Here is a 72,089-nt window from a genome sequence, read left to right as displayed (position 1 = left end):
TAGAAATGAGAAAATAAGCAATTTTGTAGTAATAGTATGCTGTGACACTTTTGTCTTTTTATGTCTGACCATGCAAGCAAGTAGTTTTTAAGTGATGTAAAACAAGGGAATACACAAGCCAAATCAGATACTGAAAGGGATACAGTAGTCTAGAAAGGTTGAGAGCCACTGAGTTAAACCATACATTTAAAACCATTGGATGTGAGGTGAAGAAAAGATGTTGAAATCTGAATTAAAATATTGCATCTCAGGCTTGCCTTTAGTTTCGGCTGTGCAATGATTACCATCACCCATGCTGAAATTCAAAAAAGTTAAGTAATATTCACCTCTGTTATTTTTAAGACCAGAAACAGAAATCCTAAAATAGCTGAGGAAAGAATGCTTTTCTTGCTGTATTTTTAGTCTCAGTAGAAATTGGAATGCTGGAAATCTTGGAAGAGAGCTTGCTTTTGAGTTCTTGAGTTGGCCATTCAGTTTTGCTTATTCTGCAGATTTGTGTGACTTGAATAAGCAACCATACTTCTGCAAGTTTGTCTGAACTGAATTCCTCAGATTTTGGCATTCACTCATCCATAACATTCAGCCATGTTTTTAGAACCAGGTTCTCTAGCAAGTTCTAGCTGCCTTGTGCCTTGATACTGTTGCACAAATGTTTTAAACTGAGTTTAATTGGCTAGTGAAACCAGGTTTACAGGTGCTTTGCAGTGCTAGAGCAGCACAGAGCAGCCAAACCATGATGTGAATCTCACCATTTGGTTTAATGCTATATTTTTTTTACTTGATAATAACACAGAATACTTTCAATGACAGACAGTTTAAATGCAAGGTAGCCAGGCTTGTTATCAAGTGACAAATAGCGGAAAATTATTTTGGACATCCATTGAATGTAGTTTTTCCATCTTAAGACATCATGGATCAATTAATGATAATTTAACCTTGTCTGTGTGGTAAGGTGAACTTGAGGATATGTGCAACTACATAAGATAAATTGTCAAGGAGATATATACTTCCACAGGCACAAAATCTACTCACTCATCTCTACAAAGTGGGTATTAATTAGAAGCTAATACCTTCATTTGGCCATCAGAAAAACTACTCATTTGCTTGCAGTAAACAAAATTAAATTGCAAAACTGTAATATGAAGTCTGTACTATAGGAAGGTAAGATCAAAGTGGTTCTGACCAATGAGAGGAGAGAAATACTTGTTCTGAAAAATCTAGAATATTGGCTATTATTCCAAGCAAGTAAGAATAGGCAGATTTATGGTTGAAGTGCTCTTACCCATCTACACAACTGATGGAAAAAAGGAAAGCTAACGGACTAACTTGTTACTATATTTCATCATCTGTGGTCAACTTGGGGAGTACTGTATTCTTAAGTTTTAATAAGAATTGGTTACTAGTACTTTTGTATGAAGATTCCACCTCATTTACAATTTAGTAGGCAAATTGAGCCTCAATGGCTTGGAGCCAATAGTTTGCCTGAAAACATAATTTCAAATCCTGAAAGAACCAAAAGAGGACAAATGATCAGAAAATTATCATTATTTGCCCCTTGCCTATACCTTATCTAATGGTTAAGACAGAAAAATTTAGGTATAAAAATATTGAATTGGGAAACTTGCACTCTAGCATTAACATTGTAATAGCCTGATTGTATTTTAATTTTAGCACTGTGTGGCAGTTGTTTAGAAACAACACATATAAGTTAACTAGCATAGCTATGCATGGAGAATGAGGGAGTACTCTACTATTATTATGAATATCATAGGTACCAGAGTTTACCAACTTAATGTTTTCTGTTTGACTACCCATAGTTCAATAAAAAAATCTGTTGGAGGGTCACTAATCAAGAAACAAAACAATTGCAGGGATAAGATACCTCTAGAGAGGAAGCAAGGTACATTAAGAGAACACTAGGAGACAATTAATCAGGAGAATCAGTCTCAGGCTATGTCTACACTAAGCAAAGTAAATCAGCTGCAGATACTCACTTCTCGATATGGCAACTGCATAGCTAGGATCAATGTATCTGTGCTCAGCTTACTTGGCTGCCCTTAATGAACAAGGTTGATGGGAAAGTTTCTCCTATAGACCTCCCATACTCCTCCTGTCTCACGAGGAGTACAGGGATCCACTGCAACCCCTGAAAGGTCAAATTTAGCTAATCTTCTGCTTCCCTACCAGACACAGAAGACTGAATCCCAGAAGGTCAATCCTGAGTGGCTTGATCTTCCAGGCGAATGTAGACATAGCCCCAGAGGGATAGCCATATTAGTCTGTATTTTCAAAATCAATGAGGAGTCCTGTAGAACCTTAGAGGATAATATGGATTTATTAAGGCATAAGTTTTCAGAGGTAAAGCCAACAGCATCAAATGGACTGGAGTGGAAATACAAAGGCAGATATATAGGTAAGAAAATCACTGGAAAAGAAAGAAGTTATTATCCATTGTAAATTAGGATGATCAGTCAGGGTGTTGATGACCATTCAGTGTAGCCATTTATACAACAGTAATAGTATTTGTTGGACCCACCCCCACAGAGTCTAGTACCCTTGGGACTTCTCAAGGCTGTTTGCCAGACCAGGGGAAGTCAGGCATCTGGGCTCTTCTGGGGGGGTCACCAGCCTGTGGGCTGGTCTCCCCTCATGGCTGCCAGCCCTGTGCCCTGCCACAGGGCTACCAGCTGGGATTCCCTGCTCCCAGCCCCAAGTGGGGTTCTCTGCCTGCTGGCCAGGCTCCCTGCCCACAGGCTGCTGGTCAGGAACTGCTCCCAGCACACTAGCTAGGCTTCCTGCAATGGAGCTGCCAGCAGGGCTGCACTCCCAGCCTGCCCGCCAGAGTCTCTGCTCCCTGACCCTGGCTGAGCTCCCTGGTGCTGGTCCACTGGCAGCCCTTCCCTCCCATTCACCCCCCCACCCCACCCAGAATGTACCAGACCAGTTCCATTCTAAGCAGCTGGCAACCTCTGCTGCAGGGGCTCTCCAGTCCAGGGGCTCTCTGGTCCAGCAACAAATGTGGTACTTGTAATTGCTGTATTCAAGAGTTACTAACAAAACAAGAGTATACATTAAAAATGTAAGCCTACCTACATGTCAGTATGAGAACTGAGAAGATCTAGTTATTTAATTTTCTTTTCTATAGGAATTAGATACTGTGTTCCTGATGGCTAATTTCTAAGTTATTGGCTGCAAAACACACACACCAGGCATTTCTGGTGCATAAGTAGCCCCTGGAATCAGTTAAAGCTGTCTCCCTACCAAAATCTGAAATGGCACCCCTGGTCACTGACTGGCTGATATGCAGATGGAGACATGGGCAGCAAGTGGAGGTTAGCCCCTGGATCCAGCCCTACTGCCTACGTCCTCTCCCAAGGCAGAAGCCTGTGGATTTCTCCCATCTCTTCAAAGATGTTTTCATATGCTCCATGCAGGTCTTAATGTGGCTGAGAGGTGGTATGTGCTATTCAGCTCCCTGAGTTCCTCAGTAAGTCCAGGGAGATCACTGAGGAACCCAGGAAGCTGAGTAGTACATGCTGCCTCATCAGCCACCCCAAAACCTGCATGGGGGATAATGAAGTAAAAACTTTACCATGGAATCCCATAAAAGGGAGTCCTGAAGTTGCCACCCCACCAGAAAGGCAGAATCTCTCCTGGCCTATTGTAATTGCTACCCACGGCTGAGGACTAATCTGACATGCAAATTTTGTCAAGGCCAGCAAGACCAAAAAGGACGTGAGGGAGAACATTAAGATCAAAAGGGTCTCATATTAAAAGCATGTACAAGCAATTTTTAGCCTTTAGAAAGAGGTTAAAATTACAGTAGTTGAAATCTGAATAATGAGCTTTCTGTAGAGCTCAATATTTCATCTGTACAGTTCGATTAAAATAAATGATAAAGGAGAAAGGGAATATGTTCTTTTAAAAGTCCTATATTATAAAAAATAGATGATCCGTTAAAATATATCATGTAGACTTCATTCCTCGGTTGTATGCCAAATATCAGCCAGTATCAATTTACAGTGGTAAAATGCATAACTGTCTTACAAGGTGGTTTGTAACTTGATGCAGTTTGGAAAGTGTCCTGATAAAGAACATCATATAAAGAGTATTGGTCTAGGTAGCAAAGTGAACAAGACATATCAGTTCATCTCAGGAGACTGACTCCAACCTTATGGCTACATCTACACAAGAAGCCTCTGTTGACAGAAGTCACTGTCAGAAGGGATTTCCCAGCAAAACTTCTGTTGACAGATTGTGTCAACACATAAAATCAAATCGCAAGAGCTATCTACTCTGTCAACAGAGAGCAACCAGACTGCCTAGCCCTCTCTTGACAGAACAGCAGATCGGATGTTCAGTAAACAGGGCTGCCTGGTGAATTGGAAGCCCTGTCTGTTGACAAAAGGGCCCTGGAGCCTCTCCAGGGCTGTTTTGTTGAGAGAACACTGTCCAGAGAGGCATTATACCTAAAGGGGGAGAGGTATAACACTGCAGATGGATGTGCTGGGTTTTGTCAACAAACTGTGGACAAAGCATACTTTGTGTGTAGATGCTCTGTGGTTTTTCCCAAGAAAAGCCCAGTTTTGACAGAAAAAGTGTCTCGTGTAGACATAGCCTATCTGTGTACAAATTGATATAATTCTAGTGGTCCCATCCTAAATCACTGTTTTCCTTTCTGTTGTGTCTTCTTATTAATTATTTAGAGTAGCATCAGGAGGCCCCAGCTAAGATCAGGGCCCCTTTGTGCTAGGCACTTCCATATATTTCGTGTGAGATAATCTTTCCTCAAAGTAGCTTACAAATTAAGGCTATGTCTACACTGCCACTGAAAGTCAATCAAAGATACCCAACACCAGCTATGTCAATAGTGTGGCTGGACTCAATAGCTGCGTCTACACGTGCACGCTACTTCGAAGTAGCGGCACCAACTTCGAAATAGCGCCCGTCGCGTCTACACGCGTAGGGCGCTATTTCAAAGTTAACTTCGACGTTAGGCGGTGAGACGTCGAAGTCGCTAACCTCATGAGGAGATAGGAATAGCGCCCTACTTCGACGTTCAACGTCGAAGTAGGGACCGTGTAGACGATCCGCGTCCCGCAACCTCGAAATTGCTGGGTCCTCCATGGCGGCCATCAGCTGGGGGGTTGAGAGATGCTCTCTCTCCAGCCCCTGCGGGGCTCTATGGTCACCGTGGGCAGCAGCCCTTAGCCCAGGGCTTCTGGCTGCTTCTGCAGCAGCTGGGGATCTATGCTGCAGGCACAGGGTCTGCAACCAGTTGTCGGCTCTGTGGATCTTGTGTTGTTTAGTGCAACTGTGTCTGGGAGGGGCCCTTTAAGGGAGCGGCTTGCTGTTGAGTCCGCCCTGTGACCCTGTCTGCAGCTGTGCCTGGCATCCCTATTTCGATGTGTGCTACTTTGACGTGTAGACGTTCCCTCGCTGCGCCTCTTTCGATGTTGGGCTGAGCAACGTCGAAGTTCAACATCGACGTTGCTGGCCCTGGAGGACGTGTAGACGTTATTCATCGAAATAGACTATTTCGATGTTGGCTGCACGTGTAGACGTAGCCAATAAGTGGTTGCCAAGGGTTAATAAAAACAGCAAATGAAAGGAGATTGCCTAATTCTTTCTTCCTGATGCAGTTTTCTGTTTGACTCACAAGTTCATAACCTTGTGTCCTTCCAGTTCTGGACACCTCCTGATCTGTAGTAATTATATGACTCTGATATTAGTCAGAATACAGTGTGCATTGAGGATGCCTCACACTTAGGCTTGGAAATGCAGTTCACCAAGCCCATCCAATTTGGTGTACTTATCATTAACATGATCTACAGCCTCTCTGTTTACAAAACAAACTGCCATTAATGCTTGGTAACCTGTTATTCCACTGGATGCTTCTTTGCCTGCTTAAGAGAAGAAACTTTCTTGCTCTCTATGGATAATGAAAATTCCTTGTTTGTCTTTAAGTATCTTACTCCTCAGCAGATCAGTATCCCTGTGTTGTGACATGAAGATATGATCACAGAACTGTAGGCACATCAATTTAAGAGGGTCTTGCTTCCTACCCTCCTTACAAATCCTTGGAGGGAAAATGTTATTCTTTGGGAGATATTTTAAATGACAGGTAGTGAAGCAGTTAGGCACAAAGTTCATTATGCCTAGTGACATTAAGAATTCAATAACCAGAGAAATCAGTATTAGTTTTGCAAATTGTATTGATTAATTTTAGCTTTGCATGAAGGAACTGAGAAATATGTCTCCACAGAGAAAACCAACATACACCTATAATATTATGTGATAGAATTCAAAATGAGGCAGCCACTAGGATATAGCACAGACATCTGATAACTTTAGTAAAACACAAAAGGAAAGAAACCAAACACCTCATTCCTTTTCAGAGAAGAGATGAAGAAAGGAATGCCAATGTCTAGCCAGGTATGGCAAGAACATTTCTAAAGATATTGCTTGGCAAGTAAGTCTAGATATGACAGCCTATCCCAAGAAACTCTGCAGTGAGAGTAATATGAGCTGGGGTTGCTACCTACTGGTCAGATGCCAGATTACCCAAGTCACTGAGTTTATTGTCATGTCACACAGAAGCAAAACAGGGGCAGCACAGTACTGAGATTCGATGTCTTCTTGGAGGTCAGCTTAGCTGCTACCTCTCAGCAGGGCTGGAACCACAGAGGTTCTGGGCCCCAACACCTTTCCATTACTACATGAGTCTGACACTTGGGCTCCCCCAGAAAGACACTGAGATTGGGTTTGGCAGACAATACCACCAGGCAGAACCTGAATGGCAGCCCCTCACAGCCCAATACCAGTACTTAAACCAAGAAACACCAGGGGAGCTATCTGAGCAACCAAGCAGACTGCCTAACTGCCTCTCTGCTCCAGTTTAAACCTTGTTTGCAATAGATCCTAAACTCCAGCTTCTGACCCTGGATTGTCTTCAACATTGCTATTTGGTTGCTTGCTGTAACCTAGCACCTGGCCCAAGGATCTTGGTAAACTGACCATACTTGCCTCCTGATGCCTGAGTCTCAGTTCACTCTCTGACCTCCTGGTACCTAACTCAGCCTGGCTACTACTTCGACCACCAGGTCAGGCTATCCACATCCTGGCCTTGACACTCAGGGATGTGGATTAACTGGAGCAATAGGAGAACCCTAGCCATGACTGTAAGGAATATCTACAGAAAAGCACTAAAGTTATGTAGCTATATTGCTATAGCAGTTCAAGTGTAGACTCAGAAGCCTGGTCTACCCTTTAAAATTAGGTTGGTCAGGATTGTGAAAAATCCCAGTTATGACCAGTTATCCTGGGCAACCTCCATGCTTTATGAAAATTGGCTTATTAATATGAATATGCATAACTTAAAGATGCTTTATGCAAAAAATGCAAGATATAAATTTTACAGTTACAATCTGCTGAACCTGCATATCCTATTTTTGTGTATTTATCTTTCTTGTATATGATGTTAGAAATATGAAGTGTGGGTCTGCTTATATTTCTATGGCTACGTCTACACGTGAAGCCTACATCGAAATAGCTTATTTCGATGTAGCAACATCAAAATAGGCTATTTCGATGAATAACGTCTACACGTCCTCCAGGGCTGACAACGTCGATGTTCAACTTCGACGTTGCGCGGCACCACATCGAAATAGGCGCTGCGAGGGAACGTCTACATGCCAAAGTAGCACGCATCGAAATAAGGGTGCCAGGCACAGCTGCAGACAGGGTCACAGGGCGGACTCAACAGCAAGCCACTCCCTTAAAGGGCCCCTCCCAGACACAGTTGCACTAACAACACAAGGTACACAGAGCTGACAACTGGTTGCAGACCCTGTGCCTGCAGCATGGATCCCCAGCTGCCGCAGCAGCAGCCAGAAGCCCTGGGCTAAGGGCTGCTGCCCACGGTGACCATAGAGCCCCGCAGGGGCTGGAAAGAGAGCGTCTCTCAACCCCTCAGCTGATGGTCGCCATGGCGGACCCCGCTATTTCGAAGTTGCGGGACGCGCAACGACTACACGGTCCCTACTTCGACGTTCAACGTCGAAGTAGGGCGCTATTCCTATCCCCTCATGGGGTTAGCGACTTCAACGTCTCGCTGCCTAACGTCGAAGTTAACTTCGAAATAGCGCCCGGCGCGTGTAGCCGTGACGGGCGCTATTTCGAAGTTAGTGCCGCTACTTCGAAGTAGCGTGCACGTGTAGATACGGCTTATATGTGCTAATGAGGGTCATTACTGATGCCCCAGAACCTGAATAGCTTGGTGATCAAGTCAATGACCTGTGAATTGCCTGATTTGTCCTGTAAGCCCAAATTATGGTTGGCCCTGGAAAAACAAGGGGCCAGGCTACCTGATGGTGAAACCAGTTTTGGATCTGGTAATTTTTCCACTCATGGTGAGAAAAGTTTGAACTGGGCACAAAAAAAAAAAACTGTCTTTGGCAAAAAGAATCTAAGAGGGGGAACCAAGCAATAGGGGAGTTGCTGGACACCAGGATATCCTCTTACCACCTAAGATCACTGCTGAAACCACCTAAGACTGAAAAGGGGGAATGATCAGGCCCAAGCTAGGATGCTGCCTAGCTTGTGAAAGAGATTGGCAACAACTGTCTAGAGTAGGAATTTACATGTAACCAGTTTGTTAGTGGATTTGCACTAGCTAAGCATTTTTATTCATTTTCATTTAGTAACTTACTTTGGTCTGTCTGTTTCACTTGCAACCATTTAAATCCCATTTTATACTTAAGAAAAACACTTATGTTTATTACTAAGCTCAGTGTACATAATAGTTTCCTGGGGGCAAGAAGGGAGGAGTGGCATAACCTCTGTGCACATCTCTCTTGCATGGATAAAGGGGGCAGACATCCTTATGAGCTTTCTCTATGTAAAACTTACACAGGGTAAGACAGGTTTGTCTGTGGTTTTGGTCCCATTTCAGGATTGGTTTTCTTATAGAGGAGCCCTCCTAAAGCTGAACAGGTTCTGTGTCTGTGTTACTGTGTAGAGGGGGCAGTAACTCCAACTCTGTGCCTTGTCTGGGGGAGTGCTGTATGTCACCAGAACCCCCTGGAGAAAAGAAGAGGGTAGCACAAATGACAGAAGTGTGTAAATGTGTTAGAGGAGACAGAAACCAATTATTCTCATGATTGCAAGAGGAAAAGATAAGTAATGATAAACTCAAGATGTGCCAGAAGAAAAATATCAGATTAAATATTAGCAGGAAAAACAACTACCATGAAAGAAAAGCTGGGCAATGCTGCAAACTGCCAAGTGAGATTAAGGAATAATGCAATGTTAGAGCTGACAGCCACTTTTGAGAGTCCAGAGATAAAGAAATATTTGGGCACTGCATATTAAAAGGCATAGAATTCTAGTTCTAACCCATATTTTTCCACAAAGAAACACTATCTTCTTAGGGTGTGAAAACTCTATGGAATTTGTGTTACGTGCCCCTGACAAATTATTTTGGAGATTTGCAGTGTTTACTGTATTCATTCATGTATGAAATCATCTTCCCTGTAAGGCAAACCTTGGGCCTCTCAAAAGTTAGGTGCCTACATACATTCAAGGATCTGCAGCCTAGTTCCTGTTTAACTTCCCTGCCCCTAGATACAATGTGCAGTGTTCACCAGCACAACAAGCAATCTAGTTTGTGCCAATTATAGACCTGCCATAGGTAGATTAATATATTCAGAGTCTGAAACCAAAGGGTCTTGAGATCATCTAGTCTGACCTCCTGAAAAATATAAGCCTTAGAATTTCATCCCATGTGCCCCTGTATTTAGTCTAATATCTTGTGTTTGACTGAAGTACGCCTTCCAGAAATGTATCCAGTATTGATGTGAAGATATAAAAGGTTGGAGAATCTACCACTTCCCTTGGTAGTTTGTTCCACACTCACTGTTCAAATTATGTTCCTTATTTCTAATTTGATTTTATCTCACACTAACCCAGTCATTGCTTCTTGTTCTGCCTTTCTCTGCTATAATACAGAGCATTTTAGTACTCAGGGTTCTCTGTTCTTAATCAAATTATCCCATAATCTTCTTTCTGATTGTGCTCTTAAATCTTTCACTGTGAGGCATTTTCTCCAGCCCTCAACTCATGTTTGTGGTTCCTTTGAACTATCTTTACTTCTTCTATATCTTTTAAAATGTAGGTGCCAGAACTAGATACAGTATTCCAATGTCAGTCTCATAGAAGTATGCAGAGAGAAATTCACTTTCTATTTCACTACTCTTTTGTTGGCGCATCCAAGGATAGGATAAGCCCTTTTTGCCACAGCTTCACGCAGGAAGCTCATGGTGATTTGTTCATCCACTCTGATCCCTTAAATCCTTTTCAGAGTTACTGCTTTCCAGGATACTTGGTACATTAGAATGTGGGAAGTTTGGTGGATAACCAGTTGAACATGAACTTCCAGGGCTTAAACAATTTCTAGGATTTCTTTGTTCCCGGCTGGGAATCAAAACATAGTGTATTATTCTGGACCTTTGCAGTTGCCAATAGAAGGCCAATCAATCCTGCTATACCCCACCCCCAGATACTGCAAAGTGACAGGAAAGGAGTAGTGAAGATGGAGCCTCCAGGCAACCTAGAAAGGTTTTATGGAAGCTGCCAGCCAATCAGAGTCTAACAAGAAATCGCAGATTAGCAAGTTGGTTCTTGGCTAGGACTATAGGAGTGGGGAGGAGCAGGTTGCATCTGTCTGGCCAAAGGGGCTTGAGGGATAACAAGAATTTTTTTCTGGGTGCATTTGCTTAAATTGGGTTTGCAAGGAGGGAAAGGACCTAAGAACCTTAACCTTGGTGAAGCTAGAAGACCTTGGATAGGAAGAAGCAAAAGGTAGAAGAAGCCAGAAATTAATAGAGTAGTGTCTAGCAGCCACTTACAGAGTCCCTGAAAGGTGATCCAGAGTAAGGGGTAGGTTTTGATTCCTCTACCAGCTGCAGTAGCATAAACCCCGAGAAGTGGATAACAGTTATATGGAAGCCTGAAGACTTCAGTGAGGACAACCGCGCTGTTCCTTTAATAGGCTCTTTACTATGCTGGAAAGTAAGATTCCTTTACTACTGCAGAGGTCCAAGTCATGGACGATTCACCAAATTTAGCCATCAATTTGCAGGAACTACCTGGCTGAGCAATAGAAGGTTGAAGAGGTGTGTGATCCGATTACAGACTCACATGATGCTTTCTGATCTGCTCCAAGGGCAGACCAACATCCTGTTCTTTGTTCTGGGCAGAGCCATAGACAAGTCCACACAGCTCCAGGGCTTTTGTTGTTACATGGAACCATAATAAATTATTTGAAAATATCCTTCCACCATCATTTAGTTGCCATCAACATTAGTGAGAGCTGCTAACTCATATCCCATGCCAGTTACTGGAAGACTAGAAGCAGATCATATATTCTCTTAGGCTACACCTACACAAGAAGTATCTGTCGACAGAAGCGACTGTCAGAAGGGATTTCCCAGCAACATATCTGCTTACAGATTGCATTTACACATAAAAGCAGATCAAAAGAGCAAGATGCTCTGCCAACAGAGAGCAGCCAGACTACCGATCCATCTCTCAACAGAATGGCTGACCAGGAGCTCTTCAAACAGGGCAGCCCAGTGAACTGGAATCCCTGTCTGTCGACAAAGGCCCCCAGAGCATCTACACGGCTGTTTTCCTGACAGAACACTGTAGAGAAAGGTGTTATACCTGAACAGGGAGAGGTATAGGGCTGCTGGCAGATGTGCCAGAATCTGCCATCAAACTGCAAACAAAGCGCATTTTGCTTGTATATGCTCCACGGGTTTTTGTGACAAAAGCCCAGATTTGCTGGAAAAACCCTCTTGTGTAGACATGATCTTCATGTCTAGCTTTCATCATGTAAATAGAGAAAGACCCAAACCAGAACAGCAAATCCAAATATCCCTGTCCAAATCTTGCAGCTGCAGCATGTAAATCTTGGGATTTTGCAGCGTGTATACTGTTTATTCCATTTCAGTCTGTTAATTACATCTATCTCTACCTCTAAGATTTGGATGTTTTGTTATGTAATGATGGTTTGCTTTGTTGTGTTGAGCAAAAAGCAGTGAAAAGAATTTTGGAAAAGAAATCACCCTCTTGTTTCTTCTCAACAGGAGATAATGCACTGTGATATTTCAATCTCATGCCAAGTGTATTGTCTTAATGTCACAGAATATTATGGCTTTTCATCAGGAGAAAACAATGAAAAAAGACCACAAAGCTGTTCTTGAAACAGATAAAATTTAGCAAGCAAACGCTATTAAAGTTATATAATGATTTTTAGCACAAACTAGCACAAGCTAGGAAAGTTAACTTAAAGCCTGGCACTCTGAGCTAACATAGCATGAACACATTTAAAAAAAAATCGGGAATATCTATACTGCAAATAGACACCCATAGCAGGTGACTTGGACTAGGCAGCTTGATCTACAGGGATCTTTAATAGAACCCTGGACTTTCTGACTTGTGCTGGAGCCAGAGTATGGGAACATTTCCCCTTTTTCAGGGTCTCAAAGCCCAGGCTCCAGCCTGAGCCCAAATATCTACATTGCAGTTGAACCCAGAGCTCATGTCAGCCAGCACATGCCAGCCTTGAGTTTTTACTGACCTGTAGACATACCTAAGAACAGAGTTTTAAAATAAGGGAACCAACTAGGATGGTAGAAGAGCTGCAATGTAAATCAAAATCATTGTATGATTTTAGCTTCTACATTTAAATTGTGTTCTCTGTAAAGGTAACGTGTCATGGGAAACCTACAGAATGTTGCAGATTTGAACACAAAATATTTTATTTTGCAAACATTTGTGAAAAGCAAAGTGCCCAGGTACATATACTGAAACATCTTTGTCAAGTGTCAGAGTATATTCCTTTTTTTCCTCAGTTCTGTAAAACACCACCATTTAGACTATCCATGTTACCTTGTTACATGATCGCATATCTCAGTTAAAAATGTGAAATTCGATTTTTTAAACTCCTAGTTCAATTTGATGTCATCGTGGTGTCCAACTCCCTAGTATTTGAATGTATTCACTTATATGTCCACATGTCATGAATTGTACCAACATAGGAGGACCAGTGTTGTGGGTACAAAGGGAAACTCTTTTGAGGCCCTGATGAAAATAAGTGGAGATAAATAAAATATATAGTTGTTAGATAACCACATATCTATTATAGACTTAGAGTCCTCAGGTTCAGGTGAGCTGTGTTCACTGCAGGCCCCAAGTGAGATGGGGAGAGGTGTAGATGGCTGTATGCACTGAGGCCTCTATGCCATTCATTTCTCTTCCCACCTCAGGTGGTCAGATGACCAGCAGTAGGAAATTAGGACACCCTATTCTGATGGCACAGTGGTCCGTATGAAACCACTGTCATTAGCATCAATTAGAGCAGCCCTTAAGCTGTTTTAAGTTACAGCAAGGGGCCATTTTTGTGCAGTAGTAGCCCACAGAGTGGAGTAGATACAAAATGGGCTAATAATCCATTTCCCCTCCCTTTCTGTCAACTGGGCCAAGCGTCAGGTCTGCACAGTTGACAATTCACATTGGGTACCTAGTCAATTATTCCCTGACTATTTGGGTGTAGTAAATATATGATTCTGGGTTTGTTTTCAGGGGAATGTTACTACTTTTAAAATTACCATAGCACCTAAGATCCTCAGTCATGGACCAGGACCTCACTAGTCTCGGTCCTGTACAAACACTGAACAAGAAGGCATTCCCAGCCCCAAAGAGCTCACAGGCTAAGGCAAGAGATGGATACAGACTGACCAATAAGTCAGTGCAAAAAAAGATGAAATAGTATTGGTCAGTTTGATGGCAGCTACCTCAGTAGGCTATAACAGATATAAGAAAGTCATTCACTGCATTTCTGTCACACCCAGGGCAGATTACAGAACACCATTGTTCATGTTTACCTTGAGGTGACCCACATAACATTATTATTTGACATAACTCTCAAGTTCTGGAAATCATGTATAAAACATGGATCATGCCATAAGGAAATAAATGCAGTCTCACACCACAGATTTACCCTTAGGTCAGCTTGCATCCTTCAACTCTGTTTAATGTCTACATTGGAAAGACACATTCGCTGTTCCCAAAAAAACACATTGATATCCCATGAGCAACTGCAGGACTATTAGTCATATGGCACTTGACAAACGGCACTGAAGTAGCAGAAGTTTTTCCATCGATTTCACAAAGGCACAGCATTAGAATTCTCTTGCACACTAAAGGAAAGAGCTACGTTCACACAGTAGTGTTAAATCAGGTTTACACTGTGAAAATTAATGTTCATGGATTCTAGCATCTATCAGGCTAGTCTGTAATAAATTCTCTTCAGAGAAAGAATTATTATGTTGGCCCAAGAATTCCCATCAGTGAGGTCTCTCTACCTTTCAGAGTGAAATTTTGCAGTGCATTTAAACTATTCTATTATAATGTTCACCTTGAGTTGTTGCCTGGTGATTGAGGCACTCAGCAGCATGTCTGAGTTAAAATCCAGGTTCTAACAATTGCAATTTAACCACTTGCATACATGAAGTGTACAATATATGCAGAGAGGCCTGATGGGAGTTATGTTCAAGAGAGGTGGGGAGAATAGCTCCCTGATTCCAGGGCCTGCTGGGACACAGCTTCTGTAGTGTTATACTTCCTTTTCCTTCAGCAGTGGTTCATGCAGCAAGGACTGGAAAATCCATGAGAATCCAAGAGAAACTGAAGTGCTAGCCTTGGGAAAAGCTGATCTCTGGGTGCAGAGTTTCCAGAACACCATGATGTTCTACAACTATCTGAAGCAGCAGCACCTAACAGGAAAGTAAAGAATCATAGAATCATAGAACACTAGGACTGGAAGGTACCTCAGAGGCCATCGAGTCCAGCCCCCTGCCCCAATGGCAGGACCAACTACTATCTAGACCATCTCTGACAGACATCTATCTAACCTGTTCTTAAATATCTCCAGCGATGGAGATTCCACAACGTCCCTTGGCAATTTATTCCACTGTTTGACCGCTCTGACAGTTAGGAGCTTTTTCCTAATGTCCAACCTAAACCTCCCTTACTGCAGTTTAAGGCCATTGCCTCTTGTTCTATCCTCAGAGGCCAAGAAGAACAAGTTTTCTCCTTCCTCCTTATGACTCCCTTTCAGATACCTGAAGACCGCTATCATGTCTCCCCTCATTCTTCTCTTTTCCAAACTAACCAAGCCCAATTCTTTCAACCTTTTTTCATAAGTCACATTCTCTAGACCTTTAATAATTCTTGTTGCCCTTCTCCGGACCCTCTCTAGTTTCTCCACATCTTTTTTGAACTGCGGTGCCCAGAACTAGACACAATACTCCAGCTGAGGCCTAACCAGTGCAGAGTAGGGCAGAAGAATGACTTCTTGTGTCTTGTTCACAACACACCTGTTAATGCATTCCAGAATCATGATTGCTTTTTTTGCAACAGCATCACACTGTTGACTCATATTTAGCTTGTGGTCCACTATAATCTCTAGATCCCTTTCTGCTGTAGTCATTCCTAGACAGTCTCTCCCCATTCTGTATGTGTGAAACTGATTGTTCTTTCCTAAGTGGAGCACTTTGCATTTGTCCTTATTAAACTTCATCCTGTTTACCTCAGACCATTTCTCCAATTTATCCTGATCATTTTGAATTATGACCCTATCCTCCAAAGTATTCGCAACACCTCCCAACTTGGTATCATCTGCAAACTTAATAAGCATACTTTCTATGCCAATATCTAAATCATTGATGAAGACATTGAACAGAACCGGTCCTAACACAGACCCTTGTGGAACCCCACTTTTTATACTTTTCCAGCAGGATTGAGAACCATTAAGAACTGCTCTCTGGGTACGGTTATCCAGCCAGTTATGCACCCACCTTACAGTAGCCTCATCTAAATTGTATATGCCTAGTTTTTTGATAAGAATATCATGAGAGACCGTACCAAATGCTTTACTAAAGTCTAGGTAGGCCACATCTACCGCTTCTCCGCTATCCACAAGGCTCATTATCCTATCAAAGAAAGCTATCAGATTAGTTTGACAAGATTTATTCTTTACAAACCCATGCTGGCTGTTTCCTATTACCTTACCACCTTTCAAGTGCTTGCAGATGATTTCTTTAATTACCTGCTCCATTATCTTTCCTGGCACTCAAGTTAAGCTGACTGGCCTGTAGTTTCCTGGGTTATTCTTATTTCCCTTTTTATAGATGGGCACTATATTTGCCCTTTTCCAGTCTTCTGGAATCTCTCCTGTCTCCCATGATTTTCCAAAGATGATAGCTAAAGTCTCAGATAACTCCTCTATCAGCTCCTTGAGTATTCTAGGGTGCATTTCATCAGGCCCTGGTCACTTGCAGACATCTAATTTTCCTAAGTGATTTTTAACTTGTTGTTTTTTTATTTCAACTTCTAACCCTACCCCTTTCCCACTAGCATTCACTATGTTGGGCATTCTTTCATCAGACTTTGAAGACCGAAACAAAGAAGTCATTGAGCATCTCTGCCATTTCCAAGTTCCCTGTTACTGTTTCTCCCTCCTCACTGAGCAATGGCCCTACCCTGTCCCTGGTCTTCCTCTTGTTTCTAATATATTTATAAAAAGCCTTCTTGTTTCCCTTTATAGCTGTAGCTAGTTTGAGCTCATTTTGTGCCTTAGCCTTTCTAATCTTTCTCCTGCATTCTTGTGTGGTTTGCCTATATTCATCCTTTATAATTTTTCCTTGTTTCCATTTTTTATACAATTCCTTTTTTATTTTGAGATCATGCAAGATCTCCTGGTTAAGCCAAGGTGGTCTTTTTCCATATTTTCTATCTTTCCTACACAGCGGGATAGCTTGCTTTTGGGCCCTTAATAATGTGCCTTTGAAAAACTGCCAACTCTCCTCAGCTGTTTTTCCCCTCAGCTTTGCTTCCCATGGGACCTTATGTACCAGCTCTCTGAGTTTACCAAAATCTGCCCTCCTGAAATCCACTATCTCTATTTTGCTGTTTTCTGTTCTACCCTTCCTTAGGATTGTGAACTCTATGATTTCGTGATCGCTTTCACCCAACCTGCCTTCCACCTTCAAGTTCTCTACCAATTCCTCCCTATTCGTTAAAATCAAATCTAAAACAGCTTCCCCCCGGTAGCTTTTTCAACCTTTTGGAATAAAAAATTGTCTCCAATACAATCCAAGAACTTACTGGATAGTCTGTGCCCTGCTGTATTAGTTTCCCAACATATATCTGGATAGTTGAAGTCCCCCATCACCACCAAATCTGGGGCCCTGCTTGACTTTGTTAGTTGTTTAAAAAAAGTCTCATCCACCTCTTCCACCTGGCTAAGCGGCCTGTAGTAGATGCCTATCATGACATCACCCTTGTTTTTTACCCCCTCTTAGTCTAACCCAGAGGCTCTCAACACGTCCATCTCCTACGTCCATCTCCACCTCAGTCCAAGTGTGTACATTTTCGATATATAAGGCAACACCTTCCCCCTTTCTTCCCTGTCTGTCCTTCCTAAGCAGGCTGTACCCTTCAATACCAACATTCCAATCATGTGTATTATCCCACCAAGTTTCTGTGATACCAACTATGTCATAGTTATATTTATTTATTAGCACTTCCAGTTCTTCCTGCTTATTACCCATACTTCTTGCATTTGTATACAGGCATCTAAGATATTGATTTGATCTTTCCTCCCTGTTTTGCCCTGACCCTCTTTTTACTCTGACATTGTTGCCCATGCTGCCTCCCATTTCTCACCCATCACCCAGGTTTCCATGTTCTCCTGTTTAACTCTGTTACACAGATCTGTCTCCTCATCATGGTAGAGAAGGAAAGAAAGACCCTGCCTCCCTCAAAGGGACTCAAGGTGGAAAGGAACAATCTGCCCAGCCAATTCATCCCCCACTCTATAGAAGAGAGCCCAACAGTAATGAATGTGTATTGACAGCTCCTATTCCTCTCCTGACACTCCAGTCTTGGGAATGGGAATGTATTTATAGGCGGGGCAAAGGAGTATCTGGCAGATGACAGAGGATGGAAAAAAGAGAAGGATATGGACGGGAAAGGGGCCAACAGAGGTATTTAGACAGAGAACATGAAAGTTAACTATAGAGAAAACTGAAAAACTAAGAAAAGGACTGATGGAAGAACAGAACGAAAGAGGGGACAGATTTCCTGGAAAACACCCTGGCTACGCTTACATTGACCCCACCTGCCAGCGGCAGTATGCAAATAGAGAGTTTCAGAAATGCAAATAGCCACTTATTTGCATATTTCTCACCAGCAGACACTGTTGCTGGCACAAAAAAAGCTGTGTAAATGTGGTTCTGCCAGTGAAAAACTGCTTTGTCGTCAGCCTCCTATGCCTGGAAAAAATCAGGCATAAAAGGCTGCTGACAAAGGGCGGGGTTTGCCGGCCAAACCACATTTACACTGCTTTTTTGTGCTGGCAGCAGTGTCTACGGATCAGCAGATATGCAAATGAGCAGCTATTTGCATTTTTGAGCAGACATACTGCTAATGGTGGTTCAGGTCAGTGTAACCATAGCCACTGTCTTTAAAAAAAATTGAATTGTTATATACATAGTCAGCTTCCTAGTTTGTGAAGATGCTTAATTCTAACCTTCACTGGTTGAGTGGAACATAGTTCTTTTCCCATTCTGTTTACCACATAGCTACACCATCGACAAAAAAGTTATCAGTCATTCAATAGCTTCCACTGCTAAAGTTAAAAGCAGAGCCCTCTGTAAGCGCCACAGCTTTAGAACACAGTGCAAATAGGTCTGTGTCTCAGCTGAAAGCAGTTATCCAATCCTTTATGTCCACCTGAGATCAGATGAAAGGGTACATGTTCATCAGTGGAACACATCACAAGGATGAATAAAAGCACACATCCACCGGAGCCTGATGAAAGAGGAGGCTTGCTTTTTTCAGAAGCTCAGCAAAATGGGCAACTACAAATAGAAATTACTTATGCAGACATGTTAGGATCCAATGGTTAATTGTGATTGGAGCAGAACTCCAGTGATCAATGTCACTATGAATTTGATGAAGCATAAACACCTGCAGTCTAAGTTGGGCTTAGACACTGTACACAGTTTCCTAAGTTAGTAGTATCACAGATATAGCTGTGTTAGTCTGCATCAGCAAAAGCAATGGGAAGTCCTGTGGCACTTTACCGACTAAAAGATTTATCAGAAAATAAACTTTTGTGGGCAAAGACCCACTTTGTCGAATGCATGACATGCATCTTTGGCCACGAAAGCTTATGTTCTGATAAATCTGTTAGTCTATAAGGTGCCACAGGACTTCTTTTTCCTACTTTAGTAGTACATCCCTTTTCTCCAGTTACAGGAATGGCATAAGCAAAAGTAATCAGACTTCTGTAAGAGCCCGTAAAAGAAAAGGAAATTGATGCTTTAGCTGAAAAGAAGATAACTGTCAACTCTGACAGCACAGCCTTCCCCAGTTAGCTCAGGGGGGAGCCACCCCACGGCAGCCAGCCCCAATGGGAAAGCTGGTTCCGATCAGCCAGCCCCAGCAAGGGTAGCTGCCACACAGTAGCCAGCCATGGCTGGGAGGGCCTGCCCTGCTCCACTGGCCCCAGCCAGGTAGGCTGCACAGCAGCTGCTGACTCAGGCTGGGAAGCCAGCCCCATGGCAGATGGCTTGGCCCCACTCAACAGGGCCCAGCCATGGTGGGGCAGCTCTGCAGCAACTGGTCCTGGCAAGGCAGCAAGGCCTGGGGCAGCTGCCCCAAGTGCCAGTTAATAGAATGTGCTGGTTAGCTGAGTTCCAGATAACATGGCTTTTGCTGTATTGTGGTTGAACAAGAATGTCCAAGATTTAAGGGAGGAATCCTGCATCCCTTGATAAACTGTTCTAAGTACAGTATTTCAGAGGAGCTATTCATTTTTTCAGCCTTCCAGAATATTTTTAAGAAGCTGTAGCCGAAATGTGAGATGGGACATGTCATAAACCCCAATGAAAGGCACTAAGCTATGATTCATTGAGGACATTTCAAGTGCAGGGGGGAATCGTTCCTTTTCCATGTAAGCAACTCTTTCACTACCCTTGCTGTTTTTTTGTAATTTCTTCTATGGATAGTATTTTCAACAGTAAGAGCAAGAGCATATAAGTTGAACCTCTTTTGTCTGGCCCCCTTTGGACCTGATCTGTGTAGAACCAGAGAATTTGCAGAACTACAGGAGGTCAATATTGTCTAGCACATTACCAACACTTCCGCTGCTTGCTGGGTTCTTAGAAGACATTTAGGGGTACATTAAAGCTTAAAAAGAGCACAGAACACTGACAGCCAGCACTGGTGGTTGCAAACAAACTTTATGGGACTACAAGAAACTTGGCCACAACCATGACAACTGGCCATCTCACTAACTAACATTGTGATGGACCACATATGTTGCCAGACCAGAGAAGTCTGGACTAAACAGGTTCAACCTGTGCCAGATGTGCGTGGAACACCAGCTACTGTGGGACTAAAATAAATGCAATGAAGTGTTTCAAAGATATTCCTTTTATTGCCAAGCTGTTTCTAGTTAGGAGCACACCCTGTGTAATGGTGGTGTGCCAGGGCCACTTGTCTCACATGAACTCCTCTGATTGTTGGGTATCAGAGGGGTAGCTGTGTTAGTCTGGATCTGCAAAAGCAACGAGGGGTCCTGTGGCCCCTTATAGACTAACAGAAATGAATGAGCATAAGCTTTCGTGGGCAAAAACCTATTTCGTCAGCTGCAGGTCCTGATTGTTGGGTGTGTCAGCACCTGCACTTTCAGATTTGATCTGCTTGCTGTGACCCCTGTTGATAAACTTCTCAAGCAGGTTTTCAGTGACATGGCCCCCTGGCTAGGTCACACACAGTCTGCAGGTGTGCAAATAAAACAACCCCCTTTCAGGGGATAAGTCCAATAGAGACCCTCATGGTGCTTCCTGTCAAGTCTCAGCCCATGCCTCTGCCTCCAGACTCAGTTAACAGTCAGTCCACAAGAACCCATCACAGTATCCTGATTAGCTTTGGCTCCTCCCAGCTAGCTTCTTTTCATACTGTGCCTTAGCTTCTCCTAGATGTCCATGGTACCTGCTCTTTTGTGCAGCAGGATGCCCAGGTCCATCAAGCCTTCCTGACCCCAGCTAAGTCATTGGTTTAATTCAATCCCCTTCTAGGGAAAATGCAGTTCAATTAAGCATTGGTCCTCTTTGGGGTCTTCTGCCCCCTTCTGTGAGCTTAGAACTCTGTGCCAGAGGGAGGGAGAAATCTGGGCCCACTCAGTACTCCTGGTCCCAGCCCAGGGACACTATAACTAACAGATGCTGGCTGCTTCCCCTTAGCTACTTGTTGCTGCATTTCCCAGAACCACTTCTCTTCTTAGCCCCAGCACTTTCAGCATCATCCTTATCTGGGGGGCTGATGTCTTGTTTAAGTCCCAGTCATCAGCAAGAAACACCTTCCTTGTTCCTCTGGCTCTAGGCAGAAACAGCTATGTGCAGGTACTAGGACTCCTACACCTACCCAAGGGCACCCTCCTTGCTTCCTGGGCTCCAGCCAACAACTGATATTCTCTGTCCAGTACAGCCTCTTAAATGGGCCTGCTCTGATTGGCTGTAGCCACTTTCTGACTGGCCTCTTCCCCTTATCCTGTCTAGGCAGGCTGGAGGACCCAGACCTAACATAGGTGCAGGTACTAAGAGTGCAGGGCATGAAACAGTATCCTGAGCTCCTGGCCTAGCACCCAGAGTACCAGCTACCTCCCCAAGCGCCATGGACTTTGCTGCTGGTGACACATCCAGAAACCCAGATGCCACCTCAAACCACAGGGGCTCTGCTGCCAGCTCTGTGCTCTGGGTCCCAGCTGAAGCCATGCATGCCTAGGGCTCTGTTGCTGCTCCTGTGCACTGGGGACTCTGCTGCTGACCTCAGGCCTGAGGTCCCAGCTGCTGGCTCCACATTCCCAGGTTTTGCTCCCAGCCTCAGCTGAGAGGTGGGCAAGAACAGGAGTAAGGAGGAGATGTCAGTTCCCATGCTGCTGAGATCTCCTGCTCTTTTCTGGAGCTGGGTGTGGTAGGACCTAGAGGTCTCCAGCAGAGGTTCTCACTGTGCCTGATACACTCCATCACAGGTGGATATGCACTGGAGATCTGGGACAGAGGGTATAAATAATTCAAATTGCCAGTTCCACTCCTGACTGCAGTTCAGTGATGGGTAAAAGTTACTCCTTAGGAAATCAATTTGCATTGCTCTTTGGGAGCCTTGTATGTGAATGCTGTTGGGTAAATCATGATTAGCTTTGTTGGGTCCCCCTAAACTAGTGGTTCTCGAACTTTAGCAACCTAAAGACCTCCATTTGGATGTAAGTTTTTTTGCAGATCCCCAAAGCCTACAGGTACCAGCTTTCTCTATGGGTGGTCAAACACCATTCAGCCCCACGCCCTACCCCCATTCCTAGAGTGACTGGATGACAAGAATAAAAATATCAGGGCACAAGTGAGGGGCAGGGGTGATGGGTGGACCCCTCATCTTCAGGGAGTGCTAATCCTTCAGGATGAGGCCCTGACTCCCATGGCTGGAACCCCAAGGTACTAGAACACCTACACCTACCCAAGCTCACTGTCCTTGCTTCCTGGCTCCGGCCAACAATTTATCTTCTCTGTCCAACAGATCCTTTTAAATGGGTCTGATGAACCCAAAGCCCCCCACATCACATACATGCTAACATACAGCTAAAACACTGGGCTGGCTCAAGAAGCCACAGCCAAGCTAACAGTGTTGTATTAATATGCAGGAGATAAAAAGGAATAGAACACAATCAGCATTGTATTGAATGTGTGTTTGATTAGGGCTTATTTTATTCCCAGTCAGACAAATCAAATGCCCTTAATTTGATTACAAACCAGTGTTCTGTTGAAAAGCCAATGCATTGTGCAAATCCATCAAAGCATCCCTACTTTTTTAGATCTAAAAGAAACATATTTAATTTAAAACCACGAAGCATTTGTTCTTTGATATAATTGCATATTCTCTAATCAGAAGTATTTGATTTCTTATTACAACACAAAAAATGAGTTTGCCTAACCCTTTTATCAAGGCTTCTCTATAGTTTTTTTACCTTGCCTTGCTGCTCTATGAAAAATACTAACCACCTTGTCTTCACTAGGGTTTTTCTGGGACTTAGCTATCATGTGAAAGCTAAAATGTAGTGAGAACACATTTTTTTTCTTAAGGAAGATAACTCAAAAATGCATTAGTACCACATCCTGGTTCTTGGTGAAACAGACTTGTGGTTTGATTCTAGGTCCTATGAGCATCTGCAGCACAGGGGATGCTAACAAGGAGTTTATGGGGCAAAATCTCTTAAATATTACATGTGGTTCCTCCAAATTAGGGTTCAGAAACATCGAGAAGCTCCCACTGCCAATGCTCTATGCTTGCACTGGATGGAAAATTTCTGATAAAACAGTTTCATTAGAAAAATGTCTGATTTGTAAAATTGCTCATGAGACCCACATCAGGGTGGATGAGCTCTGGCTGAATCTCAGGCAGTGTTCCAGCTGAACCCTTTTGATATCCCTGTTTGCATGCCTGCTTGTCTTGCAGCTGGTACTACTAATATCTAAATGATGTTTACAGCCTACATGTGTTGTTTGTATTTATGGTATAAAAAATGATACTTTGTCACTGGAGACTGAACTTTCATAATTACTGTTCTGGAAACATGTTTTTTGAATATCACCTAGTTGTAATTAGATAATTGAAGCTCTCTAAACTGTCAGAATAATAGGTTTTTATAATTGTCTTAGTTTAAGAAACAGGAAGCAACTATTACTGGGCTGTTGCCGGTACGTATTTAACATTTAAGTAACAATTATGCCCTGACCAACATTTTAAGGGTAAATGTCTCTTCTGCACGGAGACCCAGTCTTGCAGAAAGTAGGCATGTGGACCATCATTGTGTTGGTTATGGCTACAGCTGGCCATCAAATCAAATTCCCTTCCCTTGAAAAGCTTAGATTTTTAACAATCACTATATATTAATCAATCGTGAGTCAAGTCAACAAATCAAAATACTGAATGGAAACGCTTGCTTCTGGCTACCCAGCCCCCTGGGTTGCTGTCTCCTAGAGCTGTCTATCTCCCCGGGGATATGGAAGCTTGGTGATTAGATGGCCCCCGAGAGGCACCAGCCCAGGGGCTGGGCAAATGGAGGAGCCCAGGCTGTCAGAAAATCAGACAAAGAGGTCTTGTCCTGGCTTACATAGAATATTTTAACAGAATCAGCACATACTCATGAAAGGCTTCCGCTCTTGAACCAACATTTTTCTGATAGAAAAGCATTACATCGGAAAATTTTCAGCTAGTTAGTGGAGAATCTGATCCTAAATCATCAAAGTATAATAGAAACCTTAACTAACCAGTCTGCCATGTGTGAGTTACTTATTGATGAGACACATTTATAAGGTGGCGGTCACATTGTAATATTTAAATAAGTATAACATTGTCTTGGCTCAGAAACACTGAGCTACTGACCAGTATAGCAAGAAGCTACAGTCCTGCCTTGCTCTGTTGTGTATATTAGACCTTGAGACTTCAGGATGCATTGTTCTGTTCTGTTCTGTTCTACACTTTTCTTCTGCAATAAAATCACTGTTTGAAAGTACCCCTTTTTCTCTCATCTGTTTCTGGAATACTGCCCATTAGGTTTGGGATTGCTGGTTGGTGATCTGTTTGTTTGATAATATATTGATACCAACCTTTCAGAGTAATGTTATGAACATGAAACATATAAGGCACATTTGAGACCATTGTTGGTTCTTATACCCACATGAATTAACAAGCCTTTCTTTCTCTGTTTGCACTCAATGACAAGCTTTTGAGTTACACAGAGCTCTTTGGGTCTGGGAGCACTGAGTAGTCTCAAAGGCTTGTCTCTCTCACTAAAAGCGCTCAAATATTACCTCCCCCACTTTGTCTCTCTAATAGCTTGTAACCAGCACAGCTACAGCAGCACTGCAAATATCAATATCTTTTGGGCTTTAAATATTTCAGTATGCATTGCAGACTTCAGTTGGGATTCACTTAATTAACCAAATGGATTTACTTAGAGGAAGCAAGAATCTTGAATCTGTATCCAGTGATTAAGAGCTATCTTTTTTAACTTATCGATCAGGGAAGTGAGGGAGAGGTTAGGTAAGGCCACCTGAAAAACTGATGTCCTGTACTCTGTATCACATGGACAGTTGATTCCAATGACTGCTTGTTAACATTTGCACCACAGGATGAAAAGTTGTGCATAATACACCAATCCGGCAATGGCAGAACTTTCATCCAACTTTTCACTTGCTCCTGTTTCAGCCTTGGCTCAAACTAATATTGACAAATTCCACTCTGACATGCTTGCCTTTGCCTGTAGAAAGAAAGAAAGAAAGAAAGAAAGAAAGAAAGAAAGAAAGAAAGAAAGGCACAGGTTACAAAGATCTTATTACATCCACTCAGATGTCTTTTTGTTGTAGCTTATGTATATACAGCCTTTTCATTTCTTGAGAGACAGATTGTGGAACTCAACCAGTCATTGCTACTTACAATAATTCACATTCTGTGTATGTCCTGGCAGCATCACACAAGTTCAGCATATCCATTTTACCCAGGAAGAGAAGTTCCTTCTGCTCCACTAAACTATAGAGCTCCAATTTCCCCTTTCAAGAAGCTTGCATCTTCTCCATATTGACATTATGTGACATGTTTAGCATAACAATTAGCCAGTAGAGAGTAACAACCATGTTTCTGAAGTGAATCTACAGGGAAGGTCACTGAATGAATCCTGCACCAAATTATCATGCAAACTCTTCGGGTCAGGAACAAGGTCTTCCTGTTTGTACAGCACCTAGCACAATGGGGCCCTGACCCTGGCTGCAGCATCTATCACAAAACATATAATAAGTAAAAGAGGATCCTGCTAAGTCTGTAACTGTATCCTAACCCTCTTGGAAAAAAGAATGTATAAATGTATGCCAGTTCATTATGTATGTTGTGGAATGTAGTTCTGGAAAAGGGAGCTGGCAGAATGTAAGGACAGAGGGTTTAAATCAATGCTGACTTCAGTAGCTTTTCTGCTACACACCAGCAAAGAATCTGGTTCATTCTTTCTTTGTTTGTTAACAGGAGAATATGAAGCTGATACACTGGCAGAGAAAAAGAAAACTGTCACTAGATCTTCCAGCACAGTGGGCATTAATGAACACATCCCTGTTGACAGCTCGTGCAGTTGAGTCAACAACTGACTGAGCCTGAAATCTGGCAACCATAGCTCTGCTAACAACTTTCTAAACTGAACACTGCAATGCATGGTCACCTGTTGAACCTACTGATTACTTGTTATTTTGTTTGAAAAGGAGGTGAGCACTACTGAGCTAGAATAAATGTATACATGGTAGTTAGGCTTATAGAGTTTCATCTTCTTTTCCCAATATATATTTCATTCAAACTGAGGATATGTCTACAGTATAAAATAGAGTCAAATTTATTAAAGTTGACTTTGCTATGCCAGATTTTATAAAGTCAAAGTTGAGTGTCCACACCTGCCCACAAAGTCAGCTTAGTGTGTCCCCACTAATTGCCAAAGTTTGACTGTTGCAGCAGTGTCTTATAGGAACTTATACCACAGTTCCATGAGCCCCATTCCATTCTTGGCTTTTTTGCTGTTGCATTATGGGAAAAATTCCCCACAAGTGGTTGTGAGAGTGTGATGTCATCATCCTACACTGCACTGCCCTCAAAACAAATGGCCACTATTCAGAAGTCTCTTTCCCCAATGACATATTGTTTGAGTCGTCTGAATCACGGACCTTTAAACCAAATGTGCCATATAGCACCCACTTTCATCTTCCCAGACTGCATTGCCCTCATTCTCCTCCCTTTGCAGCCAAATGGACAATTTTCAGAAGGAAATTAGGAGAAGTGGGGAATCCCAGAGGGCATTGGTGTCCAGTGGTTAGTATTACTCAGAAGAAGAAGAGAAGGAATGACAGAGTGCCTCACTTTCTAGTGGTCAGTCTCTTCCCTCACTGAAAATCAGTGAGCCCTTGGGGAAAGAACACCTAGAGAAAAGTGTACAGCAGCCAAAAGGATTGGTAAAAGTGCTCATGCTATAATAATCTATGAGCCTCTCCCTGTTCTGACCGTGACATGCTGTGTCTAGAAGCATGGTCCGCACAGTGCAGTAGGTATGTATTTTTATTGAGTAGGGGGCTAGCCACACTGTGTGGTTGGGCAGGGGATAGACGCCCTGACTGCATGGCACCTGTGGGGGAGGAGGGGTTCCCCCATATAAATATGACCCTCAGAAAAGAAGTTTCTCAGGCCCCTCATACAAGCATGACCCTCACTGCCCAACTGCCACGTGGTGTGGCGAGGTGGGGGCTGGACCACAGCATGGCACTGTGGGCAAGTGTTAGCCGCTGGCCGGGTAATGTGCGGTGAGGTACTCCCCTGGGTCCTAAACAACCCAGTTTTTTTACTGTTAGAGCAGGGAGCTGCTAGCACTCTCACCTACGGCCAGGCTGTAGTAACCAAACGGTTAAAGTTCTTTTTGTTGTGCCGGCTGTGTTGGAGTGACAAAAGGGTTAACAGCAGTCAGGCTCAGAGCTTAACTAGTTACAAGTTTATTAAGCTACAGTTATAAGCGTGTGGTTACAAAAGGCTATTGTTTACTTCTTATATGCTAGCAAAGTACAGGTGTTAACAAGTTACGTTACAATCCAATACAAAGATATCTGTTACCATCTAACACAATGATATCTTGATACAACGACGTCTAGTTACAGAGCTCTAATTCTTTAGCTGTGCACAAAAAAAATCAGAGACCTAGCATGGGTATATCTTACCCGCTCTGCGTCTCTCGATACCAGCGTAGCCAAGCCGGATCGGTCACTCAATTCCGCGGAAAGACGAATACGAGGTTGGGCATCCCCAGTTGCAGACCTTTGGAGGCAATCACCTGACCCGACCAGCAGGTATTTGGTGGAATGCACTCAAAGTTAGAGTTCTGCTGGACCCATCTTTTATACCCCTTTTTGGGTTACGTATTCTCTTTCTTATCTATGGTGCCAGATCATACTGGTCTGTCTTTGTGACACCAGTTTGTTACAAGGGCATTTCTTACTTAATTTGCACTTGTAAGACAGGAGATAAGCAATTTGAGAGTACAGGACATTCTTTTTGCAGGGGCGGAGATTTCCCCTTCTGGTATGGTTGTGTGGTCATCAAATTCATCAATGCCAGCTGGGGTGATTTCCTGAGGGTCCCCCCCCGCTTCTCTTATTGACAGTTTGGCCTGTTAGCCTTCTATCTGTACCTTCTGCTTCTCAGGGTCACGATGAGCTAGCACATCTGGGCCTCAATGAGGGCATCAAAGACTGTGCTCTCAGCAGCCGTTTCCGTGCCCTGTGTGCTCCTCAGTGGGGGCGGGGGCAGCGAGCAAGCTGGCTTGTAAGGGGGAGACTTTGTCTGGCTACAGCAAGGGAGTACCATATGGTGAGGTATGGGCTAGACCCCCGACTGCAAGGTACCTGTGGTAGAGCAGGGCCTCCACATACAAATGTGAAACAGTGAAAAAAAAATATCAGCCTCTCCTGATATATCTTGTGCAGGGAAGAAGCCTTCATGATGCCCTGCTGTTTCATGCACCACTCTCTGGTCCTCACAGCCAAGTGTCCACATGCTGTGTTGGAGCAGGGGCTCACCCACAAGGTGAAATGAGTCCCTGGCTCTCCTGCTGGCTCCATGCTGGAGCTCTGTAAAGTAGCTATATGCAGTTGCCATTCTGATCATAAAGAAATGAATTCAAAATACTAGGCTTCCCATTTCCTACTTCCTGCTCACCTGGAGCAACGACCTGAAAGGACACCTCAAAGTGCATTGTGGGACAGTTTATGGGGCTAATAAAATTGACTTTAACCCTGGTTAATCTATACTGTTTTAGCTTGACATTGCAAATTCGATTTTGATTAACTTCATTGGGAAGTCAGCAGTACAGAAGTGAGCATTACAGCCACTTAGAATTGACTTATTGAGCACTGAGGTGTAGATGGAAAGTTTTTGAAATTGACCATAGAGGCTTAAATTTGACTTTATCTCCTAGTGTAAGCCATGCTTGAAACACTCTTATGCATGTCAGTTTCCTACCATTTCTTGCAATGGTGACCTCAGCCAGATTACATCATTTTAGATAAAGATAATGGGAAACTATGTACCACATTGGTTGCCTGATTCTCTTTGGCTTAGTGTTGCATAGTATTCATAGTCCACAAGAGAATGTATCTTATAAGTCCCCCTTTCTGTTTCAAACCGCAGCGAAGATGGGTTGTTATATCCCCCAGCTACTGAGACTTGGCTCTTCGGTACCAGCTTTAGAAGTTCATAGTTTTAGCATGGGAGGTCCCTGATTCATGTGCTGATAGCTGTCACTGTAGCACCTCTACAAAGTGTGTGCCCAGTGATACAAAATGAGAATTCTCCATTCATTGATGCCAGAAGTAGTAATTCACTAGGTCAGGGTGTAAATGAGCCTTAGGCACCTTGATTCCATGTTCAGGTACTATTTGTTGTAGCTGCAACAAACAATGGGAATACTAGAAACCAAGTGATATGAATCAACGGGTCTTAAACAGATTTATGACAGTAAATATTTGCCAAAACAGTAACTCAGACCAAAAAAATAAAGCACCTAAAGTATAGTATTCTGAACATCCATTTTCTGAAAGCGAAATTTAATTAGATGTTAATTATACAGAAATTGGCATAGCTGCTGAGGTAGTGAAATGAATACTCAATACCATCTGGTCTGCTTTATTATCCACTGAACAGACACATAGAGGATCAACCTTATAGACCTCTCTGTATGTGCAAGCAGCTACTATTAATATCTACAAGAATTATGGTTGTTAATGAAAAGAATATACCCCATTTTATTGTATGCTTACATGAGAAGAATTTTAAATACAGTAGTCATTGAAGAATCTTTGTTCTATTCAGCATTCATTGTGGCTATGTATAGCCAAGAATAAACCTGCATAATTTACTGTTAAATTTCAATGCTTCAAAGCTCATGTTAATAAGCTACATTGCGTACAGAAGGGAATCTGTCAGACACAGTAGCTTCTTTTTTGTGTGCAGTCTGTATAGTTCTCAAGAAAAAAACAGCATACAGGCCAGTTACAGCAGTGTGAACCCAAGCTCTGCTTACTTCATGACTTCAGTGTAACAGCAACGAAGGGTCCTGTGGCACCTTATAGACTAACAGAAAAGTTTTGAGCATGAGCTTTCGTGAGCACAGACTCACTTCATCAGATGCTGCATCTGATGAAGTGAGTCCGTGCTCACGAAAGCTCATGCTCAAAACTTTTCTGTTAGTCTATAAGGTGCCACAGGACCCTTCGTTGCTGTTACAGATCCAGACTAACAGGGCTACCCCTCCGATACTTGACTTCAGTGTAGTTACTCTAGTATGACACTGAAATAACTGTAAATAAATCTGTGTATGACCAAATACAGCTTTAGCTCCTCATCCTGTACTCACCAAGAACAAGGTTAGTGTTGCCATGTAATATAAAGTAGGTTGTAACTCAGATCTAGCTCCACCGAATATTAGATAATTACACAAATGTCTGCCCAGAAAGTGTTTCCCCATCTTGCCACGTGCCTTTGAGATAAAAGGACTCATCCCGAATTAGGACAAAACATCTGTTTCAAAATGTTTCACAAATCAACCAACTAAAAAAAAAAAGTAAGACAAATCAAATTGTTTCATTTGGGGTGATTCTGAAATATTTCGTTTCTGCTACAAATGTTCTGATTTTTTTCAGCTAAATATACAAAAATTTTGAAATGAAAAATCATTATGATTTGAGAAAATAGAGCATTTTCCTCCCAACATTTCTTTTTTGGTTGAGAGATTTGTCAAACTGATGTTTCATGAATAGTTTCAGCTTTGACAAATAGGCTTTCTTACGAAACACAAAAGTAGATTATAGACCAATAACATATCTGTTTTGAGTACCAACCTGGGATAGTGGAGGAGAGGCCACCATGTCTCAGTTTTCATATGCAGGGCTTCTCCTCGGAATGCAGTTGCTGAGGCAACTATCCCTCCCTTCAAACTCCAAGCTGGGATGATCTTCCCTGGGTCCTGTGAGTGAGATGAGGAGGGCCCAGTGGGGTAGCTTTCCACTCATGCTAACTGGATTTCTGCATTATAGGATTATAGGCCTACTCCAGACTTTAGGATTTGAATAGGGGGTCTTTAGCACAAACCATGGCCTGCCTCAGAGATTTGCACCCTACACCTGGGTGCAAATGAATCAGACCCAATAATGGCAGCTCCCAAATTGTGGGTCAGAACCCCAAATGGGGTCACACCATCAGAAGATGAAGTTATGGTAATCCATAGGATGCGGAGGATGTTATTTTGCTCTTCACAGCATGATCTTGTATGCAAGGTCATGAAGCATGGAGGACGCTATTTTCCATATGAGGTCATACTGTGTTTCAGACTCCATTTTATAGAGCAACACGATGTACTCTGTGTGTCCTGCAGAGGACACCCATTTTACTCTTCAGGATGGTGTCCTCAGTGATGTCTGAGGTACCACCAGGAAACACTTCATTCAAACGGGATCTTGCTGGTAAAAAGTTTAGATACCCCAGTGCTGTAGGGACAGGAATGGGCTATAGGTCTCAAGAGATATTTCTCCTACACAATTACTCAATACTGCATGCAGTTAATGATGAGGTTAAAAGTAGCTGTCATTATTTATTCTTTAGCATTGAACAGGCTGTTCTTAGGGTAATGTTTATCTTTAAGAGAGAAGAATTTCTTCTGAATCAATTTTACATTGCATTCTTTTGTTAGCTGTGTACTATTGTGATATGGAGAAAGTTGTTCTGTGTTTGTATATTTTAAAAGAGGGTGTGTAGAGTGGTGTATCTAATCAAGTGAGTTTTATATTAGTGGTCAGATGTCAAGATGATATGTTTTATTATAGTAAACCTATATTTTGCCAACATAATTTGTTCTAACAAAACCCCTCACCTCTTGCTCTGACTTTTTGGAGTTACATATGCAAGAAATAAGACTTAAAAATGTACTTTCCTTTTTTTCTTGTTTTCTCCAATTGCAACTCTAAGCACTGTCCTCTGAAGAGATGGTGTATCTTAGCGGAAGTTCTCATATCACACATGCTGTGATCCACACAACACGGCAGACATTGCTAATGGATGCTCTTAATGAAAACAGGCTTTGTAGATCTGCCCCATAAATCAGTACAGATCTGGAGTGATGCATTCTTTAATTAGAACTTGTCGAAAATCAGGTTAGAAAAAATCAGTTTTTTCATACTTTTTTAGTCCTGAAAATGTCATTGAAATTTGAATTTTTTAAACTCTGTGGTCAGTTGAAAAATGTCTGAGTAATTAACTATTGAACAATGTACTGTGTGGTGTTGGTTTCTCTATCACTGAGAACATTTTAAATAAGAGTGGGTTTATTTTTTTCTAAAAGATGAGGCCTATGTCCAGGAATTGTTCCATGGCCTGTAACAAGCAGTCCTGTGATACTTTGAAGACTAACAAATGTATTAGAATTTCTATATGAGGAAGTTACCTGTCATTAGGACCAGTTAATGAAGCAAATTAAATTGGATGTGCTTCATTCCTGTGACTATCAAAGGTGGGGAAATTGTCCTTGTAATGCATAAGCCAGTTAAGATCACTATTCAAGCCTTGAAATAGATAATCATAGTTTTCTGGCCTCAAAATCTATGACTCTGTGGCTACGTCTACAATACAGCAATCCATCTACAGATGTTACTGTCGGAAGAGGTCTTCTGGCAAAACATCTGTCAACAGACCATGTCCACACACCAAAATGGATGGAAAGAGCATTCCACTCAGTGAACAGAGAGCAGTCAGACTGCCCCACCAGTCTCTCAACAGAACAGCTGACCAGAAACGCAGCAAACAGGTCTGCCCAGGGAACTGGAAGCCCTGTCTGTCAAGAAAAGGGACTTCCGAGCACCTACGCAGCATTTTTGTTGACAGAAAACTGTCGACAGGGGCATTATGCCTGAACACAAGAGAGGCACAATGCAGCTAGCAGATGTGCCAAGTTTTGTCAACAGTCTGTTGACTAAGCACATTTTGTGTGTAGACAGTCCACAGATTTTTCTGACAAGAGGCTGGTTTTGCTGGAGAACCTTCTTGTGTAGACATAGCCTACGAGGAAATGTTAAGTTGTAACAGGAGTTGACCTGATCTCTGGACTGCCCCAAAATATTAGATGGCACAAAGATGGCATAAAGACACTGTTGTTTCTTCACTCCATTCCTTCACAGAGTGAAGTAATGCAGAATCTGGCACCCTGTTTCTTTACTGAAAATGGAGGAAAATGCCTACGGGTAATTTATGGTGAATGTATCTATCTTCTTCCGTTGAGCTAATGAAAACAAACAGAGAAATCATCCAGGACAGCTCGGTGCACAATAAAGAATGTAATAATAACCTTTTCCAGTGCTGGCATTTTCTGCTGTTAATACATTAGCTGTTATCAGCAGCACAGTAGCCTGTGGCTGTGGAATCATGTCAGAGAAGCTGCTTTAGAATCACAGTTGTGTGTTCAACAGTAGACTCATTGCATTCTGCTGAAGAGGTTGTGGAAATGTAGAAACCAGATTATAACTATCCTCTCAGATCAGCAAAGCATGGTGAGCTGACAGCATTAGATTTGGAAATTACTTGGCAGGTCACTTTGGCTGCATCTACACTATATTCCGCTCTCAGAAACGGAATGCAAATGCAGCCGATCATGAATGCAAATTAGGTGCTGGTTTGCATATCACACATCTCATTTGCATATTGGTGGCCACTCTCTGTTCCAGAAGTGCAGTTTTCAGGGGGAAAAAAAAGCAGTGTAGACGGGGTTCATTTGAAAACAAACCATTTTTGAAAGAACCCTTCTTCCTGAAAAATATGAGGAAGAAGGGTGCTTTCAAAAGCAGGGTTTCCTTTGAAAAGAACCCGTCTACACTCTACCTCATTTGCATTTCCAGTCTGCTGCATTTGCATTCCCCTTCCAGTGTAGACGCAGCCTTTGGATATGTCTTATTTTGAAATAACACAACCAGACACAAAATGCATTTCAAAATAGCACCCAATCATTTTGAAATAGCATTTCCGGGTCTATAGGATTATTTCAAAATAGTGTCATTGGAGCCCATTGTGGCCTATTTCAAAATAGATACTGTTCCTCAGGGAATGAGATTTGCTGGAATCAAAATAACACACCCATTCATTATTTTGAATTTATTTAAAAAAGGCTTGTGCGTCATTTAGATGCTGCCAAAGTTATTTCAGAATAACTGCTGTCATTTTGAGGTAAGTTGGCCATGTAGACACAGCCTCTGGGGGGTGTTTTGTTCTGCACTGATTAGCTCTTATGCAGGTCTTAATTTATTATAGTGTTTTTAAAGAACCTATCCTTTGTGCTGAATGCCTGTATGATAACATAATATTGCCACCTAAAGCAACATAATTACACAGGCCTGGCTTGTTATCCTACAATCCAGCTAGAGTGAGGGGCAGTAATCAGACTGTGACTTTCTGAGTCTCCCTCTGATACTTTCCCACCTGCATCCTTTCCAGACCGTGGGCAAATATGGGGAGGGGTGTGTGGGGAGAGGGTGAAGAAATGTGGCTCTGCCCAGCTCCAGCCCTTGCTTGCCTACCTTGTGGGATGAGGGTGGAGGAGTAGCAACCCAGTAATGACTTTCCTCCACGTGCAGGCTCAAGCAATAGAGACACTGCTCAGGGAAGTAGATGGGTTTCTAGTATCCTGCTACTCCTTCACATGGTTGTGGAGAAAAGTTTGAAAATATGATCTGAGTATACCCTAAAAGCTCTCGAGGCAAATAAAAGTGACCCACAATTATTGTTTCTAATGTCTCATGATTTGGGGGCCTGACTTGTAACTTCTGAATGCTTGAGGTTGGCAATGTTGCATCTCAGCCCCCTTCTCCCCTTCCCTCTAGGGAATGCAAATACTGTGTGACGCCTCATGAACATAAAATTAAGCACATGGTTAAAAGCTGTGTTGACTAGGGATGAGATTATTCACATGGCTTACAATTCAGCAAGAGCATAAGTGTTTTGGAAAATCAGGGTTTATGATGCAGCCAAGCTTCTTGGTCTTAAAAGAACCTCTTTTGTTTTATGCTTTATGATGAGCTCACCAATTCTTGTGATACTGCTGGAAGTTCTGTGCAAACAACCTTGCAGTCATGGAACTACTGGAACAGCACACCAGAAATAGTAACAGAGAGATAGCCGTGTTCGTCTGTATTCTATCAAAACAAAAAAGCAGTCATGCAGTACTTTAAAGACTAACAAAATAATTTATTAGGTGATGAACTTCCATGGGACAGACCCATTTTTGCAGATCTATAGCCTGACCAGAACATTGATAACTATTTTTCTGATTTGTCAACTTTGATAACAATTTTTGGACCTCTGTGCTTTATATATTGAGTCTGTTCTGGTTAGGCTATAGATCTGAAGAAGCAGGTCTGTCCCATGAAAGCTCATCAGCTAATAAATTATTGTGTTAGTCTTAAAGTGCTGCATGACTGCTTTTTCATTTTGATAGCACAGCAGAAAGAGTTAACAGCACAGCAGAGTTAATTCTAGATCTGATCCATTAGCAGCTGAAGAGTGATCTGGCAGAGTTGCTAGTGGACTCAGAAAGCCCAATCAGGTGTTCAAAGTTAAAGTTGGGATCCTTATAAAGGTACTTTATAGAGAGCAAAAGTGGTGAGTTTTGGGCATGGAAAATGGGGAACCTAATCTGGTTCTCAGAGATTTTTATAAAAGAAGAGCTAGGGCCTTAGGTTTTGTGTTCTGAACTGACCTTCCATTTTCTCTGGTCATTTCACATAAAAACTCTTTATTGTGATTATAATCTGTAGGCCTTCAAACTCAGGAATAACACATCTTTGGGGAGGGACACTCTTGTGTGGAAGGACTCAAGGTTGTTACTGGATATTTGGGCACGCAATGGCAGTGGGAGGTCCCTGAAAGACAATAAAACCAAAAGATAAAAGCACTTGGATCCTCAAGGACATTGTCAGTTCAATTTTTACTTGGGTTTGGGCAAGGGCTTAAATTGGGTCTTACCTTATCTTTCTTGCCTATCTCTAATGGTAATTAAAATTGATTGCGACAAAAGTTGTTAAACAGCATAATCAAGTAGCAAAACTACACAAGACATCTTGATATCCATGAGTTATTACTAACTTGACCACATTTCTAATGCTGCAGAATTCAATGAGCAACACAGTTAATTTATTGTCATCTTGCTGCTTTAAAACAAATGGTGGTACGCATTCTGTGCACAATAATATGCTCTAGTGAAGTGATGACAGCAGAACCCCAAAATAAACTGCATATCAATTCAGATGCAAAATCAGAGAGTGGCATTAGTATTAAGACTTAACCGTCTGCATGATTGACAAATGGCTTTGACTATTTAACAAGTGAACCAGCAAACGGAGTATCCTTTTAGATGAAAATCTCCATTTTTAAAGTCACCATAAAGCTGTTAAGTTAATTACATACTGCTATGGATGATACTCTGGGTTATACCAGAGCCTGCACAAAAACCATGTTACAGCACTTGCTAACTAAATTGTGCCACCTTTTAGTACTAAATCCAGAGCTGTCCAATCTAATAAATTTACTATTTGTAACAATGATGCCTAGGTGTATCCAGTGGAAGAGACAATCCTAAATTTAATAACCCCTTGCAAATTCTTTATTCTGTTTCTTCTGATTGCTTCAGTTTTATATAGTGGCAAGCAGCAGCGTATCATATTCATTCCCTTTGAGGGAAGAGAAAGTAAGAGAAGAGATTGACTATTCACTATACTTGGTTGGATCAAACTCCTTTAACACCACTGGCACTGCCACGTAAGGGCACTCACAGCCCTATGCACAATGCATTGGGTCAGTGATAGTCAGACCTCAGAGGTTCAGGACACAAATTAGCAATCAGCATTATCCAAAAGAGCCACACTAGTGTGAATTTGTAGTTCAGGACTGTGTGTTGTGTATAAGTAGGAGTTTTCCTCCTGTTTCATACGCACCTGGGTCAAGGTAATATTTGCTAAAAGGTTCTAGACATTGCAAAACATATTGCCAAGTGCTGTGAGTTTGTTCCAGTAACATAAATTCAATTAAGAGAAGAGTCATTTACGCAGCTGTACCCCTGAGCTATCCTCTTCTGCCTGGCTCTGTCTTGCACCGTTGAAGAGCCATATTCTGTCTTTCTTGGGCCTGGTCCACACTAGCAGTTTAAGTCAAATTTATGGCTACGTTTGACTTTATAAGCTATGCCTTTACACCCCAGCACTCAACAGGGTGATTTTTAGGGGCCCTAATGTTGACTTTTGTACTGCTGACTTCCCCTCACAGTAACTTGAGAGGTCAAGTTTGCAAAGTGAAACTATACAGGTGGAGACTATAATGTTATTAAAATTGATTTTACTAGCCTTTAAACTATCCCACAATGCCCCTCGAGGTGTACTTTCTGGTCATCACTCCACCACCGATGCTCTCCAGGTGTACAGGAAGTAGGAAACAGGACCCTAGGCAATTTGAAATCATTTTTTATGATCAGTGTGTCGATAGTATATTGCCACTTTAGGCAGCCCAAACATGGAATCATCAGGAGAGCCAGGGTCTCAGTTTTGCTGGCAGGCCAGCCCCCGCCCCACTACACCACATGACTACTGGGCTGTGGGAGTTGTGCTTGTAGGAGAGGCCAAGAATCTTCTTTCCTATGGTTCAGATTTCTACTGGGCAGTCCTCCTCTCTCACAGGTGCCATGCAGTCGGGAGTCTAGCCCCCACCCCAACACGCCACGTGCCAGTGATACTGTGTGGATGTGCTTTCCAGTCAGCAGCATGTCCTGGCCTATGGCAGAGGGGAAGTTTCCCCACCACAGCAAAAATTTTCAGGGGCTGGCTGGCCCATGAAAGGCAACACACGATGGTGGAAAGCTCCCCCGGTGGGGCTGTGTCTAAGTTCAGTTAACTGCGGCATGTTAACAGTTGCCTCAGCTGGCCCCAGCAGCATCTATATGGACTGGTCCCTCTGTCTCCAGAGGACAGAGAGCTATGTGTTAACTAGTACATCAGCTGAGCTTTGGGAGGTTGGCCCCAGCAGCATCTATCTGAGCTTTGGGGGTCTGGCACCAGCAGCATATATGTGGGCTCCCCTGCCCCTACCTAGGCGCACTGCTACAGCACTCTCCCTTCCCAAACTGTGTGGCTCAGGGGAGCTGAACAGTCTCCAGTTTGCTGCCATTTCCCATGGAGAAACAGCTCCATGACATGTTGTCCAGCCCCATGAAAGGTGTTCTTTCACCAGGGAAAAACTGAGGCATCAGTTAACATGGTACAGTCATCTGGAGCACAGATGCCCTAATATGTGGATGGAACTAACAACACTCTCAAGGGTTCAACTTTCCTGAACTTTTCTACCACCTACTACTTCCTTAACTTTGCCACATGTCTACTTCTGCTAGGCTCACTGAAAGCAAATACATTTACAGGGTTCCTGAAATGCATGTAGATTATTGTAGCCTGAGCACATTTACCGATGCTTTTAACTACTGTACAGGTTTTTCTGGAGTTCTTTCACCAGGGGAAAACTGAGGTACCTGTTAGCATGGCAGAGTCAGCTGAAGTGCAAAGGGCATAATATGTGGGACTGACAGCTCCCTGATGTGCAGGGTTCCTGAAATGCTCATACATTATTGTAGCCTGAGCACCTTTACTAATCCTTTTGGCTACAATACAGCTTCTTCATGAGTTCTTTCACCTGAGCCAAAGAACACTCGCAAGAGTTTCACTTTCTGCAACTTTACTATCCTCTTCTACTTCCTCAATTTTGCCAGTCTACTGTGTCCTGGGCAGCCTGGCATATAAAAAGCCAGCTCTGATGGTGTCAATCAGCAAAGCATCCTGATTCGGGGGAGACGTCGGAAAAATGGACATTTGTTTTCAACAAGAGGGGCGAAGGAAGAAAATGCACTCTGGGATGAGGACATCACATACCCACAACCACATGCAGCACACTTTTTCCCCATAACACACTGCCAAAAACACCCAAAATGCAACAGGGATTCAGGAAGTGGGGGATAGGTGCCTACAATGCAGTGTTGCAATAGTCAAACTTAGTCAATGTGGTGGGGACACACTGCATCAACTTTGAGTAGCTGTGGACACTCAACTTTATCTTTATAAAATCTAGAGGTATAAATTCAACTTTAATAAATACAACTTTATTTCGCAATGTGGATACATCCTCAGACAGAAGCACAGAGTCTCGATGCAGAGTATCTGAATGGGAAGGAGGAAATGAGAAGTTTCTATAGAACCCCCCCTAATCTTGCCCAAAAAACAGGTAACATTCAGGCAAAGATTTTCCAAAAGTGAATAAGTAATTTTGTGTGCCTGTATTTCTGAGTGCCCAGTTTCAGATGTTTATAAAGAGGCTAATTTTCCAAGGACAGGTGCTCACCATTTTCTGAAAATCAAACATTCCAGGTTGCCTCAAGTTGTGCCTCTGAAACCAAAATGACCCAAAGTCAAAAGTCATATTTTTAAAATGTCAGTTTATAATATACACTATTTTTCTGAACCATGGAAAGAATATTCTGGCCTCCTTCTTGTGCTTACAATTTCTAAAAAAGTCCATGTCAGTAGAGTCAAGGAAAAAGATAATTTGGGTTGAGTGGGACTTCACAAGGGTTGATATCTCTCTGCATTATGGCAACATTGGTATTCATTATATAGCAAATATTCCCATAAAATATAAGATTGAAGAGAATACACTGTCTGATGTATTGGTGGAGAGCTCAGAAGTGTCAACATTTCAGGATTCAGTATGGGTGCACAGGCTCCATTGTGACAGAGAGTTCTCCCTAAAAGAATATGCAATGAATTCTGCTCTGCCATTTCTCAGGAGCAGTGAAATAGCAGTGCTTTTCTCAAGTATTCAGAACAATACTGTGCAAAGTAACCATCTCAGGTCTCTAGTGAGCAAGAAAAAACAATCCTTCTGAAACAAGAAAGAATAATTTTCACTATAGAAATAGAATGATTGAATAAATATTCCTTAATAAGTGTTTCAGCATTGACCTCAAGTATTATCTGATGCCAATTTAATTCAGAGCAGAAGGGGTCTTTCATGTTTAGTTCCTTTTTCTTTTCCTGTGTGGTTTAAAAGAGCATACTCCATACACAGCATTCTGTAATGGTCATTTTAATTATTACAACACCAAGCCATATGGAAATAGCATTACACATACAGTATTTCATGTTTACAATACTTATTAAGCACAGGAATAGAAACAATCAGAATACTTTTGTGGGGGACATCTTGCCATTGCAAAAAAACCTAGCAAAGCTCCAGAAGAACCAAATACTGTCTATGGCTACTTTGGAAGCATAGCGAATGAAAACCTGCTGATTTACTCAAGTCCAGGTGTGAGCACAAAGTCTAAGAAATATGATCTGAAGATCTGCTCTTTTGCTGTCTGTGAGAAGCTGTGTGCAGTGCCAGCATGCCTTCTCCACATGATTGAAATGGTAAGGTTGCAGCTTGGTATTTTGCCAGAAAGCAAGGCTCATGCTACCCATGCCACACACAAGAATTTAAAGCAATTACATGGAAAAGAATACAAGTTAAGTGTAAGTGTCATTATAAAGTAGGCTGTTCCTTTGCAGTAGAACACTGTCCTTACATCATCCCCGCATCAGAAAAGTGCTGCTATGGTTTAATAAGTGTGAAACACTACAAAAGCCTGTGAGATGCTGTGCTGTACAGAAAAGCTGTCTAATTTGGAGGAGAAACAGCAAAATTAATAGGTTCACTAGTAAAGCTCAGAGACGACCAAGGACTCTGATGGCACTGGCAATATAAAATGTCACCTGGGAGTTAAAATGAAGTGTTCATCTTTTCACGTGGCGAGGTGAGGCAGTAAGGGCAGGCAGAGATAGCAGACTAATGGAAGAAGTCAGAGGTAATGTTGGACATTTGGGAGTCATTAGCATAAAGTTGTACAAGAGGATGGGTGGTCACGCAGGGATGGTGGACATGGAAGATAAAAAGAGGACTCAGAAGAGGGAACATTAACAAAACACAGGAGAGGCAATTGGAATGAGCCGCAATTGGGAGAAAGAAAACCTAAAGTGTAATAGGTAGAAGGAGATAGAATAAAGAATTCCTAGTACTGTCTCTAATGATTATTGTTCTTTTCATTGTTATTTTTCATTTTTATTGTTCCTGGGTGTATTCTCTCTCTCTTTCTCTCTCTCTTTCTCACACAGGTCCCATGCAATTTGTTTCCCATTCCTTCATAGGGATAAGTATACACCCTAATATATAGGCCCTTATCCAGCAGAGTATGAAGCATGGAAAACAATTGTACTACTCACATGATTATTTACACATACACTGAAGTTTTTAGGGTCAGGGTCTAAATCACCATGTCAATTAATACAATATCGCAAATAAAAGCAAAATGCTGTTACATGTCACTTTGCATATCTGATCAGAAGTTTGTTTCTTCAGTTCCCAGGAAGGTAATTATCTTCTTGTTGTAGGAGCATGCCAAGTATCAAGTGTACAGTGCAAAAGATGCACAGTTAAAACAGGAACATTTTTTTTCTTTGTTCATTGCTGTGTAGACCTTGGTTACAATTAACACCAGTTTGTTATATTCATTAGCGCATACTTAAGAGTTGGTTTCTGGTGACTTTAGATAAATAGCTTAATATAATTATATATTTGCATTATATTTCATTCTAAGATATTTAACAGAGATTAGAAATATATGACCAATAGCCAGGTTATATTAAAATGTTTCCAAATTATTTTAAAAGTGGAGGGAACTATTTTTCTGGCTTGATGTTCAGAGACTGGGGGAGAGAACTAGTCAAATGCTTTAGCTGATTCTAAATATCTGTAAGCAGCTAGTACTTAGTAATAGCATGACCATGAGTAGCATGAGCTGAGAAGAGTTGTAACACAGAGACATTTGTTCCTCTGAAATTATGAGCAACCCTAAAGCTGCAGACTTGATCTAGGTGCCATTATATTACTGATGCATTTTGTGCAAGAAGGCTTATTTCTACAAATATCTGCATATGCAGATTGAAGTCTGTGCAGCTCCATTAGGGGCTCAGAGCCACATTTATCCCTCTAAAGGGGCAAGCAACAGCATAACGGTAAAGAAAAGGGGACTTGTGTCTCCACTGTTCCGATACCAGCAGCTGGTATGTCCCTGGCCCAGGCTAGAGAATCCCTAATGGTTGAGCTAATTTGTGTCCTTGCTGCACTGATCTGGGTGCAGGTCTGCCATGGCCATGTCTCCTCCCACCAGCTTCAGCCCCTCTCTTCTGACTAGATCGTCACTTACACCTGCCTGGTACCCTCTTTGCATGGGGGTAGTAGAATGAAGGTGGTACCAGCATAAGAGCAGACCTTACCATGTATTTTTTGCAAGGTACAATCAAGTCATCATCCTTGGTCCCAGTTCTGTAGCTAGCTATATACTCTGAAACATTCTATTTGAAAGCACTAGTATTGAAAGTCTCCATACCATAGCATAATCTTTTAGATTGTGGTTCACAGAGGCTTTGTGGCTGGTCCAGTGAGTGCTGGCTGGTCACATAGGGTTGTTCGTTGTCCGCCGGTAATTGTACTAAACCAGGTGTGTGTGTGTATGAAGCACTTCCCAAATATGACTTTTCCATGTAAGCCATTGCTGTGGTTGCCATTGGTATGGTATTCCGTCACAGATGGGAGAGTGCGTGATCTACGTGATTGCAAAACAGCAATGATGAGCAGGAAGAGGGTGGCTCACAAGACAAACTCAGAAGATGTGAAAGCTTGAGGATCCCGGCTTGAGGCATTTAGGGTAAAGTCTTCATGACTGCACAAGACACTTAGGACCCACTGACTTTCAGTGTGAGAGTTAGGCTTCTATGTATCTCGGACACTTTTTCACAATGATATTTGGCTCCTACCTCTCTTGGCAGTCTTTGAAAATATTACCTTTAGTCTCACCATACTGCCTGGTCAACATTCCCATTATCATTGATAGTAGTTTTAAATCAACAAGGGCACTTGGTAGTAGTAAATTAGAAGTGAAGTAGAATGAGGAATAGACATAGTAGAATCCACTGGGTATTTCTATGCTGCAATTACACACTTGGGTGGCTGCCCCACATCAGATGGCTCAGTTGTGGGGTTTAGGTTGCAGGGCTGCAAAATTCCATGTGTTTTCAGGCTTAGGCTGGAGCCCAAGTTTTGGGATCTACTGAGGAGAGATCCAGCCTGAGCCCTATCATCATCTCAAGAATGTACAGCCCCACAGTCCATGCCTTGTGAGAATGAATCAGCCAACATAGGCCAGAGCAGGTGTTTTATTATAATGTAGGGTTACAGGCTTCACAAAACCAGAGATTTTTATTTTGGCTTCTAAGAAAGTTTTGAGTTTCACAAAATGTTTTCTTCCCCCTCCCCAACCCCAACTTTAGCAAACTAATTTTCACAGGAAATGTCATTTTCAAAACTCTAAATGGAATCCTGTGTTACGCAACTGCAAAGGTGAATCGATACTGTTCTTAAATAACATCAGATCATCTCCACCACTGTTCACATCATACCTTTGTTCTCCGGCATGTTAAATGTATAGATTTGTGCCCCTTAGCAAAAAGTCTTAGAAATACTTGTTCTTCTCTTCTTACTCAGTAATATCACACATTTTTGTCTGAACATGATTAGAAGTTAGATGTGCAATGGTCCCAAACTGAGGAACTCAGATCACTCCTGTTTCAAGGATTCACAAAAGTACTTTAAACTAATGAGATGGTTATGAAGTGAAAGCTCATATTTATTCCCAGGTCAAATGCTGCACTGACGATATCATAATGACATTTCCTGTTTCAAAGTGTGCCCATTCAGTAGAGTCAGCGTGGTCACAGTGTTCTTGGCATTGCTTTTCAGAGAAGTCATTCGTATGGCAGAGGAGCTGAGCAGATAACTGGTGGTTCTCTCTTGATGAGATTTCGTCCTGCAGCAAAGCTGGCTGTTGAAATGCCTCCTAAAGCTCTCACTCAGAAAATACAGTGCAAATGGGTTGACGCAGGAGTTGCAGAAGCTTAGCACTCGGGCCACTAAAGTAATGATCATATGTCCTAGTGATGGGTCAATTTCACTGTAATTAAAGGATCGGTACATGTACAATACATGATTAGGGAACCAGCAGACAGCAAAAAAGCCGATGAAGACCAGAACAATTTTTGCCAGACGCTTTCGAGTTTCCATCTAAGATGATAAATCAACAGAACCTAAATTAACAACACAGAATTAAACTAATCCACATAACAGACTTAATTAAAGCATGTAACATTTCACATTACATTAACTCTAACAATGAATTCAGAGAAGATCAGTAAAATAACTCTCTTAAGGGCTAAATTACTTTTGCTATCTCATTTACTTCCATTTCTCAATTATAGTTCACTTTCTTTAATCAATCATTGGCTGCCTGCATCAACAGTAGACAGACTAGCCTTTATATATGAATTTGTTACATAGATAAGAACACAGTGATGGACCTCATATTCCAATTACACTTTGGCTTTCAGCCACTACAGTGAGTTGGTGAAACAAAATCCTTAGGAATGCTTCTCAACACTTGGCAAATTTTAAAAAGTATTTCAAATTTAGAGACATTATTAGTCTGATGCATCAAGTTTTAGCTATGCAATGGCACTTAAGCCTCATTATTTCCTTCTGGGGCTGAGATGCCACAGCTTATACCGTTCTCATAGGAAAATCCTAAAACAGGTACTCTTAGCACTCAGTGGTATCTCAGATGAAGGCTGAGGTAAAAGGTCTGATAAGGCAGCCAAAGCAGCTCCCAGTTGTATTAGTGTAGAATAATGGGAGTTGCAGGCCACCTGTTGCTCTGAAGATACTTACTGACTGTAGACATGGGGAAATATGGCCTGCACATTGGACCTTACCGAAAAAGAAAAAACCAGGAAGAAGGGAACAGAACTGAAGGTCAGCCCCTGAAGACAGTGGAGGTAGAAAACCACTATGTCCCTCCACCATAGGAAGAGCCAGAGCCTGCTGCATGGAAGAGGGCATATACAGATGATTCATGTTGCCTGGCTCCATTGTTCTTTTTGCTGGAAAAGCTCAAATGAACTTGGGGCATTGGAGGGTTGGAAACCCAAAAAGCATAGTTCACCAATGCCCATGCAAACCAGAACTAGTAGGTTTGACACAGCCTTAGAGAGTGTGCTGATTTCTACCACTGCAAAATTTGTACGCTGAAGAATATACACTCTAAGCCTACGGCTCTCTTCCTGCTCCTCCTGGGTCTGATTCTCCATTGATTTTCACCTTTTGCAATCATTTGCGCTTGTCCACAGTGAGTCTGAAAATGGCTAGAAATGCTAACATTCTGATCAAGTACGATTTTATACCCTTCCTGCTCTCACTGTTCAGAGCCAGAAATTGCAAAGATAGTGGGAAATATGAGATGTGAATGTTCCATGTCTGTAATTCTTCTTGGAGAAACTCTGGTCATCCTCAGTAATCTGAATTCTTCACCATTTGTCAAGTGATAGCTAAATAGGCCAGGCTATTCTCCACTTTTTAGTCTAAGAGAAAAACTCAAGAAGTAAGTAAAGGAAAAATGTATTTTGTTTTTAAAGAATCTCTGGCAGTTTCAGAAATGTGATGTGAATTAGCTCTGCTTCCCATTCTGTGACGTCAGACAAATGGCTCTTTACATTTCACAAAATAAGAAAATGGTCCATGCAGTGCTGGCAAAAATAAAAATAAAACATTGAGTAAACAGGACAGCAGGAATTGTTTTCATTGTTCTGCTAAACTGTTTCACTTCTAAAAATGTATTCATCTTTCCTCAGGGGGTGAAAAGGAAAGAGTCCTAAATGTGAACATCAAATACGGACTAATTCTTTTCAGTGACGTTGATCTTTTACTAAGCAATCTAAGCATATGTGTAATGTGTTTCTGTGATTTTGAGGCACTTTCATTTAGAAAGATTTACTTTGTTGAACAGTAAAACTGCTGTGTTTTTCCCATTGATGGATAGGCTGCTGCTATGGCCTGTTGATATGTCACATTAATTTCAGTTGGCTGGTAAAATGGTCCAAGTCAAAGATTTGTAGCATACTGTGATATAAAGAATGCCAAGAAGGATGGTACTACTAAATTTAAATGTCAGAGCGCCTTTGTAGATTCAACAGTTCTAGTCAAAGAAATGCCCAAAATTTGGCTGCTTATCCAAGCCACTTTGTTCTAGAAATGGGAAAATCTTACAATTATGGGTCTTCTTGAAAGATTTTCAACATCTCATGTTTTCTTCGAGACAAGAAATCCTACCTTTTTTATGCATGTCAGTACTTCTTTTCCAGTCACAGATAAAATTCTCAACCTATTCTCTTAATATTTGCATTATTTTGAATGGTATAAGGCTCAGAAGATCAGATACAATCACAATGTTTCATGAAAAGAAACAGAGAGAAAGCTGTGCTAGTCTATATACTATGAAAACAAAAAAGCAGTCCAATAGCACGTTAAATACTAACAAAATAATTTATCAGGTGATGAGCTTTCATGGGAGAGACCACTTCTTCAGATCATAGTGTGGCAGACCCCTACCTGGAAGCTTCAGGAACCTTCTAGAAGGACGGTATACTGGATGGTGGGCCACTGCTTTTTTGTTCCCTGACTAGGTCCAAGCCCTCATTGGTCAGCTGGGCCCTGCACTCCCTATAAAAGGCTCTCCATCTGGTAGCAGGGGGGAAGGTTTTGGAAGGCACACTGGAGGAGCTGAGCAAGAGCAGAGCGAGAGCAGAGTGAGTGAGCGAGAAGGTACCATGGGGAAGCAGTGGGTGAAGTGGCCCAGAGTGAGGTTTTTACTTTGGGGCAGGGGTGAAGGCCCTGCCAGTTGCCTCTTGTCCTCATAGGGACCCTGGGCTGGAGTCCAGGGTAGAGGGCGGGTCTGTACTCCCCCTACCCTTCCCCAGAGGCATTACTCCACTGGAGTAGGCACAGGCCTGCAAGGTACTGGCTTTATTCTCCCCATCTGGACTTGCCTATGATGAGGATGGCTCGCTAAGTGCAGACTCCTGCCTTTGGAAAGGCCTGGGCAGATAAGGGGCCTCCGTGAGTCTCTGAGGCAACAGAGAACCACCAGGAAGTGCAGGGAACACAGTGGCTGACAAGGGACTTTGTCACAATAGCCACACCATAACAGACTCAATATTTAAGGTACAGAGAACCAAAAATAGTAATCAAGGTTGACAGATCAGCAAAATATTATAAAGGTGAGCAAATCAGAGAGTAGAGGGGCAGAAGGTGGGCGGGGGGGAGTCAAGAATTAGACTTGGACCAGGATGGGAGTTTTTTAGGTCATTATAGGGGCTCTTTTGCATACTTGGCTTAATCTAATCCTTGACCCCCCCCTCCCGACCCCTCCACTCTCTGATTTGCTCACCTTGATAATATTTTGCTGATTTATCAACCTTGGTTACTATTTTTAGTTCTCTGTACCTTAAATATTGAGTCTGTTCTGGTATGGCTATGATCTGAAGAAGTGGGTCTGTCCCACAAAAGCTCATCACCTAAGAAATTATTTTGTTAGTCTTCCAAGTCCTACTGGACTGCTTTTTTGTTTTCTTAAAAAGAACTATTGTGATATTTCAGTCACATCCAGACCAGACCAGGACCACTAAGAGTCACCTTCTGTTTGTGGATGCAAACCACTTTCTTCAAAAGCAACTTTGAATCTGGCAAATTTTAGGACTGGTTTTTTTTTTAAAAAAAAAAAAACACAATTGCAATGAATTTGTCCCCTTTACTGTGTTTCAGATTGCTCTATAATGCACTGGATTTCTTCAGGATCAGATGTGTGTACAGAGATTAGAAAGCTACACCTGGTTGCCCCAGTAAATGCTGTTTCTTAGGAAATATAAAAGTGGTTGCTAAACCAAGAACACATGCAGTTACTCAAGTCACCAATGTCACATGCATCAGTATGAATAGTTATTAAGGTCATAAGCTGAACCATTTTTTTTCTTACTACAAGGCTAAGACAGAAAATAAATAAACACTTCCTCTCATTTTGTCTTTGCATTTCATATGTAGCAAAGTAAAAGTACTTCTTCCAAATTAGTCTTAGATCTGCTGCAAAATAAGATTTAAAACAGAAAGATTTTTGAGATAAGGCTAGATCTTGGTCCATGCTGATTAGAATGCTAATATAAACCTAAGCCTCTACTGCATATGTTACATCATTTGTGTTTTTATTTTAAAAAGAGTACAACAAACAAATCTTCTGTCACACAAAGGCACTGCAAATAACTTACCTGTCTTTTCGAATGCTCACTATATTCACCTGGGATATTGTGTGCACTTTTCATTAATGTCCTAGCAATATGATAGTAGTAGACACTAATGATGGTGAGAGGGATGAGGAAATATACTAAGAATATCAGCACCGAGTGGATCTTCGGATGCATGTCATCTGTCTGCGGGTAGGGTATGCATGCCCTGAAACTGACATTATCTGTGCCATTGATGTGGGCCACTTCTGAGAAGACAGCTTCAGGGACTGCTAACACCATGGAGATGATCCAGATGGCAAAAGCTTTAATACAGGTCCACAGAACTGCATTGGATGTTTGGATGTCCATGGGATTTACAATTGCTTTGTACCTGGAAATGGGCAAAAGAATTCATTAATCATAATAAATGTTATTCTATGTCTGATGGATAAAAGAAACACATACATCTGATTAAAGTAACGTAGCACATGATTTTTCTGATGCGACGTGTAACATTTTTATATACAATATTTAACTATGCGTTATTTATTACTGTATATTGCTGTTGCCAGGATTGATAAATTAATGATCAGCACAAGATACAAAGGTCTAGCACTTAGAAGAGGTACACCACTCCACTGTCAGATAAAATAAAAATCAAGAGAAGCAAAGCTGGTCAGGACTTTTTTTATATACAACTGATTCATCAAAACCAAAAGTTTTGTCTGAAAAGGATTGGTTTGAATAAACGTCTCCGTTCAAACATTTCTGCAATAAATGTTTTGAAGTTGTTGCAATGTTTCATTTCTACATTATCAACATCAAAAAATTCTAGTTTTCTGGTTTATAAAACTCATACTAATTATAGAAAACAGGAGGAAAAGTCTTCAAAAGCAAAATAAAAATACTGAAATTATTGAAATAATATGGTATGATTGATAAAACTCTTTATTTTTTCAGATTTTTAGTTTTTGAAATGTTGCATTTTTCCCAATATGGGAGGAAAATAATTTCTGAAATCTTCAAGAATTCTCACAGGATGGAGAGCTCCCACCCAGCTCTAAGCGGAAGTCAATATATAGTTAAGTAGCTACCCAGGACTGGATTGTGGCAGCACCTAATACAGTCACGCAGAGAAGAGGAGCATGAAGCCCTGACCATCATCACCACCTTAACCCCCGCACCAGCCTGCCAACAGGAGGTGATAAAGGTACAACTGACACGGGGCCTGGCGATTCGAAAGGACCCAAGGCTCTCAGCCATCACTGCTGCTGCTACTGTCTGGAGGAGCAGTGCAATGAGGTCTGGGCAGCACTGAGGACTGGCTGCCCCCAGTCCCACCCCTTCCGCCCAAGGCCCCACCCCTTTTGTCAGCACAGAGCTGTCCACCTCCACCTTGCCCAGGGGCCCAGCAGTTCTGAAGTGTGGGCCTTGTTGACCCCAAGCGCCTTATGAATACATTAGATCTCCCTAGCCTGCAGGCCCAGGCACTGATGGGCAAGGCAATGTACCCTTGCACTGTGAAAGACATTGAGGGCTGGCTCCACTCCCATGTGTGCCAACCATCAGAGCTGGCTGGAAACCAAGGGAGGAGCAGCTTATGTTGCATATTATCTGATGAATCATGTGTATTAGATAATTCTTATGGGCCAATCAGAGTAAAATCTCATTGTAGCAACCACCTGACAAACACAGAGTCTGCCCTGAAGAGTTTATAGTCTAAATAGAACTGTAGCAGATTCCTAATCTGATGCAAGAGAGGTGCACTGGATGAACTGTTCCGCTGAAGAAAGCTTCTGAGGCACACAGTTTCCTGAAGCTACCTGGGAGGTAGTGAAGCCTATCTAGTCATCCCTACCATTGCTCAGGGCTGTGCTTGAAAGTACAAGCTGGCCTACATTTCAAACACAGGTACAAGAATTACATATGATGTCTATTGCACTTGTACTTAAAAATGACATGTAGCCAGAGAAAGTAGCTGAAAACAATGAACACTTTGGGCTCTAACCAAAGCTCGATAAATCAAAATAAAGATTTCCACTGCCTTCTGCAGGCTTTGTATCAGGTCTTTGTGCAACAAATTAAACTTGGGCCTGGGGCACAGCAAGCTTGTTATGATGATGTTTGTTCAACATTTCTTTCAAAATGTGTTGTGCAACTGACTCTGGCCACATAGGCCCAGATCCACAAAGGCCTTGAAGTCCCATGGATTTCCAATTAGGTCATAATTTGAGTTTGGAAACCATTGTGTTCTGTACAGAATTTTTCTGTCTGTCATGATAGCCTAAAGGATTTTCGTTAAGCCTGAGTCCCAGACTGACTCAGATTTTGAGGCCTCTAACTTTTGTGGAATACCTTTGAGGGTCTGGGTATCAGTTTCAATGGAAATCGTTCATGCTATTTTGACAAAGACAATAAAATTCTGTGCAGAACATGAAGACTTGCAAACACAAACTGTGACCTTATTAGTCAACAATCTGCTTCTTAGTTTTGTTTTCCTTGGTTTCATTATACAAAGACAACCCATGATTTATCTGATGATTAGATTGAGCTCCCATTGGTTTTAAATTATTGCATTTTTATATGAAAACCATGTGTTGTATTAAGAATTTTGATTTTCTCATTTGCGACAGGATATCAAATTATAATGGATACAGCCACACCACCTGGAACTGTGTTTTTGTCAGCTCTCATCAGTTAAGTAGTGTTAGGTATAATCAATACTTGGATGAGAAACCTGCTAGGAAAGTAGGTACTGCCAAAAATTGATGTTCATGAGTCCAGTAGATGGCACACTTTCACTTGAGCCATCACTGAATTTGTCTTAGATGGTAATGTGCTGTTAGAGGTGCTCTCTTTAAGATGAGACATAAACTGTAAGCAATCGGTCATTTGGGTAACAGAAGAACCCTTAGCTTCTGTTCTACAGAATAAGAGACATCGGGCCAGCAAATTTCATCAGGGTGTCTCTCTGCATAAATTTCCCAGGCAATTTCAAAGGGACACATTATTCTTAGTTCCCTGTCCTAGGGCCCAATGCTGTGAAGTACAGAGCACCCTGCCCTCCAACTGAAATTAGTAGGAGTGGAACTTAGCACCTGCCAGAAAGCATTCAGCATGTTGCAGAATCTAGCTCAAAGTGTATGCCTATGAAGGGACATGGAATAGGAAATGGTAAGTAACAAACTGCAGATAAAATCAAATATAACTGATGCATTCTGACGTTAATGAAAAATTTCAGAAGTAACTATGCAGTTTCTCAATTTGTACAAAATTGATACCAAGGTAGGTAATAGCACAATGTGAAATGGACGAGCTATGAGATTTCTATAAATAAATATACTTAATTTGTACGTTGTCACTTAGGTCATAAAATTATTATAAATGAGTCTTAAGGTTTAATTAGATGCTTTCCCTCAAATTCTGTCTTCCCCACCCACTTTCTCTAACTTTACTACCATTACAAGGGTGCCCCAGCATAAGAAATATTTTTATAATAAATGTTTTTCCTCTGGAACTTGAACATTCTGATTATAAATACTTTTACTGGATCCTAGTTCCTCTGAAATATTTAGGCACCTAAATACCCTTGAGGACCTGGGACTTGCTGAGCTCCCTGTGCTTGTGCCTTTTCAGTATTGCCATTCCTTCTTTCCTACAGTGTACACATTCATGGGAAGACATATAAAAGTTCACATATTATCAAAGTCTCTGAAGCAGATGTGAAAGCTAAAAATGTTTCACTTCCTTCTGACTATTTTCATTTTTCTCCCCCAATAATTACTTCATTCTCATTGAGTCTGGTGGTGACATTTTTTTAAAAAGCAATGAACTAAATTCAGTGTTTAGATGTGTGTATAGGGCTCCTATGAATCCAAATGCAGAATTCAGACTAATGTTTAGTCCTTTCTGAGTGCTTTGAAAGTATGGGAGATTATTAAAAAGTGGCTCCATGAAATGATTAAAATACGGGAGGGTCAGCATGGATTTATGCCATATTTGCTCTATGAATCTTCATGGAGAAGTTCAGGGAAAAGAGATAGCAACAAAGTGTGGTCTGTATGGACTTGGAGATGATGTATGATCGTGTACCCTCAGAATTAGTTTGGCGGATTTTGTGACAAAAAGCTGTGCTAGAAGGATATGCCTCTCTTATCTAGTTATGTATGATAGCGATACTGCCATGGTCAAAACCAAACTTGATTACAACTAAGTGTTGAGACCTTTGGGGTTTTGTTTTGTTTTTGTTCTGCAGGGGTTGTTTGTTTGTTTTGTCTTTCATGTGATAAGTGAGAATATCCTTGGAATGTGCTGTTTGCTGATAACTTTGTAATATATGCAAAAGACTGTGATCCCCAAACCAACTTTAAACCGTGGGAACACAGGTTAGAGTGAACTTTGGTAAGCCTGAAATGGCAACTGGTGGAGGAGGACCTACCAAAAAGTATATTATGAGCAAATTGCTTAAAGTAAAAGCATTTAAACACCTAGGATGGATGGTGGTTGACAATAGTACCTTCCTGAATTACGTCTGACACAACAACAAAGCTATTTAATAGAAACAGTGGAAGGTGGCCCCAGTTTTCTGTGATGAAAAAAGATACCAACAAAGTTAAAAAGTAGAGTGTATAGAACTAATGCAAATCATCCCAACATATGGAACAGGGACTTTACCAGCAATACAAAAAGAAATGAAATGAAAACGTTGAGATGATCAGTTCCCTGACAGACAAATCGAGGAAATGAAGTAATGCTGGCATGGATATACCCAGCTGAGAACAGAGAGTTAGGCTGATAGGACGTTCTTTGCAATGACTTGTGACTGTAATTCTGGCCAAAGACTCAGACATGGACTGAGTATCAGAACACCTAGGGCAGAATAATTTGCATGACAGCCAAGAGCACATTCATGAGTTTTGGAAGAAGGCTATAAAAGGTGCCAAACCTAAAAGTCTGTAGCCCTTACAGCCATACTGTCACTACAGGCATAAGACTTCCTGCCCACTCCTGTGCTGCTCTGCACAGCAGAGTCCGCTTGCTGCCACACACTCTGCACCTGAAATGAACCATGTCTAAGTGCCTTGTCAGCATAGCTTCACAGCTTGACTAGATTTTCTTACAGTGCCATCGAAGCTGCCACCTTCAGCCAACATGTAAGCTTTCAGGAAAAGCAGGTTTCAACACCCACGATGATAAAAACAGAAATAGACCTTTTGGCTTTTCTGCAAATTTGGGATGTTTCTTTCCCTGCCTGTTTGCCACCAGCGAGATTTGCTTCATGGACCTGCAGCACTAACAAGCAGCCTTGTCGAAAACATGATGCCAGATTTTCTCAGTACTTTTAACTCTGAGGGGACTCATTTGCTCAGGCCCTGATCCTGCACCTTTGAAGTGAGAGGGCATTTTACTGTGAAGAACTAGGGCCTTAAAAGAATACCATGGAATCTGCAGGGCAATCAATTGAAATGAGGGCTAACAAAGTAGTCAAAGGAGAGTGATCTTCAGGTCAGAAACTCCAGTTCAGGGTTATGTTCTGGAGACAAGCTCCATCCACTGTTTGACAAGTATAATGAAAACCATATGTACTTTACCGAAAAAAAAAAAAACTTCAAACTCCTTTTAAAGGACTATAATTAGTATTGTACTGAAATATTGAACTACAGGGATTTCCTTTACTTTTATTAACAGTGCTGTTGACCACATGGCCACATACGTAAATTCCTGTAGTAAAGCCAAATAATTAAGAGCAATATCCTGTGTAAATGGGATATATTGACTCTCAGCTCTTTACATAACCACAGTGCTAGCTTGCCACTTGCTCAGCTAGTATAAATCAACATAACTTCATCTGTTTGCAATGGTACAGTAGCCATGTTGGTTCCAGGATTTTAGAGATAAGGTGATAGCTTTTATTGGATCAACTTCTACTGGAGAAAGACAAGCTCAAAAGATATCACATCACCCCTCACCTCTTATTCCATAACTTCATTCAAATCATTAGAGCTACGCTGCTTTATACCATGTGAATACCCGGCCCAGACTGAGGTGGCATGAACTAATGTCTTTCTGTAGAGGAAAGCACTAATGCTGACCTGCAGTTAAGAGACAACTGGATTCTCCCAGTTCTGAATTGTTTTTTTTTTCCAATTTGAAAGTGTTTGTAAAAACATAGATGATATGAAAGATATGTGATTACATGGCCTTCCTCCCACTTTTGATAACTGAAACTGATGGTGTTTATCTGAGAAGTTAAGAAATGTTAATAGTGCCAACTCTCAACTCAGAAAGAAAAGGTGTTGACCTCTGGGATCACCGATTATTGCAAACTGTTCTCATGTTACTGTGATTTTTATTGGAGTATGCTTAAGGCTGTTGGGGAAGTTCTTTGGATCAATTGACTTAGACACAGCTTCAATTTTGAGATAACAGTGTCAGTGTTTAGCCCACAGGAAATCCCCCAAAATGTCATCTGCTGTGATTAACTGTCTGTTGACATTTTACTTTGAGTTTGATGGGTCTGAAATACAAGATGACATTATTTAGCTCAGTGTTTCCTCAGAACACTAGTGTTCTGTAAACAACTCACAGACGTGCCATGAGCATCTGACACTTTTGGTATCATATACTGACAATACATATTTTCTGTTATTAAAACCAGATACAATTTTACTACTTCATTGCCACAGTACCTGATCAAATAATTACCTCATTCTGCTGTCGCTTTACATGTTGCTGGGGTTTTGTTTTGGCTTGTTTTTTGTCTGACAATTTTTTTAAAGAAAATTTTCAAAAGTATTCCCTGGTCTTAAAGGCGGTTTCTACACAGGCAAGATCTTCCAGAAGAACGGTGACTTCTTCTGGAAGATCAGAGGAGTGTCTACACATGCAAGGTGCTCTTTCGGATTTCTTCCAGAAGAAGGTGCCCCCTCTTCCGGGTTCTGTATTCTACTTCACAATCAGGAGGAGGACCTTCAGGAAGATTCTTCTGGAAGAAGGCAAGTGTAGATGTTCCTGGACTGCTTCTTCCGAAAGAAGCAGTCCTCCATGGTGGTAGACTGCTGGAGAGCGGGGCCACTCTAGACACCCCACTGGCCTCTATGATCCCCAGGTCCTTTCAGCCCTTTAAAGCTGCAAGGACCTGGAGACCAAATGGCAGGAAGCTGAGAGTGTGAGACAGGCAGCATGTGCAGGGCTGCCAGCCACACTTCTCTGAGGCCCCACAGTGCTCAGCAAGTCCCAACCCGCAGGGATGGCTAGCTGACCACCACCCCGCACTGCCCAGGGGAGCCCCAGGAACCCGGATGAGGGCAGCCAGGACCCCGACCGGGCTCCAAAACAGAGGGCCCCTCCTGGGCTGAGCCAGAGCTCCAGGACCTCCTGGGGCTCTGGCTCAATGAGGAGGTCCTCCGGGACACCTGCGGGCACCAGAGGAACTCCGCAGCATTTGCCCATCTCGCCCAGGGCCTGGCTGACTGTGGCCACCCCTCCCGGACACCGGAGCAGGTCAGGTGCAAGGTGAAGGAGCTGCGGCAGGGGTACATGCTGGCCCAGGATAGCGCCTGCAGATCCAGCTGTACCCCTGCCAGCTGCGCCTTCTACCAGGAGCTGCAGGACCTCCTGGCTGTGGACAACACCTCCCCACCCCATGTCACCATAGAGACAGCCGCAACCAAGCCCCCTGCCTCACTGGAGGAGGAGGACAAGGGACCTGACACTGTGGACGTATCATCTGATGGGGAGTCCACAGATGGGTCTCTCGTCATCATGGTGCCCTCCACTTCCAGCAGCCAGGCCCCCTTCAGTCAGGCATCATCTAATATATATGAGGCCACCTCGGGTAAGTGTACACAGTGGAAAAGCACAGTGGGAGGAGGGGGACACCTGGGCCCCAGCCCCAGGCCCAGAAGCCCTAAAGCCCGTGCCGGTCAGGGCCCAGGGCACACCCATGCCTGCGAGCAGCACCCATCTCCCTTTCGCATGGAGCACCCCCTGAGTGTGCTGAGGTCCCCCCCAGGCAGCAGAGCTGCATTCAGAATCCCCCATGGCTGTGCCCCCCCCCAGCCTCCCAACCCACAAACCCATTGCCAGGGTGGGCCACCGTGGATCATGCCCCAGCTCAGGCATCATGCCCCAGTGGCCACCTCAGCGAGTGCACTCAAGCCTGCACGGTGGCCTCCCCAACACACGCCCACCCCATGGGTCTGTGGAGTGGGTAACCAGCTGGGGAGACTGAGGCCATGCCACCCAGGTCCCAGATGTGGCACTGGCTTCCCCCCCCTCTCTCTCTTAACAGTGGTACCATCTGAGGGCTGGGGCAGCCGTATGAGGAGCCCAGGGCCTGCCAGCCCCATCCAGGCTGGAGGACCCAGCAGACCTCCAGCTGGGCCCGCACCAGCCCCTGCTGCACGGCAGCCATGGGTGCGCCAGACCTGATGCAGCTGCCATGAGGAGGAGGTCGTGGCCTACACGGCATCCCTCCGCCAGCAGAACGCCCTTGCCAAAAGATGGCTGGCCCTCAACGAGGCTGAGCTGCAATGGAGGCGGGACACATGGGGGGAGGTGGTGGGGATGCTCCACACTGTGTGCAGTGCCCTAGCAGGCCAGTTCCCAGCCCCCCCCAGCTGCCCGCCACACAGTTCTCCTAGAGGCCCCCCAGCTGTCCCCCCTGCAGTCACCCCCAGTGCCCCCACAGGCCCCCGCTACTGCCCCCCTGAGCCCCTCTCTGCTGCCGCCCAGCTGTCTCCCTCTGCATTCCCCCATGCTGGCCCCCCCGCTGGCCCCTCAGCTGTTCTCGTGCCCCCAGCCCATGACCCTGAGGCCCTGGCCGTTCTACTGCAGCTGGGCCTGCCCAGTGCTGCTCTGAGGGACCTCGCAGTATGGCTTGTGGCCACGGTGGGCCCCATGGAGGGTCGCCCAAGCCACAACCTACCCCCGTCCGGCCCCTCTGCTGAGGCTGGGCCAGATGCTGACCGGCCCTACTTGCCAGTGCTTCCGGTCCCATCCCATAGGGGACCGTGCACCTGGGGTGGGAGGGGCGCCCGTGGGCACTAGGGCTCATGGCCTTCCACCCTGTCCCTTGATTAGGGCCTCCCAGTATTCCTGCCCCATTCCCTGTCCAGGTTTAGGCGCTCCTGTCCCCTTACCCCCATGTATATAGTTCACTCCCTATCAGGTTTTGGTTGTTTTATTATTCACCATTTACTATTTACATTGCTCACGGTTGTTAATGTTTGAGGGTTAAATATATGTTAGCATTCAGCACCCCCTGTGTCCCTGATTAGTGTGGGGGAGGGTGGGGGGCGTGGGGGGGGTTTGCATGGGTGTGGGGGGGGCCTGTGGGGAGGGGTCTGGGGGTTAGTAGTCCCCTCAGCTGAATGCCTGCCAAAGCACCTCCCAGATCCGGAGCCCATCACAGTTGAGCCGCTGGTTGGGGGCCACAGCGGGATGCTGGTAGCGGGGGCCAGCTCCGCCATCCAGCCCTGGGGCAGGGTCCCCTCCCATGCCTCGATGAGGCTGTGGAGCATGCAGCAGGCAGCCACAACCTGCAGGACATTCTTCACCCCCACATCAAGGCACGTGAGGAGATACCTGAACCGCACCTTCAGATGGCTGAAAATGCACTTGACAGGATACCGGGGCCCATGTGAGCCAGGCGTTAAACAGCTCCTGGGAGGGTGTGAAGTGGTCTGTGTATGGGTGCATCAACCAGGGCTGGAGTGGGTAGGCCAGGTCGCCCACAAGGCAAAGAGGCATCATGACATCCCTGACGGCATGCTCCCACCAGGGCACAAATGTCCTGCCTCCATCCTGTGGAACAGGGTGGAATTCCGCAGGATCCGCACATCATGTGCCCTGCCCAGTCAGTCGACATAAATGTCCATGAGCTTCCCATGGGCGTCCACCACTGCCTGGAGCATGATAGAGTGGTACCCCTTGCAGATAACGTATTGGCCGCCACTGTGGTCCAGGGCCCTGATGGGGATATGCGTCCTGTTGATCGCACCGAAGCACTGGGGGAACCCGAGCACGGCAAAGCTCTCAATGACTACGTCCAGGTCCCCGATGCTCCTGAGCTACCGCACCAGCATGTGGTTGATGGCCCTCACGACCTGCAGGGGAATGGGCGCACTCATGGGCATAAGCAGAGGGGTCCCTGCCCCCTCCCCTTCCACTCCCTCCCTCCCTCCCGCCCCCCCCCCTCGCTAAAGGACCTCTGCAGCAACAGCCATGTGGTATCCCTTCTGGGCTAGGTCTTCCTGCCTCCCCAGCCCTGCTCCCTCCCAATCGGTGCCTGGGATGCCCCGAGCCCACCGGCTCCCTCCCTCCTGCCAGTGGGGCAGGATCTGAGGCAGGGCTTACCTGGAGGACAACGGCCCCCAATGGTGGATGTGCCCACCCCAAACTGCTGCTCAATGGATCGGTAGCTTTCCGGGGTGGCCAATTTCCATATGGCTATGGCCATGCACTTCTCCGGAGAGAGGGCTGGCCTCATCCAGGTGTCCTGGTGTCGTAGCATGAGGAAGGTCTCTTTCTTCATCTGCAGGTTCTGCAGCCAGCGGTCATTGTCCCACTCCCCCATGACGACCCTGTCCCACCAATCCGTGATGGTGGTGTGGGTGCAGACATGCCAGACCAGTTGGAGGGGGGTGGTCAGGGGTCAGGACCCATGGGCCTGGGCCTCTGTCTCCACAGAAGGCTGAGAAGGGTGGCCAGGAGGATGGCTAGAGTGCGGGTGAGGGCAAGCCTGCTGTCCTGCAGCTAATGGGGGTCCATGCCTGCTGGTCGGCGGACGCTGGACAGGGACCTGGGTCTGGCTTGCTGTGCACAGACATGGCTGGCCTTGGCAGCATTTGCAGGGAGGGGCTGTTTGGGTGGGGCCATTTAAGGGGCCATGTGGCTGGTGGCCCCGGAAGGGCTCCCTGGCTGTGCGACCCCATCTGTGCTGTTTCCTGCCCTGTTTTTCCGGAAGAGTGCCATTGCATGTATAGATGCACTCTTCTGGAAGAAGGGGTGGCTCTTTCAAGGTCCTGTTTGATGTGTAGATGCACTCTTCCGGAAGATCTTCTTCCAGAAAAAGTGCCTTGTGTAGAAACGTCCAAAAAGTTTAAGAAACACTGTCTTATCTTGACAATATAAATGATTGTAAGGAGTCTAAGAGCAGAATTAAGGTGGTGTAATTCAGCACTTTTTTTTACAAAAAGTATGTGTCCAGTAGTAGATCATACAGAGAAATTTCAGACTGTGAGGCCCAAAAAAATAAATGCTCTGAAGCAAATTCTGCTTTCCTTACATCAGTAGCAGCATTGCCTCAATGAGACTATTTATCTGATTAAGATTAGCAGAATTTGAGAAATGATGTTATGTCCTGCTTTTTCAGATGATAGTCTAGTGTTCTGGGAAGTTTTATCATGACATCAGAAAATGACCCCTTTTTATAGAATTATTTGTTGCTGTTTGTTTTAAAAAATACAAAATGTTTGTTCAAGACCTATCCCTTTGCCAAATAAACCTGGCTTTGGAATGAGGAGAAATTGAATAGGTGAGTGGAAACATGAATAAAACTTCATATTCTCAAAATAAATGTCAGTGACAAGTGTATGGTGTTTCGTGATAAGTTACTGTGGAAACAAAATCTGTCTTTAAATCTGAAATTGGGCCTGTTGAGCCAGAAACTGGCAGCAGCAATCGCCTAGCACAATACTTTTTAAAAAGATACTGTATTCTTGTCTCTAGTATGACAACTTCTCTACCCTAAAAAGGCGTCCCCGTAAAATTTTCCCAGTTTTTGATTTTGAAAATAGAGTCCCCTTGCAGGTGAGGAGTACAATTCTACCCCCTCACCTCCTTCCCTGTATATCTAGAGTTTCACTGAAAGATGGGAATATTTCTCTGCCTTTTCTTCTTCTCTTGCATCTGCCTCCACCTCTTATTTAAAATAAACTTACTTACATCTTACATGGCTAACGAAAGCTTTGTAGCAAGAAGCCAACTCGCAGTTTCATGAAGAGTCATAGTCTTTTACTGCCATTAGCCTAAATTCATTTACCTGGTATTACATAGCCTTTCACTGACTGATAAAAGACAGCTTAATTTATTTGCTCAAGACTGTTCCTAAGGAGGGTGATGGCCAATGAATGAATGGAATATTTTCAGAGATATTCAATTTAGTTAATATTCTCTATTGCTATGATATTCAAGCATATAAAAGCATCCAAAGATTCATGTGTGGCCGCCTTTTACACATCTTAAGTGTTCCATAACAGATTTTGTTCAATATGAAATCTGGCTAGCTATGACTAAAAATAGCAAAAACTAAAGGCCTGCGTCTGCAATACATGGCACACATTTTAAATCCCTATCTAGTCTATTACTAGACTAGATCAGGCTATAATACTTATTGGCTTATATTCCCAGGTGTCCACATCCCTGGATATGGATGTAGCTATCCACAGCTCGTTTTTGTGCATATGGATACGTTCGCTACCTACAAGTCTTGGTTCCTGTAGTTATGAGTGGGTATGGCATTTGAAGGGAGTGAAGCTTTGGGGGTTTTATTTTTCTCCCCTTGTCCTCACTATGGGCCTGATCCAAAGCTCACTGAAAACTAAGTCTTTGGTGAACTATTCATTTCCAGAACTTCCCGGTACATCAGAGCAGGTTGGTTTCAGAAAGCCTAGTCTGTTTATAATAGTGTTCCCACTAATATATCACTTATATGAATGTCATTTTATCGTGTGTGTGTGTGTATGTGTGTGTGTGTGTGCCTCCACCTTGATATAATATATAGTATGGTCATTCCTACCCCACGTCCTTAGGCAGTGGGTCAAGAGGCACACACCTCTTGCTCCACACGTGCCTGAATAAGGAAAACTGATTTTTATCTCCTAACATCATGACTACCAGCAAAGATCAATAAAAGATACTAGCTGCACAGAAGCACAAATGGCTGGCGGCAGAATTCTATGGTGCAAAATCTGTTCAATTACAGTTTACCCTTATAAAAGTATTAATGTCTAAAACCATTTCCCCTTTTCCCCTTCTAAATTCAGGACTAGCCTGTGCCAGTGATGGTCAAAATAATTAGGAGCTATAGGATAAAATGTCTACATGAGTTTCAAAAATGTCATGGATAATACTCAGGCAGCATAAACGAGCACAGCTCTGTTGACGTCAGATTTGTGTCCATTTACTGAAGTGGAAGATCTGGCCTTACATTTTAAAATCCTTCCTGAAAGGAACCTGTTGCCTGAAATGACCTGCAGCTGTTCCATACCAGTTGCTTCATCTTCTACCTCCATTTCAGCATATCTGGTTCCATTTCATTTGCATTTTCTGCAGAAGCGTTGCATTGTAGCAACACAGAATCCACTTAGAATTTTGAATATTTTTTACTGTACCTAATAAATGGATCAAGGACACAAAAGTGCATTTAACAAAAATAAAGAAGGTATGGAGAGAAAGGAAAAATAAAGTTAAAGAACTCAATGTCTTTACCAACTAGAGAAAATTAAAACAAAAGGCAGACGATGAATGTGGGGGAAACAATGGATAATACAAAATGAACAACACACATAAAACAGGAAATGAGGTGGCAAAATGAAAAATTATATTGGAAAAATTAACCCCCTCCCCCACTAAACTACACAGCCTGAAATAAAACAGATATTTCTAAAACAAAATACACATAACAAATATTCTCTGCCTGATGAGATTCCACAACCTAAAGTATACTTTTGGATAAGATTGATGCATAGATATCACTCAAGCATATATATATATATATATATATGTGTGTGTGTGTGTGTGTATCTGTTTGTCCATTTGTCCATCTGTGAGTCTGTTCAACTCCTCCTAAACCGTAAGATCTAGGACCACCAAATTTAGTGTACATCTTCCTTATACCTTAAAGCCAGGTAAGGGTTTGGTTGTGCCAGGACAAAGAGTTGTGCATGGAATGTGATTGTTTCTCATCAAACAGAAAGGGAGGGCTCTGGTAGCAGGGAAAGTTACCTTCCATAATGACTACTGAGAGGCAGGAAGCAAGGGTGATCCCTGCTGCCCTAACAATCCCAGAGTGGAACAGAGCAGCTGCCACCCAAGCGGCAAGGCCCTCATCACCCTGAGGAGAGTGGCCCAGAGGAGAGGTTCCCACTGCCCTGACAGCTCTGGAGTACCACAGAGCAGGTGCTAGCTGGGCAGCATGTCCCCCGCAACCTGGGCTGGACCTAGGAAGCAGCCAGGAGCCAAGCAGCAAAGCCGCTGAGCACCCCTAAACCTCCCAAGCCCCTGCCCTGGCTCCTGCATCCCCACCTCCTGTTCTGAGCCCCCCACCCCCCGAACCCCTGCCTGAGCTCCTGTACTCTAGCTCCCTACCCCAAGTTCCTTCTCATCCCCCAACCCTCACTCCTGAACCCCTCCCCCATCCCCTGCCCCCTGCCTTGAAAGACCTGAGCAACACCAAGTAATTCTTCTAGCATATACATATACGAAAGAGCAAAGACACTTCACACTTCTTTATTCTATAAATAATTCTCACCATCAGAGTGGTCAGTAGGAAGTGTTTCCACCCCAGATTCCATTGTCCAAAGGGCTATATGGACGATATTTCTTTTTTCATATTACTCTGGAGCACTGTTAGAGGCAGCGTACTTATCTTGATACCATGTTCCTAACCTAAAGGAAATGGATATTGGCTAAGAAGAGTTTCTCAGCATGCTAGAGAAGTTCATTCAGTGAATGGTCTTGAGACATGTTAAACAAAATTGGTTGAGAGCGAAAGAGTAAAACCAGCAAACAAAAGTTATATCTCATCTGAATTGCATTATTTGTACGTAAGTTGCAAATGTTGCACGTTATACCTGCATCAACACTAGGCATTATTTTCAAAAGTCCAGTCTCTCTTTGTTTTGTCAACAGAGTGCCCATGTAGACACTTCTGTTGACAGAGAGGGCTTCTGATCCCGATCACTGGTCCGCCCTGTTTGCAGAGCTTCTGGTCAGCCATTCTGTCGAGAGAGGGCAGGGCAGTCTGGCTGCTTTCTGTTGCCAAAGCAACTTGTACTTCGATCTGCCTAAAGACTATGTCTACATTTGCCCTATACTTACACTTGAAGGAAATTGGAAATGCAGATGAGTGCTGATTTACATATCTCACACTCCATTTGCAGAATCTCCTTTTGAAAGAGAAAAAGCAGTGTAGACATGGCTCTTCTGAAAATAACCCGGTTTCAAAAGAACCCGTCTTCCTAATTCTTTTTAGTAATAAGGGTTCTTTCTAAGACAGGGTTTATTTTCCAAAAGAGCCACATCTACACTGCTTTCTTTCTTTTGAAAGAATCTCTTTCAGAAAGAGATTATGCAAACGAAGCATGAGACATGTAAATCAGCACTTCATTTGCATTTCTGACATCCCTCACTTGCATTCCTCTTTTGAAAGAGGAATGCAAGTGTAGACTTAGCCTTTGTGTGTAGATGCTATCTGTCAACAGAGGTACCACCGAGGTTTCTCCATTGACAGAGGCAGCCCATTGATGTGGCCATTGGCTCCTACAAATATATGGATTATATACCACCAATTGGGTTTTGTAATAGTTCATCTGTTGTACTAATCTTTGGTCTTATTCACAGATAACTGAAAAACATTATTACCATAGAGACCCATTATCATGTGGGATGTTTCCAGGTACCATTTTTAACATTGCTTAAAGTTTTGTCTTTTATTAAGAGAAAATCATTTACATTGCACCTTGCTACAAGGTCACTCATGTTAGGGATTATATAAATATTCAATATGGCTATGTCTACACCAGAAGCATCTGTTGCCAGAAGTTCCTGTTGAGAGGAAATCTAGACAGAACTTCTGTCAACAGATTGCATCTACACACGCCTTGCTTTGTTGATAGAGAACTGCCAGACTGCGCTGCCCTCTGGTGCCAGAAAGCAGAATGGCAGCTCTGCAAAGGGCTGCCTGACAACAGGAAAGCCTCTCCATCGACAGAGGTGTCTACACTGCACTTCTGTGGACAAAACTCTCTAGTGCGTGTGCGCACACACAGCCTGTGTGATTAACTACACCTGTTGGATTATTTAAATTTTTTTCAGACCTCTCCACACCCCACTCACTGTGCTAAAGAGGGTTAGCACAAAAAATTGTAGAAAATAATTACTTTTTGCCTCTGGTCCACATTTTCTTAAAAAGAGACAGACTTGTTTTGAAGATTGATACTTAGAAACACAGATTTCTAGTCAAGATAAATCCTTGACCATTAGTCCCCCATTTGTGAAAAAATAATGTTTTAAGTACCATAACATGGGATACAGTCCATAAGACAATGCTACTTATAATGTTGCAGGCCTGCAAATGCTGACACTCTAGTATGATATTGCTCATGAAAATACTATTTTATGTTGTTTGTGTTTTGTAAAATGATCTTATGAATATGAATATTTAAAGATACAAACCCAGTAGCTGCTACAGGCTCTTTTGGTTCCTACCACACTCTGGTAAAGGCCTGATATGTCAAATGAAAGAGTTTTTCTTATTCTTTTCACTGGGTATCTGATAATGTAAAAACTAGAGGTATAAACTAAACTCAAATATTTTGTTTTCTATTATACAGTCAGACCAGCACTAAGCTCCTATTTTTTAAAAAACAATAAGTCTTGTGGCACCTTCATGGCTTACAGATTTATTTGGGCTTAAGCTCTTGTGTGTAAAAATCTCTTTATCAGATCCATGCATCTGACTAAGTGGGTTCTTTTACCCATGAAAGCTTTTGCTCGAATAAACCTGTTGGGCTATGTTTCGACTGCAGTTGCTATTTTGGGATAAAGAGGTATTCCAAAATGATAACTCTGAGGCTTTTCCCCAAGCTCAAAATAGCAGCTAGTTCAAGCGCAGTATTCTGATTCCACCACCCCTCATTGTGAGAAGGGTAATGGAACCTTTGAAATAGGCTCTTATTTTAAACTTTGCTACCCTTTGGATGACACCAACTTTGAAATTATGTAAATTATTTCAAGATACAACTGCAGACCAAGTGTAGCCTTAGTCTTTAAGGTGCCGCCAGGCTCCTTCATGTTTTTGCAGATACATACTAACAGTGCTATCCCTCTGAATATTGAATTGAATTGAAATGAATATTCAGCACCTCATTAGCATTAGGACACTTCCAGCCACGGTGCTTCAAAAGCGCCGCTTTCGAAAGCACACGGCTTGGCATGGCTACAAGCAGGTCCTTTTTGAAAGGACCCCACACCTTTTGAAATGCCCCTATTCCAATTAGCATGGCCATTTCGAAAATTTGTGCCCGAGTAGACACACCCTTAGGGTGCATCTACACTTGCGTTCCTCTTTTGAAAGAGGTATGCAAATGAGGTAAATTGAAAATGCAAACGAGGTATAAATTTGTGTATTTGGCACCTCATTTGCATATTCTAATTTCGAAAGAGCTTCTTTCAAAAGAAGAGAGCCAGTGCAGGCTCGCCGCAGCTACACAATGCCATAGGCTACATTAGCTAAAGGAAAGAAGGATTCTTTCAAAGATGGGTTTACTCTCAAAAGAGCAGCATCTACACTGGCTTTCTTCTTTCGAAAGAAACTCTTTCAAAATTAGAATATGCAAATGAGGTGCCAAATATGCAAATTTATGTCTCATTTGCATTTTCGGTTTACCTCATTTGCGTGCCTCTTTCGAAAGAGGAATGCAAGTGTAGACACACCCTTAGTCTTTAAGGTGTTACAGGACTGCACCTTAAATTGTACTGAATAGCTGAGCTATTCACATCTCAATAAAGTTGTAAGGTACTGATAGAGCAAAGCTTTCAGTCAGGGCCTTAACTATAAGCATGTACTTAAATACTTCTGGACTGGGGCCAAAATGATATTGGGGCTTTGATATTAAAATATACCAGGTGAAACACTAGCTAGGCAATGACAAAACTATTATTAACTTTAGCAGAGCCTGAATTTCAACCATGACCATTACTCAGTTATCCTAATAGCCATCTAATTAGTGCTTTATTTCTGCCATGCTTTTAAACAAGAAGAATAAGTCATGCTACATATACAGTGATAAGACCTGATTTATACCTGGTATATTTCCATTGATTTCAATTGAGTTACACAAGGTCTGCATTTGACCCACTGTACTTTTACCATTATTTTAAAAAGAAAAATAAACTTAAAAAACAGTAGAATTATATTTGATCACTTTATTAGAAAAATGTTACAATGCCAAAAGTATGAAGCATAAACAGTAGCCTATGGCATTGTTAAAGGAAGCTAAAGATGCAGGGCTGAATCCTTGGCTGGTATAAATCAGCTCCATTTACACTTCCTGAAAATCCAATCCATAATCTTTGTCTCATTAGAATCCTCCTTGTTTCACTTGTCTTCAAGATATACCAAGACCTTGTAGCCTGGGTTAGTGAGGGCCCACTCCACCAGACCTCAGTTATCTATGGGGACTCAGTCTCAACAGCCATACTAGTCTCAAGGTTCAGGCCTGTGATCAGGCCAAACAGACAGTCAAATGGGCCCAGGCCCTCACTTAGGGCAGGCAACCATAGCCCAGGCTTCAGGCCAAGCACACAGTCAGAGGAACCCAGGCCCTCACTCAGGGTGGGGCAACTAACAGTTCACAGTATAGGCTGAGGCCCTGGCTCAGGGCATGGCAGCAATTAAAATGGCCCTGGTTCAGGCTGCAGCAGCAGAAGGGTCAGGCCTCCTAGCAAGGCAGAGGACCAACAAGCACAGGCATGTGCCTACAATAGTGAGAAGGGAGAATGCCACTCATGGATTAGGGCTGATGGGGTGAGGGAGGGGGCATGCAGGCCCTCCCACTCCACTGCACCCTGTCCCAGGGCCCCACCAGTGACAAAGTGGGCTGCCATTGAGGTCAGCAGGGATCCAAACCACAACACATTGACTCAGCTATCCCTAGGTCACTCCCAAACTCCCCCTCAGGACACTCCTCACTGCGCAGCAAATGGGGGTCCTCCATATCTGGATAGATTGGGGCCTCCATCCCAGCTTGTAGCTCCTCTTCAATTAGATTTAGCTGTAGAACAAGTGGTCCAGGCCAGTCTTCAGCCTCCTATAGGGCTGTATCAGCCTCCCAGCCTGTACTTTAAAAGAGTGTGTTTAATGTACACCCCATAAATCATGTACAGTGTGGCCCTGGACCTTCTTTGGAGATACCTTCAATTTAGTTCAACAGGATCTTAAGGTCTACAGAAGTGTAGGACAGGGCTGAAAAAGTACCCTTCAGGTCCCATTAAGTCAAGACTCTCACTGACTTTAATGAAAGTTCAACTCTGTCCAAAAGTAATAATGACTCAGTTGTCTGAAGTCATTGGAAATTTCCCTGAGTAAAGACTGATGGATTGAGATTGACCATTATTTGCCAAGTGATTTAATTGGCAATTATTTACCATTACCAGGAAAAGATAATCTACAGAAGAAAAAAAGAAACACAGCTGTCCGACAACATGCTTGGTTTTATCAAGAAAAATCACTCGCATTTCTACCAGGCACAATACATTACAAACCTCTAAAATGTTAAAGGAAGAACATCTAATAAAATTGTTTTATGCAGTCAAAACAGTACATGTATTGCATTTTTGTAAGATGTCAACAATAAAATAATTATAGTCAGCCTGATTTCAGCATCAGTATTACTTTCATATGTCCACTAGTATAATAAGGATACAAACTATATGTGTAATACAGAATTCATGATGACACAGAAGTTGTACCTCAAAAGTAAAATAAACAAAACTTGTATTATTATACCACCTCCATTATAGTTCACTGGTTCTCTGATTTGCAAGTAAATTCTTTCCATATCCCAACAGCCCTTTTTTAAATGAAAGTATATTTTGCATGTCCACTTTGATAAATTCCTGAACTATGAAATCAGAATGCTACAGATGTACTCCTTTAAAGATTGGTCAGAAGTCACAGTCAAAGTTATAAAACATTAATATGCACTGAATGCTTTAAACAAAAATAATACACTTGAACATCCCTAATCCAGGTGTCCCTCATCCAGGAACAGCCATAGTGTGGACCCTAGCAGGAGGAAGAGGAAGGGGATCTGTATGCTGCTGCTTCCCTTCCCCCTACCCCATCCGGGAGAGTGAAGCTGCAACAAACCACTTGTCCAGAGGCTTTTCCCACACTGCTCCTATAGTGCTGGTGTCTGGGATAGTTGGGGGGTGCCAGATAAGCACCCCACTCTCATCCCCCTCACACCCACACACTACACCTCCATCCCCCTCATGCACCTTCCCTTCTGCCCTCCCAGATCCTGCATCCCACTCCCAACACACTCATGCACTCTACCTCCTTCCCAGGCCCACGTATATTGCTGTCTGTGTTACATGTGAAATAAAAAAACCAGTACTTTGCAAAATGTTTTTATTTTCACCTTCAAAACAAAAAGTATACATGACCATGCATGGTCTGGAAAATTCCAAAATCCAGTACAACCTGTTTCCCAAACTGACTGGATTAAAGAGTTGCATTGATAATATAGGCCTGATTCAAAACCCACTGAAATTAATCTGACTTTGAGGGGCTTTGGGATGCAATTCAATGCTTGCAGACTGGCTATAAATTGAAATTTATTTTTTTATTATACCCTGAATGAAAAACTTTAAACAAAACAAAACAAAACACAACAAAAAAACAAGAAAACAGCAAAAAAGATGCATTTTCAAGCATAGACGTTTGTCACTGCTATGCATTTCAAGCCAGTCGTATATGCTCGTGCCCTAGATCATGGTTTCCCAAACTGCAGGCATGCCCCCCCAGGGGGTGTGAAGAACTTCCAGGGGGGACACAAGGCAACCCAGTCCCCTCCCTGCAGTCATTCCCCACACCAGAAGAAAAAGCTGGGCCTTTCTTCCAGCTCTCAGCCCCACCATTCCACAAGGGCAACCTAACACAGCCCATATAAAAAGCAGGCAGCCAGCAAAGGCTCATATGAAGCTAGCTGACTCCTGCAAAGGTGAGCAAGTGTGGGTTGCAGGGGCAGGAGGAGGGTGGAGTTAAATGAGGGGTGGGTGGTGCCTGGCTTTGAGGGATGGGAGGGGCTCAGACAGGCAGCTGGGGTGGCTGGACCACAGTAAAAAAGAGGTGGGGGGATGTGAGGAGGGCCATGATGCCAAAAAGTTTGGGTACCACTGCCCTAGATAAAACTCCCACAGAAGTTGGTGAGAACCTTGCCTAAAGACGTTCAAGCACTTCCATTTGTAGCTTAAGAAAATTGTTCAAAATAAGAAAGGAAAAAAAGATTATGATAATTTAAAGAAAGCAGTCAATCATTTTGCAATACACCTGTCTTTTAGAGCCTGAGGCTACAACCAAGCAAGCACTTCTCCGAAGAGCAGACCTAGTGGCATTTATAGGGCAACTGAAATGAATAATCACTACCATTGTGAGTAAAGGTTGTCACACTAGGACATAAGGGATGGTGGAAAGAGAAAGTGTAGTATTTTTCTTTACTTGCTATTCCTCTACAAATGTTTGAAAATGTTCAGAAGCTGATCTGATAGTCTTGGATTCCTTGCCTGGTTCTCTTTAAATCATTTAGCAGAAAGATATGCAGAAATAAGCCCATTCCTGCTTATGTGTTGGTTGTTGTGGGAGAAGAGAAGATAATGTTTGCTGTTTTTCTGTATGTTTGCAGTGGAGATGAAATAGGTGTCGCTGTTTGGGACAACAAAGTGAAGGCATGTAATTGGGTGGCATGTCAAAACAGAACATTTTGGTGCACCAGCATTCCTGTGGTACCCGAATAATTCTACAATCTCTCTCTCTCCCTCCATCTCTCTCTCTCTCATTCACTCTCTCTCTCTCTCACACACACACACCTGCAAAGAATAACGAGCTCTAGGCATATTGCCATCTTACCTGTCTGCACTCAGGGCGGTGAGAGTGAAGACGGACACGCCCACCGAGGTGAGTTGGATGGCAGGGATGAGTTTGCAGCCCACCTTCCCGAACATCCATTCCTCGAAGAGGTAGCGGGAGGCATCCACCGGCATGCAGGTCACCAGCAGCAAGAGGTCTCCGGCGGCCAGGCTGGAGATGAAGATATTGGGCACGCTTCTCATAGCGCTGTTGGAGATGAAGATCTTCACCAGGGTGATGTTGCCTAGCAAGCCCACGGTGATGATGAGCAGGTAAAGCGAAGGGATCACACAGCGGATGATAAACACCAAGGTACCCCGGGCAGGAGGCGGGAGATCAGTCTCCATCACCTCTGGCACCAAAGCATAGCTGACATTTCCTCCTGGGAGTTGCATGGTGAGGTTGAGAGAGAGCTCCCCAGCCATGTTCCCAGCTCCGCAGAGCCCCGGAGACACCAACAGCAAGGAGAAAGAGCAACAGGATCGGTCTCGGGAGTCAGGGAAGGAAATCGTGTTGGTCCTTCCTTCCAAGTGTTCTCCCACCAAAAGCGCCAAGGAGGAGCTGTCTGCGGGCAAACCCTGATGCGCTAAAAGAGATGGACCTTTTCTCCAGCCAAGGGTGCTTCGCCGGGGTCCGAAGAGCGCCTGGAACGCTGGGGAGAGGAGGGAACCAGAGGAGATCCAGAACGCAGCGTCCTCCTTGCCCAAACAATGATCTCCAGGACTCTTCTGTCCTGAAGTCCTTTCTCGCAGCTGCTCCGACGGGTTCAGTGGCGGGACTGGCATAACTTCATGGCCAGGACTTCACTGCGCTGGCAAGAGAAGCGAGAACAGCCTCGCGGGGGTCTGCGGTCCCCCGCCAGCTCCTTCCACCGTCTCCGATGGCCGCCGGGCTCTTCTTGGGCTGTGCCGAAGCCCAGTGGATGGGCTGCAGGCAGGCTGGCTTGTCCCTCGCCTCAGTCCTTCCACTTATACAGCCGCCCAGCTCCTCCTTTGCTGGGAGGGGCCGCCCGGCCCTTTGATTTCAACGAGCGAAGTTTGGTCCCTGGTGGATGGGAGGAGCGGTTGTGCTCCGCTTGAGGGAAGGTTTTGCTCTGACGCTGCTGGAAGGAGCTCTCGGGAGCTCCCTCTCTACGCCTGCCCTGCTCCGAGTTGCTCTCAGGTCAGGCAGGAGCTAAAGCGGAGCGAACAACCAACCCCGCAGGAAGGGAGACTTCTGCCATTGGCCCAGGGGTCTACGCGCCCCGGTCTAGCGCCCACGCATCGCGGCGGGGGAGCTGTCCAGCACGCAGTGCTGAAAAGACCCTCCTTAGGAAACAGACCTCTTCTCGTCCCTTTCCCGTTACCCTGAACACCAGCTATCTTCAAATGCCGGGGGGCGGGTGGACCTATATTCACAGCCTCTTGCCCACTTACGTTTGTGTTGTCCAGTGCAAAGTGCGTGTGGCCAACAGGCTGTGAACGTTTCGCCTTGAGTATTTGATTTGTGGCACGCAGCCAAAAATCCCGCTTGGGTTAATGACCCGGGAAAGGCTGCAATTTATCCGTGCCCTAACATGCAGGTGACAAACCAAGATATGTGATATCGCCAGAGTTCCTCGCTCGTTCATTAAACTCGATACTTAACATCTTTGTTGCAAC

At 43.3% G+C, this 72,089-nt stretch overlaps 1 protein-coding gene across 1 annotated transcript; it reads right to left on the bottom strand.

Annotated features, from left to right (window-relative positions):
* Positions 1-44,085: 44,085 nt before the first annotated feature.
* Positions 44,086-70,874, bottom strand: NMBR (neuromedin B receptor). The gene is made up of 3 exons (XM_074988729.1): positions 70,450-70,874; positions 48,573-48,921; positions 44,086-44,487 (listed from the first exon to the last, which is right to left on the bottom strand). The coding sequence occupies exons 1-3, from the start codon at positions 70,872-70,874 to the stop codon at positions 44,086-44,088; spliced, it is 1,176 nt and encodes a 391-aa protein (XP_074844830.1).
* Positions 70,875-72,089: the final 1,215 nt, after the last annotated feature.

This window comes from Carettochelys insculpta, chromosome 3 (genome assembly GCF_033958435.1).
Source record: "Carettochelys insculpta isolate YL-2023 chromosome 3, ASM3395843v1, whole genome shotgun sequence".
NCBI classification, from domain to species: domain Eukaryota; kingdom Metazoa; phylum Chordata; order Testudines; family Carettochelyidae; genus Carettochelys; species Carettochelys insculpta.
This window is presented reverse-complemented; position numbering and strand designations above follow the sequence as displayed.

Coding starts and splice junctions, on each gene's coding strand:
- NMBR (XM_074988729.1), bottom strand. CDS start 70,874: ATGGCTGGGGAGCTCTCTCTCAACCTCACCATGCAACTCCCAGGAGGA. Junction 48,922..70,449: donor ACCGCCCTGAGTGCAGACAG/GTAAGATGGCAA, acceptor GCCCATTTCCAG/GTACAAAGCAATTGTAAATC. Junction 44,488..48,572: donor GTGAGCATTCGAAAAGACAG/GTAAGTTATTTG, acceptor TTATCATCTTAG/ATGGAAACTCGAAAGCGTCT.